The sequence below is a fragment of the Papaver somniferum genome, chromosome 3, assembly GCF_003573695.1.
Source record: "Papaver somniferum cultivar HN1 chromosome 3, ASM357369v1, whole genome shotgun sequence".
NCBI lineage: Eukaryota > Viridiplantae > Streptophyta > Magnoliopsida > Ranunculales > Papaveraceae > Papaver > Papaver somniferum.
In genome coordinates, this window is record NC_039360.1 from 121,659,424 (window position 1) to 121,726,698 (window position 67,275).

The following is a 67,275-nucleotide window of genomic DNA, read 5'->3' on the forward strand; positions in this document are numbered from 1 at the left end:
CGTCGATTATTTTTGGGACAGAGTTTTCTATTGGGCTACTTTCACACATGAATTACATGGGCTTGGTGGACTTCTTGTGATGGACTTCGGAGGATTTGAGCTAATATCGGAAAGGAGAAAAGGCTACAAAAGAGAAAGTTTTCTACAACTTGGATAGGAAGTATTTTACTTGGAGCTTTGGAGGAGAGCGGCCTTTCTACTAGGGTTTGCTTATGTTCATCTTCTTTTATTCAATTAGTATATTTGTGATGAATTCCATAGCTATGAGTAGCTAATTTAATATTATTGGTTAAGGATGTAGTCCTATTTCTACAACTTGTGCTTGTATTATGTATTAGTTTTCTTTCTTGATTATCGTTCACATCTCTACTGTTTTTATGCACGTGATTGATGTATTGTGATAGGACTTAGATGTTTGATTAGTTAAGTGGCCAGTTAATTGAACTTGCATTCTTGTCCATAGCTATTTTAGGGTTTTCATCGAGCGATAACCCCAAATACAAGTAGCATGATATGATTACGGTTTGTAGTGATACACTCTTGTAATCATATGTAGAGTTTGACCATTGTCCGAATTGTCATGCGCAATGTATGACAGTTGCATTGATTAGTCTATTTCTGAAACTTAATGCTTCTAGGAATTGAACTTAATTAGCGCAAGGCGTTAGGTTATCATTTAGGTAGAATTCACATACACAGCTCTAATGTGTGTGTTGATGAACGTAGGAAATTAATAGATTATCTTGCTCTCTTGATACTCTAGGCTTTTGATGATAAAGAGATTCAATTGTAATTCTAATCATATATGCAAGCACCTTTTTAAGATTAAAGATGAAATCTTTGACCAGTATTCTCAACTCATTGATTAAATTCTACTATTTACTTCGCTTTTGATTTACTTTTATTGCTTACATAAAAATCAGAAACCCCCCAATTTGGTTACTTAAGGATCTAAAAAATTAATAACTACAACTTCCTCTCTGTGGAAACGAACTCTTTCTTATCATATACTTTAGGAAAGTGAAATTATGTTTGACGCATACGACAACGATCAAATTTTGGCGCCGCTGCCGGGGAGGCATACGGCTAATTATTAAGTTTTTAGTTTCTTATCATCATTTCTGCTTTCATATTTGCTTTTTGATTCTTGTTTCGTTTCTTCTGACTTGGTTGTGAGAATCGTTTTTCAGGTACTAATCTCTGGCTTCCAAGGATTGGAATTATCCAAGGTGCGGTATAGCTACTCGAAGAGGAACAATACTCCAAGCAAGACTTGACAAGACAGAAGAACAAGAGTTGGAAGTAGAAGAAGAGACTCTACAGCAAGAAGAAGAAGTTCCAATTGTAGAATAAGCAATGGGTGATGCAAATCGTACACTCAAGGACTTGGATTCTCACAAGCTGGATACACAACAATGGTGTATTCAAAAAAACTCTGTTTTTGAGATCAAGCCGGGGTTGCTTAGAGAATTACTAAAGTTTCCTGGCATGGTGAATGAAGACCCAAACAAGCATCTTATGGACTTCCACACCATTGTCATGGCCATGCTTCCAGCGGAGACTGATGCGGATGGTGCAATGTTGAAAGTTTTTCGATTCTCTTTGGAGGATAGTGCTAAGGATTGGTTGTATTATTTGCCTTCCGGAAGTGTCACAACATGGAATGGGTTGAAGAAACTCTTTTTAGATAGATATTTTCTAGCATCAAAGGCTACTCAAATTCGCAAGGAGATTTGTGGGATGAAGCAAAATGTGGGAGAATCTTTATATGAATGTTGGGAACGATACAAGAGATTGGTGGCAAGCTGTCCTCACCACCAATTCAGTGACGCTATGATAATGCAATACTTCTATGAAGGACTCCAAACAAGTTATAGGAATCTTCTTGACACTGTGGGTGGTGGTGCACTAGTGAACAAAACGGTGGCACAAGTTAGAGAGTTGATTGAGAACATGGCAGCGAACTCGCAACAATTTTCAATTCGTGGTTCGGATGTGCTTCTTAGGAGAGTAAATGAAGTGAGCGAGGTCGAGGAACTTCGTCAACAAATGGGTAACATGACAGCAATGATGCAACAAGTTGCAGCCGCAGTGATACCAAGTTCTCCTCAAGGGTATGAAGACGCCAATGAACAAGCTAACGTGATCTTTCCAAATTAGCAAACACGGTATGATCCCTATTCCAACACTTACAATCCGGGATGGAGAGATCATCCCAACTTTAGCTATGCCAACAAGCAAGGTGCAGTACAACAACCTACTTTCAATCGTTCGGGTGGATTTCCACCACAACAACAACAATTTTAGCAACCACAACAATCAATGCAAAATCAAGGTTCCGATATTGATGCAAAGCTTCAAAAAATGATGCAAGGCATTTCTACTATGTTTCAAGAAAGTCAAAAAGAGACTAAAAGCGCAATCAAGGAGTTGCAGACACAAATGGGTTTCATGGCTACTGAGTTGAACCAAGTGAAGGCACAAATTGGTGGGAAACTCCCTTCTCAACCTATTAACCCGACGGGGGATGTCAATGCAATTACGTTGAGAAGTGGTACACAACTTGTGCAACCGAAGTTACTGATTCGGGCAAGGTGGAAACACAAAAGGAACCTGTTTTGGAGGAGAAAAATGAGGATTCTCCCTCACTTATAAGGTACCTATTTCTAACTCTAAAACTCCGGTTTCTACTTATGTTCCTCCTTTACCTTTTCCTCGCAGATTTGCAAATTCCAAGAAGGCGGAACTAGAAAAGGAGATTTTAGACATTTTCAAGAAGATCCATGTGAACATACCACTCATAGATGAAATCAAGCAAGTTCCAAAGTATGCAAAGGTGTTGAAGGACTTGTGTACCAATAAATAAAGGCTCCAAGGTAATGAAGTGCTAAGTGTGGGGGAGAATGCTTCGACAATCTTACAACACAAACTCCCACTGAAATGCAAGGATCCTGATATCTTTGACATTCCCGTAAAGATTGGTAACACCACATTTAACAAAGCAATGTTAGACTTAGGTGCATCTGTTAATGTTATGTCTGCATCTATGTATAATACACTTGATTTAGGTCCTCTTAAAAAGTCTGGAATTGTGTTGCAATTGGCTGATCGCTCTAATGTCTACCCAATGGGTATTGTTGAGGATGTGCTTGTGCAGGTTAATCGACTAGTATTTCCAGCTAACTTTTGCGTGTTAGAGATGGATGAAGGTTCACCAGACTCATCTCTTCCATTGTTACTTGGGCATCCCTTCATGAAAACGGCGAAAACCATTATTGATGTGGACAAGGGAACGCTAACTATGGAGTTTGATGGAGAAATAATACGTTTCAACATTTTCGAGACGATGAGATATCCTAGTGATGTCCACTCTTGTTTCTCCATTGATGTGATGGACACATTGGTGCAACAAATGTTTGAGTTGAGTGGTGTTGATACTTTGGAAACCGTGCTCATTACACCCATTGATGATGGTTTGGAGTATGGTGGTGAGATTAAAGAAACCCTTGGTTCTCTTGACTCATTACCGGAAAAATCATCAATTAGGAATACTTCTTATGCTTCTTTACTTTGCAGTGATGAAAAACTTGTACCATCAATTGTTAAATCTCCAAAGTTAGAATTGAAACCTCTTCCAAGTCACTTAAAGTACTTGTACTTGGGTGACAAGGAAGACTTACCTATGATTGTTTCTAATGAGATTAGTGAATTACAGGAGCAAAAACTTCTAAGGGTGCTAAGGAAGTACAAGACGGCCATAGGGTGGACAATCGCCGATATCAAGGGTATAATCCATGTCGTTTGTATGCACAAAATCCGTTTGGAAGACGATGCAAAGCCTACAAGGGAAGCGCAACGTCGTTTGAACCCTCCCATGATGGAAGTTGTGAAAAAGGAGATACTCAAGCTTTTGGATGTGGGTGTTATCTACCCCATATCCGATAGCAAGTGGGTAAGCCCGGTACAAGTGGTACCAAAGAAATCAGGTGTGACGGTGGTGGAGAATGATAAAAGAACTTGTCCCAACTCGTGTGCAAACCGGTTGGAGGGTTTGTATTGATTATAGAAAATTGAATGCCACCACTAGGAAGGATCACTTTCCATTACCTTTTATTGATCAAATGCTTGAACGTTTAGCTGGACACTCTTACTATTGCTTCCTTGATGGCTATTCAGGTTACAATCAGATTGTGATAGCACCGGAGGATCAAGAGAAAACCACTTTCACTTGTCCTTTCGGTACTTTTGCTTATAGAAGGATGCCTTTTGGCTTGTGCAATGCTCCAGCTACCTTCCAAAGGTGTATGGTAAGTATTTTTCAGAATATGTTGAAAACATAATCGAAGTCTTTATGGATGACTTTAGTGTCTTTGGTGATTCATTTGACCTTTGCTTGCACAATTTATCATTAATCCTTGAACGATGTGTTGAAACAAACTTGTGCTGAATTGGGAGAAGTGCCATTTCATGGTAACTCATGGCATAGTTTTAGGCCATATAATATCTAAAGGCTTGGAAGTCGATAAATCTAAGATAGACCTTATTCGTGCTCTAAACCCTCCCACTACGGTGAGGGAGATACGCTCTTTTCTTGGTCATGCAGGTTTTTATCGTAGATTCATCAAGGACTTTTCCAAGATAGCATCACCACTTTGCAATTTATTGCAAAAAGATGTGGTTTTTAACTTTGATGAAAAGTGTGTGGCGGCATTCAATCGTTTGAAAGAACTTTTGATTTCAGCCTCTATCATTAAACCACCGGATTGGAGCAAGCCTTTTGAGCTCATGTGTGATGCAAGTGATTATGCGGTTGGTGCGGTGCTTGGGCAGCGTGTGGGGAAGATACCTCATGCCATTTATTATGCTTCTAGGACACTCAATGAAGCCCAACAAAACTACACAACCACCGAAAAAGAGTTGTTAGCCATTGTTTTTGCTTTGGAAAAGTTTCGTTCTTATCTAATTGGTACAAAAGTTGTTGTCTTTTCTGATCATGCAGCACTTAGGTACTTGCTTACAAAGAAAGAGGCGAAACCGAGGCTCATACGATGTATTTTACTCTTACAAGAATTTGATATAGATATCAAAGACAAGAAAGGAATTGAGAACACCATTGCGGATCACTTGAGCCGTCTTGCTGTGGACAAGGAAACTATCCCATTGCGTGAAAGTTTCCCGGATGAGCAACTATTCTCAATTGCCTTTGGAGAACCATGGTACGCTGATATTGTTAATTACTAAGTTTCTAAACAAATCCCAAAGAACTTGTCTCGTGCTGAGAGGGACAAACTTAAGAATTTAGGAAACCAATACATAAGGGATGATCCATGCTTATGGAAACACTGAAGTGACCTAGTAATAAGAAGGTGCGTTCCTGAATCAGAATTTAATTCTATCTTGTCTTTTTTCCACTCATATACTTGTGGAGGACACTTTGGGAGAAAGGGAACCGCTCTCAAGGTACTAGAATGTGGTTTCTACTGGCCAACTTTGTTTAAGGATGCACATGCATTTTGTACCACATGTGATAGGTGCCAAAGAACAGGCAATCTAGGTGATCGAAATCAAATGCCACAAACTATTATTCAATTTGTTGAGGTTTTTGATGTATGGGGAATTGATTTTATGGGCCCTTTTGTCAATTCTAGTGGGAATTATTATATCTTGCTTGTTGTTGATTATGTCTCGAAATGGGTGGAAGCTAAGGCCACCCCAACTAATGATTCTAAAGTTGTTTCAGATTTTGTGCAAGCAAACATTTTTGCAAGGTTGGAATTCCAAGAGATATAATTAGCGATGGAGGTTCACACTTCAAAAATAGGTTCTTGCAAAGCTTGTTAAGGAAGTACAATGTATCGCATAGGATTACAACACCCTACCATCCACAAAAAAATGGACAAGCTGAGGTTTCCAACCGAGAGGTGATATCCATTCTAGAGAAGACGGTGAATCCAACAAGGAAGGATTGGAGTTCGCGACTCAATGATGCTTTATGGGCGTATAGAACCGCATACAAGACATCTATTGGGATGTCTCCCTTTAGGCTTGTGTATGGTAAACCTTGTCACTTACCCGTAGAAATTGAGCATAAGGCGTTTTGGGCTATTAAGCAATGCAATATGGAGTTGGATGGTGCTGGAAAGCAAAGGAAGTTGCAACTCCAAGAGTTAGAGGAGATCCGCAATGATGCATTTGAAAGCTCACGTATTTACAAAGAAAAGACGAAGGCATTTCATGATAGTATGATCATAAAGAAACAATTCTGCATTGGGCAGAAAGTGCTTTTGTTTAAATCTCGTTTGCAATTGTTTCCGGGTAAATTAAGGTCACGTTGGATTGGACCTTTTATTGTGACTAATGTGTTTTCTCATGGTGCAGTGGAAATTCGTAGTTTAGCTACAGGAAATGAGCTTAAAGTAAATGGGCACCGATTGAAACCATATTATGAGAACTTCTCTTCGGAAGTCGTGCTAGGAGTTAACCTTGTGGAAGTACTCCCTCTGGAGGAGCCTTAGCATGCGAGGAGATAGTCGGGATGACGACTTTAAACCAAGCGCTAAGTGGGAGGAAACCCATCGGTTTTGTATCTTTATCTTTCTCTTTTTATTTTTAAGCATTTTATCTTTGTTTTTGCATATCATTTGCGGAATTTCCCACCTTGAACTTTACTTTGAATGACCAAATTTTACATTGAGGACAATGTAAAGATAAGTGTGGGGGAGCATTTATATGTTTGTATAGTTAGTTGATTTGATGCCTTTAGTGAAAAAAAAATAAAAAAAATAGAAAAATAGGAAAAAGAAAAAATTGCTTTATAAACTCCGAAATCTAGCAACTTGTGCCTTACACTAATGAAAACATGGGAGTTGAGGAACCCATTAGTAGAGTCTATTCATATGAAAACGAACAAAATATAAAAATAAATAACATGTTAGTTGTCACCATATCTCGGAGTCGTCACTATATCACGTTCTATTTTTATTTTTCCATATTTATCTATTGTTTCTCTAAGTGATTTGGTGGGGCACCAACATCGAATTGTTATCACTGCTAGGATGAAATAGAGTGATTGAGTTACTACAAAAAAAAAAAAAAGATTGACACTTGGATTGCAATATGTGTGTGTTCTCCCTGTCTCCGTCGCCTAAACAAGCGTGGAATGTAGGATCCATGGAAATTACCATGTAATCTGCTGACAAGAATCATGCGCTTGGATTCAAAAAGATCCAATCATGTTGTCAATTTGAAAAAAAAATTGGAAAAAAAAGAGAAGAAAAAAATAATATTATTATTGTGTTAAATAAAATCCACCGCTGGTTCCCTTGTATATGCCAATGAGTTGATCTAGTATTAAGTTTGTCCACCGCTGGTTCCCTTGTATATGCTAGCTGTGTTGATATTAGAATTCAGACCAGTAGCTCAATCCAATAGAATTTTTAGGTTTGTTTTGGCAGTGACCTTCAGACATATATGGGAAACACCGTTCACCTTAGTCAACAGTCCGCCACCATCAACTTTCTATATCCATCTTCTTAATCGTTTCATGTGATTGTGGTTGATTCGATTCCGAGTATCGTGGTTGTGTTCAACTTTCTGATAAAGCTATATTACTAATTTATGAATTGGATTTGAAACTGGGTACTTCCCCCTGTAATCATTGATGGTATGCCAAGTACAAAATGTTTAATGTCATTTTTAGACTTTTCACAGGTAGTTGGATTTTGGAAGTAAAGGTTTTGTAGGTACACCTCTTGTAAACCTTCACGAGACTAAAACTCGTCCACTAGGGACACCTAGGGATTTAAAGGCTTGTTATTTATGCTAAGAGTAACCGTAGCCTCGACGAGACGGAGTTGTTTGTATGTTTTAGAATTATTTTGTTTGATTTGCTCGAGGACTAGCAAAGTCTAAGTGTGGGGGAATTTGATAGGGGTCTAAAACATCTTAATATTTATCTATTTTTTATGCTTTCTTTGCTAAGTTTTCTTATAAATTACGTATCTTATGTTTGCTTTTGAGTTTTAGGTACTTTGGAGTCATTTGGAACAAAAGAATAATAAACAGGGGAAAAGTGTCATTTCAAGTGCAACTGCTGTTGGAGACGAACTATTTCTCATTATTTGCTTCTACATCTTAATTTCTGTCTGAAAAGCATGTCATCTTTAGTGATGCAAATTATGTCTGAAAAGCATGGCAGCTTTAGTGATGAAGAGAAATTGGAGAGAAAAAGTAGATTTGAGAAGCAAGAAACGACCGTTGTTAATGGAAGAATTCAAAGAAGAAGAAGCGTTCATTTGGAGCAAGGACAAAAGCATCATTTCATGTGAAATTGCTACTGGGAGCGGAGCTGAGCCAAGCCAAGCACAACCATTGCAGCTTAGTCTAGAGAAGAAAGGGGCAAACATTCTTGGCGGCCCTTATCTGATGATTGGGTGTCTAGAGACATCCTTGGTTGTATCACACCAGGGTGGCTATATCCATTAGCCTTATTCCTACACTCGCCCTAAAATTCAGAGAGAAATCAATTCTCTCATCATTTTCTATTCTCCACTTACTCCACCTGAAACCAAGAGAGAGATGGCAGCACCATTATGAAGCTGAAAGATCAGAGAGATTTAGAGATTAGTGGCAGAAATTGTGAGATGATGAAGTTGTAGTTCTTGCCATCAATTGAAGCAAGAGATCTGAGAAGAAGGTAGGGTTTGATGTTGAAGAATAGGGATCCAAAATTATAGTGAGATGGATCTGTTGATGGTGAAATCAAGAGACAAATTCAGGGAGATGATGAAAAGAAGACTACAAAATAAGGGTTTTGCTGTGATTACAAGTTCAGAGAGAATGGATCTGGGTATCTGAGTTTGAGAGCAGAATCGAGAAGAGGAATTAGAGACCGAGATTTATAGAGGTTCAGAGAGAAACTGAAATGATGATGAGGGTTTGAAGCAGAATTTGCTGTTGTTAATCGATTCTCAAATTGAAGTTTGTGGAGTCCTTGTTAGGGTCTGGTGGATTGGATCTGCTGCTGATGAAGAAACTAACAATGGAAATGGAAGTGCTAATTCTGGGCATTGTGAGCAATTAAGAAGGTAGTGGTTGGAATTGAAGTTGTTACAGCTGAGAATGGGTTTGCAGATGTTGATTGAGCACTACTGTGATGGCAGAAGCTTGAATTCAGAGAAAGGGGGTTTGATGCTAGTTCAGATGGTGGTGGTGCTGTTAGCAGGAACTGAAATAATGTTGTCGAGCTTCTAGATAAGACCAGACTGAGCAGATGGGTTTGAATTGTTTATGTTGTTGCTTGTGAGAACAACATAGGGAGATGGCAGTGGTGAGCAGGTGCTTGTGAATTACAACTGAGATGAATCCAGTGGAGCTGCGAAATTGAAGTTGAGATGTTGTTTTGGCCTGAGATAGAAGTTGTTGCTGGTTAAGGTCAAGTGTTGTTGGAGTTATGTTGAAGGCCGAGAATGAGATTAATTGAAGACAGTGAATTAACTTGAGTTGTAATGAGTGGAAGTGGTGGTTTGCAATCAAGAACAAGCAAGAATTGGAGAAGTTGTGTGTCCAGTTGATGGTGATTTTGCTGCGGCAGTTTAGTGACTGTTGAAGAGAAGATACAAGTGCTCTGGCTTTTCTGCGGAGAAGTTATAGCAATAAGTGCCAGGAACTGGTGGGAGCAATGAATGATGGCTTGAGTTGAAGCAGCAGCTGGAGTTAAGAAACTGGTGGTGTGACAAGAGATTGCAGGTGGTGAGTTTGTTGGTCTCTGCAATAGATGGAGTAGGTACTGGTGGTAATGCTCTGAGTTGGTACTGTTAACTTGATGCAGTTGCGACGGTTGAGATACACTTTGTTGTGCAGTGGAGGATTTGAAGCTGCAAATGGTTGAAGTTGAGGTTTATCTCAAGGATGAAAGAGATGTAGAAGAAGAGTCAATTACATAGAAATGTTGATGGGAATTGAGCAAGCTGATGGCATTGAAGAGAAGTTGCAGAGTAGTTGAGTCTGGTGCCGTTGATGGTTATTGGTAGCGCAGGTATGAGATTGTAGGTATGTGTTGGAATGCATGAAATAAAGGGAAGAATGAACTGCAGGAAGTGGTTATGTTGCATAAGTGAGGGTTGGATGGCTTGAGCTGGTATGTTGGAACTGCAAGAGAAGTTGCAGCTGGAGCAGGGAAGAAGTTGTAATGCACAATGGTGTAACGCTGGATTATGGCCTGGCAATGGCTCAGGCTTTGGCCAACTAGACCTGGCAGCCTAGTTACCAGTGTGACTTAGGTTATGTCTGATCGAGTTGAATAACCTGACTCGGTCTGACTTTTCAATTGACCCGAGTTAACTCGTTTGACTGGTGGCCGGTTTGACTTTACCGGTCACCTGAGCTGCTTCCCGGTTAACTTCCGGCCAGTTGCCGTCAACTATTTTTGGGACATAATTTTCTATTGGGATACTTTCACACATGAATTACATGGGCTTGGTGGACTTCTTGGTGATGGACTTCGGAGGATTTGAGCTAATATCGGAAAGGAGAAAAGGCTACAAAAGAGAAAGTTTTCTACAACTTGGATAGGAAGTATTTTACTTGGAGCTTTGGAGGAGAGCGGCCTTTCTACTAGGGTTTGCTTATGTTCATCTTCTTTTATTCAATTAGTATATTTGTGATGAATTCCATAGCTATGAGTAGCTAATTTAATATTATTGGTTAAGGATGTAGTCCTATTTCTACAACTTGTGCTTGTATTATGTATTAGTTTTCTTTCTTGATTATCGTTCACATCTCTACTGTTTTTATGCACGTGATTGATGTATTGTGATAGGACTTAGATGTTTGATTAGTTAAGTGGCCAGTTAATTGAACTTGCATTCTTGTCCATAGCTATTTTAGGGTTTTCATCGAGCGATAACCCCAAATACAAGTAGCATGATATGATTACGGTTTGTAGTGATACACTCTTGTAATCATATGTAGAGTTTCACCATTGTCCGAGTTGTCATGCGCAATGTATGACAGTTGCATTTATTAGCGTATTTCTGAAACTTAATGCTCCTAGGAATTGAACTTAATTAGCGTAAGGCGTTAGGTTATTCTTTAGGTAGAATTCACATACGCAGCTCTAATGTGTGTGTTGATGAACTTAGGAAATTAATAGATTATCTTGCTCTCTTGATACTCTAGGCTTTTGATGATAAAGAGATTAAATTGTAATTCTAATCATATATGCAAGCACTAGTTTAAGATTGAAGATGAACTCTTTGACCAATATTCTCAACTCATTGATTACATTCTACTATTTAGTTCGCTTTTGATTTACTTTTATTGCTTACATAAAAATGAGAAACCCCCCAATTTGGTTACTTAAGGATCTAAAAAATTAATAACTACAACTGCCTCTCTGTGGAAACGAACTCTTTCTTATCATATAATTTAGGAAAGTGAAATTATTTTTGACGCATACGACAGCGATCATCTTTGATAAGATTCCACCATATTAGAGCATGCTTTGAAAGATTCTATGCCGCAAAATCTATCTTCTCCTTCGAACCATATTCAAAGAAAGAAAAATACGTCTCTAGACGCTCTATCCAATCATCCAATTTCTCTACATCGACACTTCCATCATAAAGTGGAATATTAACATGGAAATCAATTTTTAGATTCTTACCATGATTCATAAACTTACCACGAGGTTTTGTTGCTTTTGTGCCTTTAGGAATATCTTTTTCTTCTTCCTCTTCGTATTCTTCTTCTTCCTCCTCATCCTCTTCGTCTGAACCCCAAGATGGAGTTTTTGTCTTTTTCGTAAGTTTCATATTTGGGTAGTTTGAATCGTCTTCGTATCTTTTTCTAACATAACCACCTTCTCGTTGGTAGTTTTTTGTTCATCAGTCTTAGACTCATCATCTGACTTTGTCATCCTTGGTTTTCTTGTTCTTTTAACGTCTTCTTGCTTCTCGAGTAACTCACCAAGCTGTTTGTAGAAAGATCTAGTAAAGACCATAAACCACGGGAATCTTCCCTAAAAGAAACGAACCCTGCTCTGATACCAACTTGATACGTATTGATCTTTATACCTTGGCGACTATTATTATAGAGGCGGAATTCAGAATAATAATAGACGAAAACTAGAAAACTGAACACACTAGAAACCAGATTCGAAGAAAATATCTTCTCTAGATTATGAACAAGAAAACTATTACAATTCTCTCTTTGTTACGCTCACAATCTCTCTAAACAGTGGATAACCTTAAACTGTTTTACTAAACTTGCTTTTACAATAATTAATTACCTCACAAACTTCTCTCTCTAATCTAGGTGTGTCTGTATCACAAACTACACTCTAGATGTCTTAGCTATGAGCTAAGCATCTCTATTTATAGGTTTAATGGTTTCCAAACCTTCTAGGAATCTAATTCCTTATCTAGGAATAATTCTTTTTCTAGATATATTTCCTTATCTAGGAATAATATCTTGTCTTAGGAATATTTCCTTATCTAAGGATAATTCCTTTTCTAGGTATATTTCCTTATCTATGAATATTACCTTGTCTAGGAAATATTTCCTTATCTAAGAATACTGCCTAAAAATCGGTATTCTTTCCCAAATTACAATTTTATCCTCAATCCTTCTTGAGGATCACTAGTTCCTGGAGAGAGGAAGATACACATGTATCAATCCCCAGAAATCATGTGACTCCTGACGGGAAGAGGGTCTCTGTGAACTCAGGAGGATTGTTGATTTTCTTTGCCTCGATTTTGGAGAAGTCGTTCCCGATCCTCACGTGTGATGAAATTGGATTGCTGATTCCAATTTGCTGGACGTTCAGGAGCAATGCGAGCCTCTTCATCTATAAAGGCGCGTCCTGCTGAAGTGCTTGCGCTGGGTGTTAAAAGTATTCCTTGTCATCTCTATCTGGGGTTGATGTGACTCTTGCGGTAGCCGCTCCGTTAGTGTCTTGAGGAAAATAAGTATCTCTTTCTGATTGAATCCATGTCTGAGCCTTACGAGAACTTTTGTCTTTCCATCAAATCAACAGCGGTAATAGGGGGTTGGCTTCCTTTGGCTCCTCCGGCCTCTCATTCTGATGGAGGAGTGGCAGTAGCTCTGGTAGCATTTGGGGGCGTTACGCTTGAAGAAGCATTAGGAAGGATGACAACGGCTCTGGCTCTGGTGATAGGAGGCGTCACGCCGGAGGGAATGTTACCTGCGTCGCCGGTGTTGGTGCTAGAGGATGTAACGCCATGGGATCTGTTGACTATGCTTGCGGATGGTACATTGGTGTTGGTCATTCCCTTTTGCTCTCGTTCGATACGTCCACATACTCTGTCTGCATAGTCGTTGGCGGAGGCACAAACTTCAGACAAGGATTCAACATTTTTTATGCCATCTCTGAAATTTGGTGGCGTTCTCCGAGCGAATGTTTGCAGGCTCTTGCTAGAGACGGTTTGCCATATTTTATAAGAGACAAAACGTCTCATTTTGCAACTTGACAATATCAGCTTGATTTGTGACAACTTCTTCTAATATTTTTCCATACATTTCATGGTGATTGGATTTCGAGCATTGGCGGCTTTGGAAGTGTTTCGGATGGCCGGGATGCATCATGAAGCGGAAAGTTGGGATTGGAGATTGAAGTGAATTATGGTTAATGATTGAATTTGATATAAGATCCACCCTTTTGAAATTGAGAAAAATGAAATGAATCCTGAGAAACTGATTTTGCAACCGAGAGATTAATCTCTCACTGCGGTCGCCAGTTGTTTTGGGGTAAAAACTGTTTCTGCTGGTTTTGGTAAATTTGGGTGTATTGTTTGAGAAACGAATTTAGACCTAAACAAATGCACTTCACGGGAGTACTTTAGATTCGAGAGATCAATCTGTACTATCCTGGCCTAAACCAAGAAATGCTCATTCTAGTCTAGCTTCGGTCACAAAGTGAAGAAGAAGGGTTGGTCTTAGGGAGGGAAGCGAAGAAGTTGTTGAGACCAGAATGGTTAATTCTGAAGGTGTGGTTATTTTATGACTTGTATCAGAATATGGAACTGGCTTGTGGAATGTAAGCTATCAGTTCTTTAGTTTTTTTCTGGATACTTGTGTTATTCTTAACCAAAGATCTGTTGTTTGGTCGAAATAGGTATGAGCCTATTTATACAAGTCATAATTGAACGCACCCTGATCTCGTAGGAAATGGGAGTAGTTGAGTGATGGAGAAGTGGGGTAATGTGTAAGTGCTAGAAACCACGTCCCCACTATGGAGGAAATGAGTTAGTTTACACCCACTACTTCTTGCCGCCACTAACTGCCCGCTTTCCTGACACTTTCTTATATTGGGCGTGTTGCACGCCGCACGCTGTAAACCACCAGACCAATACCCTGATGAGCATCCCCGAGTTTGTGACATGTTTTATGTCTCGAGTATTGTCATGGAAAATGTGCAACATATTGCTAAGTGGGTCTTGTATGCAAGATCTTATTATTATGATTAATTGTACGCCAGCTAGGTGGCGGATAACCATGTTTGGAAAGTCAAGTCAGGAGACTTGCCGCAGAAGAATAGCGTGTGATGCTATTAGGTTAGTCTCGGTTGGTGACCTAAGCCTTACCATGAGCCGGTCAATTCCGTGGCGGATTTGGACGGCCGAGATTTGTAATTCATGAGAGGAGGGGGCCGTTGATTATGACCACATTCCGTTAGCACCTGGTGATGGCATAATGGCGCCAGTGGTATGGTGGCACGATTGGCACATGTCAGTGATGTAATGGCGTGATTGCTACACGCCAGTGGCATAATGGCACGATTGGCATACGCCAGTGGCATAGTGGCGCAAGTAGCACCTGGTGTAGCCGTGGTCGTTATACCTTGGCATATTGGTGTTGGATCCAAATATGACTCGGCAATTGTGGCTCCTGTTGCCGTATCAAACCTAATGCCCTAAGTATAATTATTTGGCGTGGTTGGGAGTAGCAGCCTTACCTAAATTAGGGTTTGGCTTGCCAGAACTCTAATTAGCACGTGTGGCATGTGGCCGCGGCATGGTGACATTTTTTGTGTAGATGATGCCATGGACGCATCAAAGGAATTATGGCAGGGCCATAGTATGGGAATGACCACAGGCGCAAGGATAGTCATGGGTGGCCACGGCATGGCGCCATTTCTAGGGTTTCCTGGGCCCGCATGGCTCGTGCCATGTTGTGGGGCCAAAGTGGCGTAGTTCTGGACCACGACTAGAAATTAGGGTTTCGACTAATGCCACTGAAGCAAAAGTCGTGTTTTGATCATAAAACCCTAATTGGAGTTTGTTATGGCTTTGGCCCCGGACAAGAAGTGGGTTAGCATGTAGCCGCGCTTGTTGTGGCACGTTGGCGTGGCGTGGCACGTTTGGCATGTCGATTAGGATGTTGGCGCGGCAGGGTGCGTTTGGCATGCCAATTAGCATGGTGGCGTGGCAGGGCGCGTTTGGCATGCCAATTAGCATGGTGGCGTGGCAGGGCACGTTTGACCTTTAATGCATGTGGCGGGTTTAAAACGACCTGATTGGTCAAGAAAAGGGGTCGTCCAAACATAGGGCGCGTCCACACCTCTAGTGCTCGTGGCGCATTCAAAGTAACTGTCGATGGGGAAGAAGAGGGCTGATAAGCAGCATGGGGGCGTGGCCATCTGCAGGTGGCACCGGATGGCATATGGCACGGCCACACCTCCCCTTGTTGCGGCTCCTCTTTTATTCCTCGTTTTCTGATTTCGGGTAGGACTTTGCACCTACTAATCCATGGCAGATCAATTTCCTGGTTTGCCTAGGTTTAGTTTCGACCAGCAGGGCCTGATATACTGCGCAAGGCGCAAAACCTAATTTTTGCAAATTAATTAGGTTGATATTCGAATGTTGTGAATTATCACAAAATTGATTAAATTCAGTGAGTTTTGTGTGTTGACACAGAGTTCTTTAAGTTTATTGCCAGAGAGCAGCACACTTTCTGATTGATTACTTTTATGCAAACCTTAACCTTGATACTTCGGGAAATTCATGCTACTCATCTTGCGAGTAAACACTAATTGTCATATCATATCAATATTAAGGGTTCAGCCGGGGAACATAGCATAGGAAAATACTTAATGAACCATACACTAATGAGTAATGTAGGCAAGAGTTTACAGTATGTTTGGGATTGTTGCTACATGCACCATTGTGAATAAATATACTGAATTGCTCAGTACATGTGTGAGTAGAGAGTCTCGGGCACTCATTACTTTAATATGACTCAGTCCTTTTGCAGACGGTGCATTAAATATAGGGTTTTACATTTTTAGCCCTAAACTAAAAACCACCATCAACACATAGCTAACTTGTCAGTTTTTTTATTACAAAAACATAGAGTTCAAAGCCTCTAGTAAATACGACATGGAGGAACATACAAGCATGGTTTGTGTTACACGTATTTGAAGAGATATGCTCCAAGATTCATTAGTGAGCTTTTGCCGAGATTCGCTGAAGATTTATTATAAGTTTTTAATTAACAGTTTGATTGAATGATGAATGTAATCATGTTATTTTACAAATAAATGAGTATTGTTATTTGGTGTTCTTAATATGTCCAATTTTGAAGATACAAAGAATAGTTCAGCTAAGATGCAAAATTTGAAGTTACAGAAAGCAGTTCCGCTAAGATGCAAAATTTGTGCAGGCAGCCGAACATTGTGCTTAAAAAAGTCTCGTATTTGATAATAAGGTTCGGCTAAGATTCCAAATTTGTGCAGCTAGACGAAATTTTCTTTTTTTCTTTAAAAAAAAAAAAACTATTTGTGTTACAATTTTCCGAGGAACGAATATATATTTTAAAAATATAGTCATTATACACCTTTCTACATATACCAATCTACTAATATGTATTTCAAAATCACATCTCCTACAAATGGCAGTTCATGGTCCTAAATTTACTTTATATGAAGACCTATCTTTGCAGAAACTATGTTGCGTACTATCCAAATAGGGGTGAAGAACGACAACAAAATGGTCATTAGTCAGAGTTATTTGGATAAGATTGATAAAAACTTTTATACTGAAACCGGTAACCCTCTTAAGTGGTATCATGCAGGTTTGTTTTGTCGATTTGGAAAGAAAAAAGTAGGACTGTCATAGCTTTAGTTCAGATTATGAAGCGATGTCGACTTAAAGGTGAATTCTTGGATGAAATTGTAGTGAGATCTTGAGATGAATGGAGATGATGAAAAATGAAAAATTTCAAGTACGAAGACCATTTCAACATGCTTGAAGATTTTTTCATAACCCGTGTCGGATATCGAGGATGTTGCAAACTAGAAAAATATCTATGTTGTTTTTATCTTTCTAATTTAGTCCGAGTAGCAATGTCGGCCGATAATAGCGTTGTAATTTAGTATTAAAAGTATCCTGAACTTGGTGTGTTATTTTCAATCATTTTCAATGAAAAATGTTTGGTTCTTCTTGTTTTGAAGCCTAATAACTCTTTTTCAGTGGTAGGTGTTGTAGTATTAATTTTGCGGTAAATAAGAATTCGTTGCTCGGACTTGAAAAGATTTTTAAAACAAAAATATATACAAAATTTATCACAGGATCAAGAGACACTGGGACTCAGGATTCCACCATTAATCATTCACATGATTCATATATTTATTCCAAATAGTTATAGCTCAAATAATAAGGACTCATTCTTGCCAAGGTAGATTTTTAGAAGATTAACTGTAAATCGAAAGCATGGCATATCAAAAGCACTATGACCAAGCATAAACCATCAAATGAAATGACAATCAATTAAGAAAAATCATAAAACGATTAATAAAAAGTGCAAGTAGTCAAAAAGAATTAAATATAATTATCATATGCGTGAAATATGGCTTCCTCCATCATCCCAGTATTGGGGTTTAGCTACTCATATTAATCATGTTCTCAAAATACATTTTTATAGCTCAAAAAGTTGATTAAAAGATGAGAAAATTCTAAAACAAAGATTCGCAACAGTTATAAGCGTTACAATTGCGCTGTATAAAACAAAACTGAAGTATAGTAAAGAACGATACAACCTTAGTGTTGTAAACAGCGACACAAGTGAACTGCTGCGGGTACTGTTGAAGAACGACGCTTCTGGAGCGTCAGTTCTTCATCTTCTTCCTCCTCCTCGAGCGCAGCAGCAGCAGCAAGAGAGATTTCTCCCCTTCGCTTCTCTCGGCTCCAAAACTTCCCCAAACTCTTGATAACCCTCTATCAGCTCCCAAGGGTCCCTTTTATACCCAAGAGGCACAACGAATCACTCGCAATAACTCCACATAATCCTCCATTACTCGGAAAATATTTTTTTCCATTTTCTTCACTGTCAGCCGAGATATGATCTTCCCCATCCCCTCTGCCTGCGCATATGAGCTGTAATACTTCCATAGTTGCATAAACACTTAAGAAGATCAGATATCTTCCCCATTTAGTCCACAAAACTTCCCAAAAGTTCCTCTCACAGAGAACTCGAGCGTATCTCCCCTGTTTAACTCTCGATTGAAAGTTAGCGGATTCTAGCCAAATTTAACTCATTCCAACGCTCAAAATAATCTTGTTATACTCAATAGATATGACCCAATTAATTCCAGCCATTTAGTCTCTCCACAAATCCATCGAAAATCAATTTAAAAATCTGACAGGGAGAGAATATATTTTCCCGCCAAAACCATTATTTGAATTTTTTGTTTCCCGCCAAAATTGTTCTTGATGTTTTGATCAATTGGTGATTATCCAGCCAATTCTAACTGAATTCGATCATACCACTATCTCTGTTTAGCTCAATGGAAGATACCCAATGATTTTTAGATGTTTAGTCTCACTATAAGACCTCCAAAATCCTAATTTGACAGCACTATTCACCCATTTTCCCTCCAAAATTCAAATTTTTGAAATGTTGAAGATGGTGTCCCCCTAATCCAGTTTGGGTGTCCCTTTAGCAATTTGGGCAGAAATAGTAATTTTGGGTGGAAATAGTAATTTTTCTGGGTTCTTCCAGGACATTTTTGGGATGTTTCCGGTGCACTTCTGGGGTACTTCCTGTGCGCTATCAACGGAGCTCCAAAAGCCGCATTTTAAACCAATTTCGCCTCAAAAGATTATTTTTCCAAAAACACCTATAAATAAATAAAACACCATAATAATTATAAAAATGGGCACTAACAGTATATACAAATGAGATATATTAGACACATAAATGCGTCTATCAAATACCCCCAAACTTATTATTTGCTAGTCCCGAGCAAATCAAAACTACAAAATAAAATCCTAACTCACTTTCGCAGGCATCGTCGATTGCATTTAGCATATGCAATAAGTCTTTAAACCCCTAGGTGGCCCTCGCGGCCGAGTTATAGTCTCGGGAGGGATTACCAGAGATATACCCACAAAATCATTACTCCAGACCCTAGATATTTAGGCAAAATCTTAGAAAGCACTAAAGAACCTCCTTGGTTGGCATACTTATTAATTACAGGAGGAAGTACCCTGATGCGAAATTCCAATTGTCGTACACGAGTTTTCACTCAAGCATACTAAAATTCATATAAGTGACAGAGCTCTACTAAGATAGTTTCACGATGGACATCATACTCGGAGTCAGACTAATCATATGGATAGATTAAGAGATGGATATAGAAAAAATATAGATGGTTTTGATGTTGACTAAGTGAACGGTGTTTCTCATATCTGTCTGAAGGACACTGCCAAAATAATCCTATCCTAAATGACTGAGATAATCTGACTAGTATCAAATCACTGGCATATACAAGAGAACCAGTGTAAGATAATCCTAACTCTAGGTCAACACAACTGGCATATACAAGGGTTCCAGTGGTCGACTTTATTGAATTTTATTCCGTTTGGTCAAATGGTCTGGTCTAAATATTATTATTTTTTTCATAACTTTTTTTTTTTCATTCTCAGTCACTTTATTTTACCCTAGCAGTGGTAACAACTTGAATCGTAAGCCCCACCTAATCACCTAGAGAAACATAGTTTAAAAATAAAATAAAATAGAAATAGAAATGAAAAGGACTCAACAAAATATGGCGAAACTATCATGTTATTTCTAACACCTGAGCTTTGTGCTTTTATGAATAGACTCTTTAGATGTTTCCATCTAGTCAGATTGGTCCCTCAACTCCTAAAACCGAAATGCTTCCATCCACTTAGATTGGTTAGTGCCATCCTAAATAAACATAAATTTTTAGGCTCTGGAGTTTATTTATTATGCAACTAAAAAGTTTCTCCCATACCCCCAAACTTAAATCTAACATTGTCCTCAATGTTCTAAAGATAATATTAAAAACATGAACAAGGAGAACCGGTTACCATTTGAAGCAAAAGAGTTAAGGAAAGATATTACCGTGTTGCATGAGCATGGGATACCTCCCAAGAAGTGCTAAGTTTAAAGTCTTCATCCAGACTTAGGAAAGGATTAGTCAACTCGAACCATAAAGTAACAGTCGAAATAACTGTGGGTCTTCAAAACTAAATAGAGCTGACCAAACGAAACTGCAATGAACCAAGAAAATGAACAAGACTAGCAAGCCCTTACTTAGTTTCCTGATTAAGAAATTTATATCTAATTGTGGTTCAGGTTCAGGTTCCATGAAAGGGTCTAAATAGAAAATTTTCATAGGCTGCGTTTCTTCATAAGTGGGATCCGAATCATTAGGTCCTAGAGTCTTGAAAAACTCAAATATGATCTTAGAAGCGCACAATAATAACCTAAATAACTGAGGATCCTTTAAGTCAATAAGATTTGACTTACATAATTGACCACAATGAGAGTAGTGGTCATTCTTAAGCAAATGTGTCGATTCTAATTTCCTAAAGCATTTAGGTTTAGTCTCACAACTTAATATTCGACAAATTTGGAATATAAACGTTCCCACAGTTGTAAGAAAACTATTTGGTGGGAAAACAAAGTCAATCTGGGGATCATAGCCTGGGCAAACCACATCAACCAGAGGATGGGTTTCTAACGACTGAACTTCTTCCTGGACAGCATTAGGTTCGGGAAAACGAGTATGAAGGTAATCTTGTAAAATTGTCGAGGCAGAGATATCAAGTCCTAAGTGAAGGGACTCTCTGAGAGTTAAAGGTAAGGCACTAGGAAGGTGATAATCACCCCCAAACTTAGAGTCTTCAGTGTCTCTAGATAGACTAGTTACAATCTCCCTAATTTCTGGATCATTAGATTCTTGAAAATGGTCAATTGATTCTTCTAATTTATTATCAGGTAGTGCATCTTTACTCATCTCTACGGGTATATCTTCTTCATCTAATACTATTGTTTCTAAGTCGCTAGACTCTAAAACAGCATTTTCGGAATAAACCCGTTCCTCTAAACCACTATCGGCTTCGTAATCAAAAGGAAAAACTACATCGTCTAAAACGGTGGTATCCCTAATCAAATCCTCGTCCTTTTGAATAGGTGAATAATCATAAAAATTATTTGGATTTGAACTAAAAATAATATAATCATTATAAATCTCAATTGGATTAATAGATTCTTGATCACTATGCCTACATATTTCAGATTCTTCATTACTACTATCCTCATCATCATAATAGTACAAAAATGATTGAACCTTATCTAAATAAGTAGTGTCTTTTATTCTAGCCTCGTCCTCTAAATTAGGCAAATATTCACTATTGATATCAAGGGTAGAATTAGAAACCCTATTTTGGAAATTTAGATTATTTCGAGCAGCATTAGCCAACTGTTCATTTTCTGCCTCTAGACGTGCCTGAATTTCACTGAGCATAACACTTATACGTTTACCACTCTCGTTTATCATCTCAGAATATCGTGTACACTATTCTTTTGAACTATTCATTGCAACTAAACGTTTATACGTCCTTTCAATCCGTTGTTGGGTCTCTTCTAGAGATGGAACAGGTTCAGAAATATCATAATCAGGACTAGTTTCCAAAAACGAGTAACCGGTACTACAGTGTTCCTGATTTTCTTGCTCGTAAGACCAATTCGCGTGTGGATAGTAATTGGCTCACCATGGTATGAACCATAACCTTGAAAAGGTTGGCGTTCCCAACTACTATTCCCACCATGGTCATAAAAATGATGATGTCCATATTCAAATTCAGATCGATACTCATTGTATTGGCTTCTGTCATACCAGTTCGACATTCTTAATTGCAAGGGAATTCTACACAATCACAAACAAGGCTGACTCGACCATATCGAACCTACTGATTTCTAGCAAACAAAAAGCATGATGGCTCCACTTAGATTGTTTCTAGACCAGCTTTTAATCCTTCGAAAGGGAATTCGTTACAATTTAAGCAAACTCCTCTGGAATCAATCCGAGTTAAAGTAAGTTGAATCGACGCGAGGGAAGCTCAGTGGAGCTTTGATACTCAAAGCCTCAGTGGTACAAGGAGGCGCAGTCACGCATTCAACTTACAGAAACCATCAAGAACTTTGAAGTATGCTTAAAAGAGTAACCAATATTTTTCGAAAGATTTTCCTACCAAGCTCGTTACCCTATCGGTCTCGTTCTAATCAAATTTTAAGCTTGGGTTCGCGTTAGGTTTCGTTTACCTAAGGCGGGCAAGAAGGGAACGGTGATGAAATACGAACCCTTATCTTATATGGCCAGTTCTTGCCCTTTACTAGGAAATTAAAGCAGTCGGTTCAGTCCTCAACATATAATCACCTTAAGGCAGACAGTAAACCCGCTGACAGGAGATTCGCGGGTGTTTAGAAGTTTACCTCCCGTACCAGACGGGCGAAGAACCGTTGTAGTCGACTCGGGCCACTGACTCCGGTGTCAGTGTGCGAACCCGAGGGGCCGAGACGATATAGTAATCGTCGTCCTTCCCTGCACGCAGTTTATATATAAATTTTTTTTTAATTAATAATACCCTTCCGTAAGATATGAAAAATAATGTCCCAAAATTTAAATTCCAAAGTCCATAAAAAAAAGTTCAAAAGAAAAAATAAAGTCTAAGAAAAATAAAAAGTCTAAAAAAATAAAAAAAAATAAATAAAATAAAAATATCTCTCTTTTTTTTCTCTCTCTTTTTTTTATCAAAATAAAAAATCTTCTTCTTTCGCCCCTTTCGCTTTGCCTTTTACTCAAGTTTTTAAGTATTCACCAAAAACTTTGGCAAAATTTTCTTTCGCTCCAACTTCCAAAATCTGAAAGAAAAAGACAAAAACCCAAAAACGTAAAGAAGAACAAAATTAAAAATAAATAAAAATAAACCTAAAAGAAATAAAAATAAATCTATATACAAGTCCGCGTCGGCGGCACCATTTTTGTTGTAGTATTAATTTTGCGGTAAATAAGAATTCGTTGCTCGGACTTGAAAAGATTTTAAAAAAATATATATATACAAAATTTGTCACAGGATCAAGAGACACTGGGACTCAGGATTCCACCATTAATCATTCACATGATTCATATATTTATTCCAAATAGTTATAGCTCAAATAATAAGGACTCTCATTCTTGCCAAGGTAGATTTTTAGAAGATTAACTGTAAATCGAAAGCATGGCATATCAAAAGCACTATGACCAAGCATAAACCATCAAATGAAATGACAATCAATTAAGAAAAATCATAAAACGATTAATAAAAAGTGCAAGTAGTCAAAAAGAATTAAATATAATTATCATATGCGTGAAATATGGCTTCCTCCATCATCCCGGTATTGGGGTTTAGCTACTCATATTAATCATGTTCTCAAAATACATTTTTATAGCTCAAAAAGTTGATTAAAAGATGAGAAAATTCTAAAACAAAGATTCGCAACAGTTATAAGCGTTACAATTGTGCTGTATAAAACAAAACTGAAGTGTAGTAAAGAACGATACAACCTTAGTGTTGTAAACAGCGACACAAGTGAACTGCTGCGGGTACTGTTGAAGAACGACGCTTCTGGAGCGTCAGTTCTTCATCTTTTTCCTCCTCCTCGAGCGCAGCAGTAGCAGCAGGAGAGATTTCTCCCCTTCGCTTCTCTCGGCTCCAAAACTTCTCCAAACTCTTGATAACCCTCTATCATCTCCCAAGGGTCCCTTTTATACCCAACAGGCGCAACGAATCACTCGCAATAACTCCACATAATCCTCCATTACTCGGAAAATATTTTTTTTCCATTTTCTTCACTGTCAGCCGAGATATGATCTTCTCCATCCCCTCTGCCTGCGCATATGAGATGTAATACTTCCATAGTTGCATAAACACTTAAGAAGATCAGATATCTTCCCCATTTAGTCCACAAAACTTCCCAAAAATTCCTCTCACAGAGAACTCGAGCGTATCTCCCCTGTTTAACTCTCGATTGAAAGTTAGCGGATTCTAGCCAAATTTAACTCATTCTAACGCTCAGAATAATCTTTTTATACTCAATAGATATGACCCAATTAATTCCAGCCATTTAGTCTCTCCACAAATCCATCGAAAATCAATTTAAAAATCTGACAGGGAGAGAATATATTTTCCCGCCAAAACCATTATTTGAATTTTTTGTTTCCCGCCAAAATTGTTCTTGATGTTTTGATCAATTGGTGATTATCCAGCCAATTCTAACTGAATTCGATCATACCACTATCTCTGTTTAGCTCAATGGAAGATACCCAATGATTTTTAGCTGTTTAGTCTCACTATAAGACCTCCAAAATCCTAATTTGACAGCACTATTCACCCATTTTCCCTCCAAAATTCAAATTTTTGAAATGTTGAAGATGGTGTCCCCCTAATCCAGTTTGGGTGTCCCTTTAGCAATTTGGGCAGAAATAGTAATTTTGGGTGGAAATATTAATTTTTCTGGGTTCTTCCAGGACATTTCTGGGATGTTTCCGGTGCACTTCTGGGGTACTTCCGCTGCGCTATCAACGGAGCTCCAAACGCCGCATTTTAAACCAATTTCGCCTCAAAAGATTATTTTTCCAAAAACACCTATAAATAAATAAAACACCATAATAAGTATAAAAATGGGCACTAATAGTATATACAAATGAGATATATTAGACACATAAATGCGTCTATCAGTAGGTTCGGCAAGGACAAGAAAATTTTGAACTAGTTGAACAAATCTTAACATAAACTCCTTCGTCAGGTTCTTAGATCTATCTTATGTTCAATCACCAAAGGTAATTGTTAAGATTTTGCAATCAATACTTTTAATCACAAATAATTGTATTGATGTCGATCTACACAACTAATCAATCCAATCTACCACAAGGATAAACCGATTATAGTTGGATCCTCTTATACCGAAACAAGTATTGTGCACACCAAAGATTATGAACCCCAAATCAGAAATCTTCAATATCTTCTTTGTCTTCAAATCTTCTTAGATCTTCAATAAACACCTGCACACAACAACTTGAATCTCTTGTGATCAATCGCGCACAGAAGAGTCTGTTAACAATGGATTATCACGAGATCGTCTTTAGAACTAACAACAGTCTAAAGATCCATGTCGAAACTTCGATCTTGTTTGAGTGAATCTTATATCAGAAGAGAAGATTCCAAAACATAAAAAAAACTAGGTGCAATCAAAGTTCAACCACCGTTAGTCAATCAAATCAATCGAAAACACAAGATAAACCGCAATTATCTAGTTTCCCACCAACGGTACTCGTAGAGCTTCTCAATCCCAAAGAAGACTTTAAACTGAGCGGCCGTAAGAGATTTCGCCTAATTAGGCTGCTCTCCTCTCCGAATAGGCGGCTTCACCAGTAACAACACAACCGAGGAAGTTTGCTGTCACGAAGGATTAGTTTGCTAGAAATGAAAACTTCAAGTATTTATAGACAAAGAAGTTTGGATACCAGAGAATTTCCAAAACCGAAAATATTCTCAAAGATATTCAATATATTCCAAATTCGGTTTCCATAATTCCTGGAAATGCTCTGTCCAAAATAATGACCGAAAATCTCTTTGGAAAATCTCAACTAGTAAATGCAAATTACTAATTCTCATTTTCCTAAAATAAAATTAACAATCTTAATTAAAAGATTCTTAACTTATTTATATTCCGATCCTGGGAATTTCTTCTTGTAGCTGTTAAGGAATAACTTTGAACAATAAAAGATAAACATTACTGTACGTGTTCAAAGTATGTCGACATCCTTACTTTGTAAGTCCTCTTTCATAATTACAACCTTGAAACCGATTTGCCACACTTCCAAACAAGTTTAGAATTGGTTCATCTGAATTTCAAGAACTATGCGATTGATTAAGAAATACTCAATCACAAATCATAGGTTTAATGGTTCTACCAAAACAAGTTTCGGTTCTACCTCCATGTGAGTATTGTGCATAGTCACACTAGCTTTCCAAAATTTGGTTGACTAGGTACTAGGATCGGTTCCCCACATATATATGGTATCTAAATTATATATGTTGCACATGTCCATAGGATCGGTTACCCTTTGCCTAAAAACGTGTTGCACATATCCATAGGATCGGTTCCCGTTTCTTCTACAAACTTGTTGCACCTCATACAAGGATCGATTCCCCTTTGTGATGTGTTGCACCTCTTCATAGGATCGGTTCCCCTTTATCCAGATTCAGTTCAACAAATCACAAACTCGATCATACCATCTCAGGTGATTACTTAAGATCGGCTTCACTAATAAAAGTCATACCAATACATAAGTCAGGCCTTTGTGAATAGTTTTACCAAGAACACAAACAAGTCGTGAGCGGTTATAGTAAATCACACATATTGGATGTTCACACGATATACAATGAATAACAATCCCAATAACGCCTGGCGATTTCCTTTTCGATTCATAAACAAGTTTATGAACTTACTTCCTTAAATCACATGTAAAAACATTGTTTCCTATGATGAAATCCTCACCTCATACCCATACATAAACACGATAGCATTTAAACGATTATGTTGATGTCTTATCTACAAAGTTTAATGGTTAAGCAATAAACTTCATATTGTATTCCTTAATACTATGTCTATCTAGAGTGTTCATGCTTCGCAGTTTCGTTTTCAATATGCACGACTTGAAAGATACGTTAGGGAATCAAACAGTTCAAGTCAAATATCACTAACCTCAAGTGGAAGGATGATGTTGTCGTTGTAGATTCTTACTTCTTCAAGTCATCGCAATACTTGTAATGTCTCATATCCTAATACTTTCAAGCTAACCTATACGAAGTTGACTCCGGTACATAATCAAGCGACTCTTACAATGAGTTTTGATTCACTAAAATATGACAACCAAACTTGACATACCAGCGCTTGGTGGGTTCAACCGAGATATGCTCTAACAATCTCCCCTTTGTCAATTTTAGTGACAAAACTCTTACAATCATATGGATAAAAAAATTACAAGAATTCATTACACATACGCTTGATTCCCGAATTCAACAACACATTAACCTGCATTCATTCAATCCTTAAATGTCGCTGTTGACATTATAATAACAAAGCTATACACATTTGAGATTTCGAGCTGAGTATATCTCGCTTACATATTTCTAGAAATATGTGTTGGTAAGCTTTCGCTTCGACCAAGTTCATCTTATATCATGAGAAAATTGCCGAGTAACATCTTACATGGTTTGTGTGATACAATCATTTGATGTAGGCTTGGAATGTTTCGATAATGATTATTTCAATATCTTGAAAATTGCTTTGATACTAATAGTGTGTGAAAATGGCTATTGTCATTATAGAAAAATGTTTAATGATTGAGATAAAGAGTTGAGAATGTAACCATGTTTGGATATAAGCATATAATATAGTGTGTCGCACATTAGTGTATAAATCCACAAACCAGGAACCAAGTGTATGCATATGTGTGTATACCAAATTGGTGAAGGAGACAAGATAAGTATACGTACCCGTACGCATACTGGCGGAAGTTTTAGAACCGAAAATATCTGCTGAGTTTGGAAACTTAACAAACTAAAATCTGGTTGCTTAAGTACGCATACCTGTACGCATACTTAAGCTGGTTACTTTGTCAAATCGGTCAGTTCATGGACTTAAACATTTAAAATCATAAGGAATCCAATTTTTGCAAACCGTGGCTATAATTTTCATGATTGATTCAAGTGAATCAAACCGATTTGGTTTCAATTGTGTTTTCTATAACAATTGAACAACTCTTTAACTAGTTTCATTTGAGTCATTTGAACTAGTTATGGTTGAGATGAATAAGGTTGATATGAGAGTAATCATATGGCTAACCTTTGTTAACTGTTTGTGAACCAACATGGTGTACACGTTTAGGTACGGTTACATAAACCTAAATGAGAGTACATTTCATTTGTATGTAGCAAGCTAAGTTCGATCTAACGGTTACAAGATATTAGCTTGGATGAATCAGGTTTTTCATCTAACGGTGATTATTAAATGTTTTGTTACCAAGGTAACTTGGATTGCAAACCCTGATTTGAAAACTATATAAAGGATAACTCTAGCAACTGGGAAACCTAATCCCCACACCTCATGTGTGTTACTAGTTGCATAACTAGAGTCGATTCTCCTTTAACCTTAGGTTTCTTCTCGAGACCCTGTAGGTTAACGACTTGAAGACTTCATTGGGATTGTGAAGCCAGACCCAACTATTATCTTTGTAGTTGCGTGATCTGATCTTGTTGTTTCTATCGTGTTGAGTACAATTGAAATAACTGGCTCAAGATTTTATATCTCCGATAGGCAAGATAGAAAAGTAATCACAAACACCTTCGTCTCATCGGTTGTGATTCCACAATAACTTGTTTCGCTAGTCGATTAGGTTTATTGTGAGGTGATTGATAATACTAGGATATTCTTCGGGAACATAAGTCTGGTTTATCAATTGGTTCCTGTTCACCTTGATTTATCAAGAGACAAAACGAAAACTCTTGGGTATTTCTGTGGGAGACAGATTTATTCAATCCTATAGACTTTTCTGTGTGAGACAGATTTGTCTATCAAGTCTTCGACTTTGGGTCGTAGCAACTCTTGGTTGTAGGTGAGATCAACTAAGGGAATCAAGTGCGTAGTATCCAGATGGGATCAGAGACGTAAGGAGCGCAACTGTACCTTGAATCAGTGTGAGATTTATTAGGGTTCAACTACAGTCCAGTCCGAAGTTAATTGGTAGTAGGCTAGTGTCTGTAGCGGCTTAATACAATATGGTGTTCAATCTGGACTAGGTCCCGTGGTTTTTTTTTTGCATTTGCGGTTTCCTCGTTAACAAAATTCTGGTGTCTGTGTTATTTCTTTTCCGCATTATATTTTGTTATATAATTGAAATATCACAGGTTGTGCGTTAAGATCAATCAATTAGAATATCCAACCTTGGGTTGTTGATTTACATTGATTGACACTTGAACATTGGTCTTTGGTACTGTTCAAGTACTTTCTCTTATATTCAATCGGGCTCGCAGATTTCTATTTGCTGATTGTGGATTGAATTAAGAGTTAGAGATATTAAACTCTTTGATATACTTTATTCTAGATTGAGTCTGACTTTCTAGTTGATTCTCTAGAAAGTGTATTGGAGTAAGTCCTCTCAGATTTCCAAACGAATTGTTGGGTGTGGTTGTTAGATCCCCCCACCCATTTTTACCATATGATAAAACTTCTCCTTATATAGTCTTTCAAATCAGGGTTGCTTACAATCAAAGCTAAGATAGCTTATTAACAAAAAAATTAACATTCACCGCTAGATGAACTCCTGATTTAAGATTCAAGCTAAGGTTGCTTAGAAAATAAGAAATCAATCTCCACCATTAGATGGTTTAGCTTGATACACACAAATAAAATATAACTATATTTAGATACGGATGAACCGTACCCAAACGTGTATAACAAGTTGGCTCAATAACAGTTAACCGAAGTTAGCCATATGAACACTTTTAGCTTAGCTATATTCGTCTAACACTTCTAGACTCAATCTAATAATCAACCAATCATGAAATATAATCATATGTATCTAAATGTGTTTTAAGAGAGTTGTTAAAATATTCACTATCTCATAGAAATATATATGACGGATTTGAAACATATTCGGCTTGGTTTATAAGTGTACAAAGTACTTATACAAGAAACATTTCATGAACAGAATGCCACGATTTGCAAACCGAGTTCGCATACCTTAAAGCATTAAGAATCCAGGGACTTTGGTTCGCAAATTAACGAACCTGAGTTAGTGGTATAAACAATTGAAAAGGCGAGGGTACCCAAATATACCTCAAGCTAAAACTTTTCCTACCTATAAGTCCTTTCTCCGAAAGTGATTGTCTATGGACAGAGTCGAGAAAATACAACTAATCGGTTCACACTTCGTGTGATCTTCTATGGATACGAGATCGAGACAATACAACAACGAAGTATGTTTACTTGATAAAAAGGTTCGGATTTAATCAAACACAGTAGGATTGCTTATCAAGTAAATAGGAATTAATGTTTGTGTAATTTACTTTAATTATAATAAAAAAAATTATAACGCGAAAATATAAAGTAAATGACACAACAAGATTTTGTTAACGAGGAAACCGCAAATGCAGAAAAACCCCGGGACCTTGTCCAGAATTGAATACTCTCAGGATTAAGCCGCTACACAAAATTACACCAACTTCGTATAGTTGAGACCAAGAAACTAAACCTAGAGTTCACCTAGTTTCATCTGTATTCCCACGCCTCCAACTTATGAATAAGTCACGTACTTGGAACAATTCCTTTGGTTCGTATTCCAAACAGTAAAGGAACAACAAATCTGTTTGGTGTCAACTCTATTCAACCAAGTGATGTGAGTCGGACAAAGGCTCTTCTGTTTATCTTAACATAAACTCTTTCGTCAGGTTCTTAGATCTATCTTATGTTCAATCACCAAAGGTAATTGTTAAGATTTTGCAATTAATACTTTTAATCACAAAGAATTGCATTGATGTCGATCTACACAACTAATCAATCCAATCTACCACAAGGATAAACCGATTATAGTTGGATCCTCTTATACCGAAACAAGTATTTTGCACACCAAAGATTATGAACCCCAAATCAGAAATCTTCAATATCTTCTTTGTCTTCAAATCTTCTTAGATCTTCAATAAACACCTGCACACAACAACTTGAATCTCTTGTCATCAATCACGCACAGAACGGAGTCTGTTAATAATGGATTATCACAAGATCGTCTTTAGAACTAACAACAGACTAAAGATCCTTGTCGAAACTTCGATCTAGTTTGAGTGAATCTTATATCAGAAGAGAAGATTCCCAAGCATAAAAAAACTAGGTGCAATCAAAGTTCAACCACCGTTAGTCAATCAAATCAATCGAAAACACAAGATAAACTGCAATTATCTAGTTTCCCACCAACGGTACTCGTAGAGCTTCTCAATCCCAAAGAAGACTTTAAACTGAGTGGCCGTAAGAGATTTCGCCTAATTAGGTTACTCTCCTCTCCGAATAGGCGGCTTCACCAGTAACAACACAACCGATGAAGTTTGTTGTCGCGAAGGATTAGTTTGCTAGAAATGCAAACTTCAAGTATTTATAGACAAGGAAGTTTGGACACCAAGGAATTTCCAAAACCGAAAATATTCTCAAAGATATTCAATATATTCCAAATTCGGTTTCCATAATTCCTGGAAATGCTATGTCCAAAACAATGACAGAAAATCTCTTTGGAAAATCTCAACTAGTAAATGCAAATTATTAATTCTCATTTTCCTAAAATAAAATTAACAACCTTAACTAAAAGATTCTTAACTTATTTATATTTCGAACCTGGGATTTTCTTCTTGTAGCTATTAAGGAATAACTTTGAATAATAAAAGATAAACATTATTGTACGTGTTCAAAGTATGTCGACGTCCTTACTTTGTAAGTCCTATTTCATACTTACAACCTTGAAACCGATTTGCCACACTTTCAAACAAGTTTATAATTGGTTCATCTGACTTTCAAGAACTATGCGATTGATTAAGAAACATTCAATCACAAATCATGGGTTTAACGGTTCTACCAAAACAAGTTTCGGTTCTACCTCCATGTGAGTATTGTGCATAGTTACACTAGCTTTCCAAAATTCGGTTGACTAGGTACTAGGATCGGTTCCCCACATATATATGGTATCTAACTTATATGTGTTGCACATGTCCGTAGGATCGGTTCCCCTTTGCCTAAAAACGTGTTGCACATGTCCATAGGATCGGTTCCCCTTTCTGCTACAAACTTGTTGCACCTCATACAAGGATCGATTCCCCTTTGTGATATGTTGCACCTCTTCATAGGATCGGTTCCCCTTTACCCAGATTCGGTTCAACAAATCACAAACTCGATCATACCATCTCGGGTGATTACTTAAGATCGGTTTCACTAATAAAAGTCATACCAATACATAAGTCTGGCCTTGGTGAATAGTTTTACCAAGAACACAAACAAATCGTGAGCGGTTATACTAAATCACACACATTGGATGTTCACAAGATATGCAATGAATAACAATCCCAATAACGCCTTCCTTTTCGATTCATAAACAAGTTTATGAACTTACTTCCTTAAAACACATGTAAAAACATTATTTCCTAGGATGAAATCCTCACCTCATACCCATACATAATCACGACAAAATTTAAACGATTATGTCAATGTCTTATCTACAAAGTTTAATGGTTAAGCAATAAACTTCATATTGTATTCCTTAATACTATGTCTATCTAGAGTGTTCATGCTTCGCAATTTCGTTTTCAATATGCACGACTTGAAAGATACGTTAGGGAATGAAACAGTTCAAGTCAAATATCACTAACCTCAAGTGGAAGGATGACGTTGTCATTGTAGTTTCTTACTTCTTCACTTCTTCAAGTCTTCGCAATACTTGTAATGTCTCATATCCTAATACTTTTAAGCTAACCTATACGAAGTTGACTCTAGTACATAATCAAGCGACTCTTAAAATGAGTTTTGATTCACTAAAATATGACAACCAAACTTGACATACCAATGCTTGGTGGGTTCAACCGAGCTATGCTCTAACATGGTTCAACATTAAGACTGAGTTTTATAAACAAAATTCAGGTGATATTTTTATAATTGAAATGGATCATAACACTAATTATCTCCATACTTTGGAAAATAGAAGAATGTTAAGGAAAAATATTGATTGCTTATGTGATGCTAATGGTGTTTGGTTCAATGATAGTAAAGATATTACAAATATGCTGGTTGATCATTTTGCTCAGGTTAGTAAAACTTCTAATCCTAGTTTGATTGGTAATACTTTTGAGACCATTCCTACAATAATAACTGATCAGGATAATATACATCTTACTAGAATTCCTACTAGTGATGATATATTTTAGACTGTCAAGAATATGTCTCCCTGGAGTTCTCCTGGCCCAGATGGGTTTCAAGATGGATTCTATCGTTACATCTGGGACATTGATGGTAAGGATGTCACCAATGATGTGCAAGGTTTTTTTGAATCAGGTTATATGCCTACTGAATTCAATAACACTTATCTTAGTTTAATACCTAAATGTGATAATGCTATAAGGCATGTTGATTTTAGACTTATAGGATTATGTAATACCATTTATAAGGTCATATTTAAGATAATTGCTGATAGAATTAAACCTCATTTAAAGCATATAATTTCATCTTACCAACCTGCTTTTGCGCCAGGAAGGGATATTCATGACAATATTATTATTCCACATGAAATGATCCATATTATGAAACATAAAGAAGGCCAAAGTGGAACCATGGCTTTAAAACTTGATCTCTCTAAGGCCTTTGATAGGATTGAATGGAGTTTTCTTCTAGGAGTTCTTAAAGAGTTTGGCTTTGATGATAAATTTTATGGTTATATTAATCAATGCATTTCTACCACTAATATATCTGTCTTGCTGAATGGTTCTCCTACTCATGATTATACTCCTTCTAGAGGTGTTAGACAAGGTGATCCATTATCACCTTATCTATTCATATTATGCATGGAATACTTATCTAGACTTTTATTGAATGCTGAGACTAATCATCTTATTTCAGGTGTAAAAGCAGTTAGAAATGCTCCAGGTATTACTCGCCTTATGTTTGCTGATGATATCCTGATATTTGTGAAGGCAGACATGCATAATATTCATGGTGTTATGGAAGTTCTTGATTTTTTTGGTAAAGTTTCTGGTCAGGTGCTAAACCTTGATAAATCTAGTGTTTATTTTAGTTATAATCTCAGCCCCAGTACTAGAGAGATCCTAGCAAGTGAACTTAAAATGACTGAAATGAAAGACACAGATAAATACTTGGGTGTATCTCTTTTGATAGGTAGAAATAAGACTAAAGCCTTTAGACCTATGATACAATCCTTTGACACTAGACTAAAAACCTGGAAGGGGAAAACTATGAACCAATCAGCTAGAACTACTATGGTAAAGCATGTTTTAAATTCCATACCAACTTATATTATGAGTTGTTTTAGAATTCAAAAAACCATGATAGATCAGATGGATTCCATACAAAAGCATTTTTGGTGGGGTCATAGTAACAACAAAGACCTTTGTCTAATAGGTTGTAACAAACTTATTATTCCTAAGGCTTTAGGTGGTCTTGGTTTTAGAAATTTAGAGCATTTTAATTCTGCCATGTTAACAAAAATAGCTTGGAAAGCTTGCGGTGAGGATAACTCTCTGTGTATGCAGATTATAAGAGCTAAATATGGTACAAATGGTAGATTACTTCATTTAGATAAGTTGAAAGAGGAAAGTTCATGGTTATGGATAAGCATTTATTCTGGAATTGAGATTGTTCAACAACATTCGATATGGATTGTTCAATGTGGAACAAAAATAAACATTTGGCTAGATAATTGGATTATTGGATTTAATAGTCCACCTGTCCCAATTATGGGTCTTTATAGCATTGTTACTTTTACTCTAGTTTGTGATATTTTTCTTCCTAATACTAGAACTTGGAATGAGAACCTAATTCAATCTCTGTTTAATCATGAAACTACCACTGCCATTCTTAATATGAATGTTTCCACAACTGGTGAAGACTATCTTATTTGGAAACCAGATAGAAAAGGTAAGTTCTCTGTCAAAAGTGCTTATGATACTCTGTGTGTTAGTCAAGTAGATAACACTATTGGTGGTGATACTATTCCAACAATAGTTTGGAAGACACTCTGGCATACTAAAGTCCCTAACAGGATGCAACTCTTTGTCTGGAAATGCTTAAAAGATATTGTTCATGTGAGAGATAAAATATCTAGATATAAACATGAAGTGGAACCTCATTGTGTTTTGCGTAATCATAGTACTGAAACTACTAGTCATTTGTTATCTCAGTGCAACTATGCTAAGGAAATATGGAATGCTTTAAACATTGATATACCTCTTGTTTGTCATAATTTTTTTTTTTTTAGGCTTGGGTAATATCCTGGTTCTCTACACGTAACAATGAAGATTTAAATGTACTTAAATATATGTGTATAGTTTGGTACATATGGAAAGATTGATGCAATTTAATTTTCCAGGATATTAAACCTAATGTCCAAAGTACAGTGATCAGAATTCATAACTTGGTACAGCAATGCAACTTTGTTGCTGCAGCTGTTACTATGCCTAGAAACAGTACTATTTTTCTAAGGAAATGGATTCCGCCAGATGAAGGATTTATTAAAATTAATGTTGATGCTTCCTACATTTTTGAAACAAAAAAAAGGTAGCATTGGTCTAATATCTCGTGATTCTGCAGGCAAGGCCTTAGGAGCTAAAGGATGGAGTTTGGAAGAGGAAGTGGAAGCTGAGATTGGACCTGAAAATTTTGAATGCAAAGCTCTAGTCAAGGTAGTGGAATGTATAAAAGATTATGGTTACAATAAAGTAATTTTTGAAATGGATTGCCAGAATGTGGTGAATTCGATTTGCAGAGATGACTCTCAAGTGCACTGGATGAACAACCACTTCATTCTTTCAGTTAAGAACAAGTTTTTAAATAAAAATCTTTGGTTTTGTAAGGCAATATATAGACAAGCAAATAGTGTTGCTCATGCTCTAGCAAGAAAGGCAAGAGTAGATGCACAAAGCTTTAATTTTCATTTTATATATCCTTCGGACATCATTAAATGGATTCAGGAAGACTATGTAATGCATTAGAATGTTTAATCAATAAAATTCTTTTAGTATAAAAAAAAAAAAGAATACGCGAATCACAGTTCCGGACTTAGCCTTGTGTAGACGTTTGCAAACATAGTTCGCAAACAAGAGTTTCGGACCTGAACTAGAACTTCATAGTGCACATACAAGGTATACATACTGTAATATATCCAGGCATTGGTAGTCGTTCTAAAACTCTCATTTAATCATTAAAACATCCTTAGAAGACAACAATGGTAATCTTACACATACCACTAGCTTCAAGTAATTTTCAAGTGATTAATCGATCAATACGAAACTTCCCAAGTTAACATCAGATGATTGTCTCACACAAATAATGTAAGATGTTCAAGGTAATTTTCACATAATCATCTTGACTTAATATTTAGATTCCAACAAATAAATTGTCTCCAACTAAACTCGTCAAGTAGATGATGAAGTTTAAGCTAAAGTTAAAAGCTTCTAACACATATTTCGATAAATATATAAACGAGATAAACTCGGCTCGAAATTTCAATTGTGTGTAATGTAAAAGTCTATATGTCTATACGACTTAGTGTGTTTAGAAGATAGAATATAATAGACTTCCGAGTGGTAGATAAGTTTTTGTCTCCACATACCTTTTTTTGATGAAGTTCCTCCAAGCTCTTCAGTAGATCTTCTTCTTCAATTGGTGAACGTTGTGAAGTCTAAATCTCAACTACACACTTCTATCCTAATCCGATACATAGCTATAAGTAGACTAAAAATCAAGTATATAATTTTGATCAACTAAACTTGACAAACAATCTTGAGATAGCAGCGCTTGAGAGTTCGACCGAGCAGTGCTCTAACACATCTCACCTTTTAGATTCCAAGCACGAGACACAAAATTCTTAATCATCCAATAAGGTAATTTCTTACCTAAACAAACCCTAATCAATAAATTCTCACAATTAGAGAGATCTTCAGAAACATCTTCAAAACCAACATTTGTAACTCTATTACCATCAATTGATCCAGGTAGTGTAAACCCTATATTAGCATCAGGAACAACCTATCTTCTCTTAACACCACCAGCACTTGTCCCTTGAGAACCCTGTAAAAACTTTTTAGGCGAACTCGATCCTCCCACACTTGATCTCTCTACCTTTTGGGAGGACGATGGTAGAGAGGAACCACCAGGAGACACACCAGATCCACCATCTTCAACCATGGCTGAAGTGAAAGTAACAAGAAAACCCTAGAGAAACTATCAGAAGAACTCGCCTTTACCAATGGTCAAAATCGCCTGACCAAAGTCAAGTAGAGAGAAATTTTTTAATTGTTTGAAGGTTATATTCCTTTCAGATCATTATATGCTCTTTAAGGTGTTAGAGCACTGCTCGCTCGAACTCGCATACATTGCTATCTCAAGCATGTTTGTCAATGTTAGTGATCAAAACTATAAGTATTGATTTCTAGTCTACTATTAGCTAAGTCTTGGACTAGGATAAAAAGTGTAGTTGAGCTCAAGACTCGATGGTGATCATCATACAAAGATGAAGAACTACTCAAGGAACTGGTGGAACTTCATTGACTAAAAGGTATGCGGAGACCTGAACTTATCTATCACTCAAAAGTCTATCTACTCTATCTCCTATCTTGAGACAAAAGTCGTTCTGCTATATAGACTTTGATTATACACATTTTCTATTTCGATCCGAGTTTATCTCTCTTATCTATTTCTCGAAATATGTGTTGGTAAGCTTTCGCTTTGGCCAAGTTCATTTTTACTAGTGACGAAAGTCATGTTAAGTTTCAATCACTTGAAAATGGCTTTGACGAAAAATGGTTTGTGAACAACAACTATATAACGTCCTCTAAGAATGTTTCAATGATTGAAATGAGAGTTTAAATTATATAACCATGGTTGGATATAAGCATTGTGTGGTAACTCGTACATGTAGAAGTCCTTATTCCTTACTTTGTTGCTTAGGAAAACCGGAACTAGAGTCTGCGTACCCAGTCCGCGTACTGTCGGAGGTTCTCATCCCAAGAATTTCTGCTGGAGTTTGTGAATTGAAAACAAACTTATTCCGGGTACTTAAGTTCGCGTACCAGTCCGCGTACTTTAGTTGGTTATTTTCTAAAAACGATTATTCGTGAACTTAAACTTATATAAACTAAGGAATGCAAGTTTCCAAACCGTGGCTATAAAGTTCATGAATCGATTCGAGTGAATCAAATCGTTTTTATTTCAATTGTGTCTATTATAAAGATCTATGCAATTGAACAACTCTCTAACTTGTTCATTTGAGTCATTTGAACTAGTTGTGGTAAAGAAGAATATGGTTGATATGAAAGTGCTCATATGGCTAACCATTTGGTTAACTACTGTTGAACCAACTAGATGTACATGTTTGGGTACGGTTATACAAACCTAGATAAACGTGCATTTCATTTGTGTGTAACAAGCTAAGTTTCGATCTAACGGTTGAAAGATATTAGCTTGAATCTAATCAGGTTTTCATCTAACGGTGAATATTGAATGCTTTGTTACTAAGCTAACATTGATTGTAAACACTGATTGGAACGACTATATAAGGGAGAACTCTAGCAACTGGGAAACCTAATACCCACACCTCCTATGTGGTACTAGTTGTATTAGCTAGAGTCGATTCTCCTTTAACCTTAGGTTTCTTCCCGAGACCCTGTAGGTTAACGACTTGAAGACTTCATTGGGATTGTGAATCCAGACCGATACTACTTTCTCGTAGTTGTGTGATCTGATCTTGCTATTTCTATCGTACTAAGTACAATTGTAAGATTGGCTTGAGATTGATTTATCCGACACGCAAGATATAAAAGAAGTCACAAACATCTCTTCGTCTCATCGTTTGTGATTCCGCAATATCTTCTTTCGCTAGTCAATTAAGATTATTGTGAGGTGATTGATAATACTAGGTTGTTCTTCGGGAATATAAGTCCGGGTTATCAATTGGCTCCTGTTCACCTTGATTTATCAAAAGACGGAACAAAAACTCGTAGGTATTTCTGTGGGAGACAGATTTATCTGTTTATGGTCCTTTGACTGAATCAGCATTTAACTGGGAAAAATCTCTTGATGAACAGTTGGATGATCTTTCAGATGACAGCGATTCAGAAGAAGGACAAAGTATTGATGAGGAAGTCTCTTAATATATCAAGCTTTTTGACCATGCTTTGAAAGAAAAGAAGTTAACTACTTGCTTGAGTAAATACATGGCACCTCTCTGTCAAGAAAACAGAAAACTGAGAAAACTCTTTAAAGGGTATGATGGTGGATATAAACTTTTACAATCTACCGTTAAAGATCGAGAAGAAGACTTACGCTCAAAAAGGTCTGAATGTGATAATCTTCTTCGAAATCTCTTTGTGTTGAAAGAAAGACTTGCAGAATCCGAAGCAAGATATGACGTCTCTCAACAAAAATGTTCTAATGACAGAGAACTCAGTCTCCTCGCCAGAGAAAAATCTTTGGAGACCGTTCTCGCAGCTGCCCTTAAAAAGGTAAAATCACTGGAGGAGAATCTGAAAAGATTCAATTCTAGGTCTACAAAATTATCTTCTATGCTTGGAGCATGTAAAGAACATCGTGATACACGTGGTCTGGGCTATAAGGGAATAGACGCTCCAAGTACTGATAAGATCAATTTTGTTCAAGCTAATGCCAAATTTTCATGTGAAAAAAACTTACCAACAGCCGACGGTTTTGGAAACAAGGATTGTACTCCTTCAAATTTAACTCGCATGAGAAAAGTCAAAAACAAATCCTTTAACTGCTGTTATTGCAGAAATAAAGGGCATCTTGAACGAAGATGTCGTTTTCGACTGGGGAATGAAAAACTTTACAACATTCTTGTATGGATGTCTAAAGAAGTAATTAAAACTGTCTCTCATATTGTTGGAGTAAAAGGAAGTGTCTGCAATCAAGAGAAATGTTGTGATGAGTCATTTCTAGAATATGATTTTGAGACAAAAAATGCCTACAATTGTAGAAGGAATAATGTCAGGTGGACAACTGACTCTTTAAATCACTCTGAGAAGAGAAAATGGCATATGAGAAAGAAAGAAAAGCCAAATTCCTTATCTCCTTCTAAAGAAGACAGTGAACCCAAAGTGTCTGCTCCAGATTTCATTCATATCAATAATCGAGTCTCGGAGCTCAAGATCAGCATAAACATACTCAAACGGAGCATTAAAAAGGCAAGGAAATCAGCAGGTTCATGTATTCCTTGTTTCACTCTGGTTAAATCTCTTTCTACTAATCCTAATGATTTTTCTGAAAGTTGTAGATGGGGCAAAACAATTTGCTGGTTTTCACGAGATTGAGGAGACGACCGTACGGAGGAGACTCCTTGAACCGAGCGAAATTTTCAACCTCACACATATGTACTGCAAGAATGGAGTGCTTTGAATTCGAGAGATCAATCTGTAGTACTCCGGTCTAAACCAAGACAATGGCCATTCCAGAGTAAATTCTGTCACAAGAGAGAATGGGTTGATTTGTAGGAGGGAAGCTGAAAAATGTGTGGAATCAATGGTAATCAAAGACTGTGGGTGTGTTATGAATTCTGAATAAGATCAGTTCTGAATGATTGAAGTTGCTCAGTTGAGAGTAATTGCTCAATTGATGAGGTGTTGATCTCGTATTGTCTGTGAGACGTGAGATTCTTGTATATTCAATCATGATTTCAGAGACTTATTTATATTGCTGGAATTGTAGACACCATGATCCCATGAAGTGTGACAGTTGATGGAATCAAAGAGTGGGGAAATGGAAATCGTGTTTGAAACTAGTTGCTCATCGTGCGGAGACTTGGCCGATTTTCCATCCACTACTTTGTTAACTCCTTCAACTGATTGCACGACTTTCTCACATTCCATCATGTGTACGAACACACGTGTCGTAGACCGCCAGACCAAAACCCTAGTTAATATCCCCCCATGTGACACGATTGAAATCTCGTGGTTAATTAGTCAGTTGTTGACTTCATGATTTTATGGGACGATGTGTCCAGGTATTTGCTGAGTTGAACATGATTTTGCAAAATGTTATGAAACTCATGAATTGAACGTGTCTGTTGAGACAAAAGTATAATTCTCACGTTGATAGTTGAGGCGAGCAAGCATTGCTCTGAATTGTTGAATATTGATAGTTGAACCAATATTCCTTGATTTGAGCAAATATTGCTTATCTGAGCAAGTGTTGCTCGTCTGATGAATTATTGGTAGCGTGACCAAAATAAAACATTAATTAGAATACTGGTAGTTGAACCGAGCATAATTAATAAGAATACTGATCATGAGATCGTCGTAAATTTATTAGTGTTTGAATCTGGAATTATGATCCTTGGATTCAGAAACCCAAATCTGATCAATTGATGACCAATTGATGGTTTATTTCAAAATCAACCATGGAATGGAAGAGAGATCGGCTACATGGGATCATGGATCGACCATGTAGCGCCGATATGCTCATGTGAGCAAAATACCAAGGTCTCTTGAAGAGTTGGTGATTTGTTGATGAAAGAATGATTAAATGCTGGTTTAATCATTTATTCGAAAAATGCTCGTCTGAGCTTTAGGTGATAAAACCTAATTAATTATGAATAGGTGAGGGACTGACCAAGGGGTCATGAAACCGGCCCTGGGTGGTCACGGGATCGACTGACGATCACTCCATGAAATTCCAAAATTATTTGGAAGAGTTTTGGACCTAATGCATGGCCGTCCGGCCAGTGACCACGGTTCCATGGTGCTTTTCCTAATTTTATATTATTTTTCATGAATTTATGAAAATATCATGAAATAAAGGAATTTGTGGAAATTAAGGAGTTTCCTTGAAGTGAAAGAGTTTCCATGGGATCAAGGAAGCAAATAATATTAAAAATAATAAAATAAGGGCGTGTGGGACCGGCTGAGGCATGGCCGGCCGGCTGGGGCCCGGTCCCGTGCGTTTTCCCTAATTTTATGTATTTTTATGTATTTTTTCCATGATTGAAAGGAATTTTCATAATTTGAGAGAAATACCATGAAATCAAGGAATTTCATGGGATCAAGGAAACCTTAAAATAATAATAATAAAATAAAGGGAAATATGATAAGATCAAGGAAAATAACAAAAATATGATAAAATATAAAACTGGCGTGGGATTGGCCACGGCACGGACGGCCGGCCGGTGAACCCAATCCCTCAGTACCTTGGTCGATATTTAATTATTTATTATTTTCCTTCCTATTTTGCATAGGTTCATCGTTTCGTCTGTAGATGGTGGATTTTCGACAAGGGCTAAAATCGTAAACTCATAATTATACGAAGCTCTGATCCAGCAATCAGACGTGAGTATCGAGACACGGGTCTCTCATCGAATTCTCAACGGAGAGTACTTTCTCTCAGAGTACATGTAGATATGTAGTCTCACCACTGGACAACGGCATATCTCATGAATACTGAATACTTTCAGTGATTATTTCTATATAGTATCACGAGATGGACGGCTCCTAGACAGCTTGCTCTGCTAGTATAGAGCGATAACGTCTTCAGGAACAAACAACGAGTTTACCCTGACTATATAAAGGATATGACTTACCGACAAGCTCATATCGGGATAATTAATGCTCCTAGACAGTTTGCTCTGCTAGTATAGAGCCACAAAGTTAATTATTCCTAATTAAGATTAATTCTGCCATGATATTCACTACTGAATTCCCAGAATAATCTATTATTGCTCCCATTCCATGGTCGAATCCACGACTGGTCCCACGGAATGGCAATAACAATTGCTCTTATTCCATGGTCGAATCTGCGATTGGTCCCACGGAATGGAAATAAACAATTGTTCTGATTCTATGATCGAATCCACGGCTTGATCTCATAGAATAGCAATAACTATATTATCTCATTACTCCGATTTCATGATCGAATCCACAACTGGTCTCATAAATGGTAATAGATAAATCTTAATTACTCCGATTCTATGGTCGAATCTACGATCCCATGGAATGGTAATGCTCAATTTATTATTCTGAATTCGTAGTCGAATCCTCAGCTGATCCTATGAATTAATAATAAACATCTTATTACTCAGTTTTGTGAACTATTCTCCACTGAATTCCACAATTAGTAATAAATAATCAACAACCGGGTATCTGAGCTACCTTTAAGTAAGCGCCGATTAAAATGGTGAAAGTGTATTCAACGACGATACGCTAACAGTCACCGCACGAACGAGTATTTCAAAATACAACGAAACGATGAACCTATGCAAAATACAGAAGAAAATAATAAATAATTAAAAATATTGACCAAGGTGCTGGAAACACGGACACACGACCTACCGACCGTGTCGTAGTCAGTTCCATGCCAGTTTTTTATTTTTAATACATTTTTATTATTTTCCATGATTTGATGAAAATTCTCTCATCTGATCAAATCTCCTTCGTCTCGAGGAAGCTCCTCGGTTTCATGGTACTTCCATAAATCCATAACAAATAATATAAAATTAAGGAAAGGAGTGTGGGGCGTGACCATTGGCCAACCGGCCATGCCTTGGTCCCAGCCGGCCCCACACCCCATGGTTCCTTATTATTTTATTATTATTATTATTTCTCTAATTTCATGAAAAAACTCCTTGATTTCATGGTATTTGTTGCACAAATCATCATATAATAGTAAAATAAAATAAAATTATGAAAACTTGTGGGACCGGGCCACTAGCCGGCCGGCCATGCCCTAGCCGGTCCCACACGCCCTTTTTTTTATTATTTTATTATTATTTATCCTATTTTTCCTTGAATTCATCAAATTCCTTGATTTTATGGTATTTCTCTCAAATTAGGAAAAATTCCCTCAAATCATCAAAAATACCTAAAAATATTAAAAAATTATGAAAAACTCGTGGGACCGGTCCATAGTCGGCCGGCCATGTCTTCATGGTCTCACACGCCCGTGTTTTTATTATTTTAATATTTTGCTTCCTTGAACTCATGAAAACTCCTTCAATTCATGGAAACTCCCTAAATTCATCAAATTTCTCAAAATTCATGAATTTTTCATAAAATCATCAAAATATTATAAAGTTAAGGAAAAGGAACCACGGGACCGTGGTCACGACCGGCCGACCATGCCTTGACCACGGCGGTCCCACGCCTCCTCATTCCTTATTTTATAATTATTTTTCATCATCTCATTGTGTTTTCCTCAGTTTCGTCGAAACCCTAATTTTGGCATATTTTCTCGAATGGATGCTCAATTGCACGCCAGAAAATATCAAAATTCTCAGGACTGAGACGCGGATGCCTTGGAGACACGAGCACGCTATCTTGACCGACCAAGATTGGCTCTTTGGCTCACGGAAGCCGGTCCCATCAATTTTCACAGTTTTGACCTAATTTGCACAATTGCTCGTATTAGGTCCAAAACTCTTCCAAAAACTTTGGATTTTCATGAAGTGATCGTCAGGCGGTCACGTGACAACCCAGGGCCGGTTTCATGACTCCATGGTCAGTCCCTCGCCTCGTCATAATTAATTAGGTTTTCTCACCTAAGGCTCAGACGAGCATTTTGAATAAATGATTAAGCCAGCATTTAATCATTCTTCCACCAACAAATCGTCAACTCTTCAGGAGTTTTTCGTATTTGCTCACGTGAGCATATGGACACTACATGGTTGATCCACGGTCCCATATCTCCCTCCTTCGTCCTATGGTTAAACTTCTGACGAACCATGAATTGATCATCAATTGATCAAATTAGGGTTTCTGAATCCAAGGATCATCATTCCAGATTCCAACCTTAATAATTTTACGACGGCCTCGTGGTCATTATTTTATTAATTATGCTCGGTTCAATGACCAGTATTCTAATTAATATTTTTGGTACGCTTCCAATAATCCATCAGATGAGCAACACATTCTCAGACGATCAAATATTCAATAATTCATCACATGAGCAACACTTGCTCAGATGATAAATATTTGCTCAAACCAAGGTATATTGGTTCAACAATTAATATTCAACGATCCATCGAATGAGCAATACTTGCTCACTTCATCATAAGAACTATACCTCTGTCTCATGACATGTTCAACTCATGAGTTTCAGAACATCATGTTCAACTCAGCAACTACATGGACCCATCGTCCCATCAAACCACAAAGTCATCAATTGACTAACATACCACGAGACATCAATCGTGTCACTTTGGGGGGATATCACTTAGGGTTTTGGTCTGGCGGTCTACGACACGTGTGTTCAAACACACGATGGAATGTGAGCAAGTCGTGCAATCAGTTGAAGGAATTCACGAGGTAGTGGGTGGAAAATCGACCAAGTCTCCACACGTTGAGCAATTGGTTTCAAACACGATCTCCACTTCCCCACTCCTTGATTCCATCAACTGTCACACTTCATGGGGTCATGGTGTCTAAAATTCCAGCAATATAAATAAGTCTCTGAATCATGATTGAATCATCATCATCATCAGTATCATCAATCTCACGTCAAACTGACAACACGAGATCATCAACTCATCAATTGAGCAACTACTCTCAATTGAGCAATTTCAATCATTCAGAACTTATCATATTCAGAATTCACACACCCACAATCTTTGATTACCATTGATTCCACGCATTTCTCAGCTTCCCTCCTACAGATCAACCCATACTCTCTTGTGACCGAATTTACTCTGGAACGGTCATTGTCTTGATTTAGGCCGGAGTACTACAGATTTATCTCTCGAATCTAAAGCACCCCATTTGCAGGGGTGCATCTGTGTGAGGTTTAACATTTCGCTCGGTTCGAGGAGTCTCCTCCGTACGGTCGTCTCCTCAATTCCTTAAAAACCAGCAAATCATTTTTCCCCATCTACAGATTGGCGACTATAGTGGGAGATCATTCTCTCGGTTGCAATTTCACAATTCCACAAGATGGTTGGTCTTAGGACTAGTTCAACTAATTCAGGTCAGAATATTTCAAACTGCGACATTCCTCATGTTACACTTGGCGGTATGGAAGGCAGAGGGATCCCGACTTTGGCAGAGTTAGATCAAATCCTAGAGGTCCATACCAGGAACATGGACCTGATGAAGGAGACGATAAACCACATCCTCGACTTTCTCATCAGATTAACATCCGAGTTAGGCGGTATCTCCGCTCCAGAAGCCTCAACACCGGGGACTGAAGCGTCATCTGACCCTCAAATCAACAACTTCACCACATACGAGAAGCCGGTAGAACAAGAGGTCACACATTTGATTGAAAATCTATGTGAACTCCTACATTTCTCCAGGGATCAGCGCACAGACACATTTTCAGCACTCAACCAGATATCATCCAGCGTCCAAATAACGCCACCAACACCATCAGTTGAAGAAGTCTCCCTAGTGCTTGGGCATTCGATCGACAACATCTCTTTTGGAGAAGAAGATCGCATGACGGATTAAGGACACAACCGAGCATTGTATGTTATTGGTTTCATCAAAGGCACCGAATTTAGAAGAGCTCTTGTCGACACTGGTGCTTCCACTAACATTGTCACTATGAAGACTCTCAGGATGGCCAGATTCCCACAAGGTAAAATCGTTCGCTATCCCATCCTAATGAAAGGATTTGAAGGAAGTCAAAGCCATACATATGGATATGCATACATAGATTTGAGGGTTGGGCCGATTCGATCGAAAGCAACGTTTCATGTGATCGAGCAAGAACCTGACTACCACATAATACTGGGACGCCCATGGCTCCATGATAACAAGGTGGTTCCTTCAACGTACCATCAATGCATGAAGGCTCTGCTCGACAACAAGATCGTTCGCATTCCGGCTTCATCATCTCCTTATGCTCCCGTCTATGATACTGAGTTCCTTGAATCTCAAAAGGGCGTCCCGGAGCCTCCAAGCAGGATTCGCAGTACTCCACTTCCAACCTGGAAGACTATCGAGAAGGATGATAACGATCCGTCATCCTCAGCTGCTAAAATGATCAAGTCACCTACTACACCGACTAAACGCCATAATGGTCAAGTCTCAACTCCGTGGTCAAAATTCACGACTGATCGAGATGTAGAAGGGAGAGTCATTTATCGCCGACGGAAAGATTAACAATTAATCGGGGAGAACGATGAAAAGTCTCCCCACCATGAAGAATCGTGTCAGAGTGAGCTATCACTTGAAGAAGAAGTCCAGGATACCCCACGACAACTACAAGACGGCACTGACTCTACCACTGACGATCTTGAAAAAATCAACATTGGGACTGAAGACGATCCAAGGCCAATCCTGATCAGTTCAACACTATCACCAGAGGAGCGGACCGAGCTGATAAAATTTTTGAAAGAATATCAAGATGTCTTCGCCTGGACGTACGAAGAAATGCCGGGTCTGGATGAAAAACTCGTCACCCATCACCTGCACATCGTCCCTGGTTCCAAAGATGTCAAACAACCGCCCGGACAATTTAGACACGAAGTCGAGGAGCAAATCAATGTCGAAATCCAGAAACTGTTGGCAGCAGGGTTCATCAAGCCTATTCTTCATCCAACGTGGCTAGCAAATGTGGTACCTGTTAAGAAGAAAAATGGTCCAATCAAATGTTGTGTCGACTTCAGGAACTTGAATAAATATTGTCCAAAGGATGATTTTCCTCTACCCAACATTGACATGCTCATCGATGCAACCAGTGGTCACGGTATGTTCTCATTCATGGATGAATATAGTGGGTACAACCAGATCAAGATGTATGAACATGACTCCAACAAGACTGCGTTCCGTACTCCCATTGGGAATTTTCACTACATTGTGATGCCCTTTGGATTAAAGAATGCTGGTGCCACCTATTAACGAGCCATGACTGCCATATTCCACGACATGATGCACAAGCAAGTAGAAGACTATGTTGATGATGTGGTGGTAAAATTGAAGACTCGAGCATCTCATCTCTAAGTTCTAAGGCAGGTGTTTGAAATATGCAGAGAATACAAATTAAAAATGAATCCTTTAAAGTGCGCATTCAGAGTTTCTTCCGAAAAATTCTTAGGATTCCTGGTCACGGCTGAAGGGATCAAAGTCGACCCAGACAAGGCAAAATATATTACCACCATGCCTCATCCACGAACCGTGAAGGAACTACAGAGCTTTATGGGCAAGGTAAATTATATTCGACGCTTCATTCCTGGATTAGCTCAACTCATTGCTTCGTCCACACCTCTGCTGAAAAAAAGAGCAAGCTTCACCTGGACAGTTGTTCAACAAGAAGCTTTCCATAAAATACAACAGATAATATTGTCACCGGCCGTCATGAGGTCCCCAGTGCAGGAACGACCTCTGATTCTTTACACAGCCTCCAGTGACGTCGTCATCGGCACGCTCCTCGTTCAGGAAGACGACGAAGGCGTCGAACGACCGATTTACTACTTCAGCCGCACAATGAGAGATGCTTAACTCTGATATCCAAAGGCCGAAAGGGCATGCCTGGCATTGGTATATGCAATCCAGAAGTTCAGACATTACTTGCTATCTAACAGGGTCGTACTCATCTCCAAAGCTGATCCCATAAAGTTCTTGCTATCAAAGCCAGCCTTGATAGGGAGACCGGCAAAGTGGTTACTCCAGATGTCAGAATTTGACATAGCTTGCACGCCACCTAAATCCATCAAAGGTCAAGCGGTCGCAGACTTGCTCGCTGCTTTTCCAGGAGAAGATACAACAACCCTACATGAAGAAGTGCCCGGAGAATTCTCAGATATCTTGGTCATCAAGGAAGAAACACGGCTTCTATACTTTGATGGATCTTCCACCCCTAGTAGTGACACCGGAGGAGAGGGCATAGTGCTGGTGTCTCCATCTGGTGAAGTTTTCTCACATTCGTTCAAGTTGGATTTCCACTGCACCAACAACTCAGCAGAATATGAAGCCTTCCTATTAGGATTATCCTTGGCCAAGCAAGCAGGAGCAACACACCTCGAGATAAGGGGAGATTCAAAATTATTGGTCAACCAGATGAATGAAACGTATTCTCTCAAGGAAATCACACTTGCTCCATTCAGAACCGAAGCTCAGCGACTGTTGACCTATTTTGCTGACGCAACGATCGTCCATACTGGACGGACTAACAATAGGCATGATGATTGCCTAGCAACTCTCGCCTCCAAGATGCAATTTGAAGGAGTAGAGAAAACGATCACCGTACATAGGCGTTTTGTATCTTCAACTTGGCTCACTCAGATAGAAGACATTCCAGCAAACGATTGGCGAGCACCCATCATTCATGAATTGAGCAGCTCTGTTTCAGAAGGCCAAGTCAGCCTCAAAGAATTGAAGAACTACTTCTTGCTCCATGGAGGACTATACTATCGAATCCCTGATGGATCTCTATCACGATGTCTTGGGAGCAACGAAGCGGAAGAACAACTCAAGCGCATACGTGAAGAAATATGCGGGCAAACGTTAGTGGTAACACTTTACAGAAAGCTTCAAAGAATGGGATACTACTGGCCATCCATGGAAACTTAGTCAAGAGATTTACAAGGATCTTGTCCTGATTGCCAAACACCTCCTCATCACCTGGAGGTTTTGACAGTCCACCACACTGGGGACTGGAAGGAGCCTTACATCAAATACCTCCGGGATAACGAACTACCACTGGAAAAGAAGAAAGCAGTCAAACTCATTCAGAAAGCTAAGAGATTCGTCTATCTCGATGGGATCTTATACCGCAAAAGCTTTGGTGGGAATTTACTGAGGTGCTTAACCGAACATGAAATCCCTACAATCCTGAAGGAAGTACATGATGGAGAACATCAAGGAAAGAGGAAACTATTTCTTCAAATTCATGAGAAATATTATTGGTCAACCATGGAAGATGATGCAGCCGCACACGTTCAGAGGTGTCACCAATGCCAAACCCATGTTAATCTCATCCACACTCCTTGTCTACTGTTGAATTATGTGAATAGTCTGTGGCCTTTCTACAGCTGGGGACTAGATATCATTGGGAAGATCAATCCAGCATCTTCAAAACAACATGAATACATCATCACTGCGACAGAGTACTTCACCAAGTGGGTCGAAGCTATTCCTCTTTGAAGCACCACTGGAGTTACGATTGCCGCCTTCATCAAAGAGCGCATAATATGTAGATTCGGAGTTCCTAAGCATATCATCACAGATAACAGAACTCCTTTTGCCAATCAAGATGTTGAGAAGTTGCTCAATAAATATGGGATCAAACAAATCTTCTCCACGCCTTACTATCCACAAGGAAATGGTCAAGCAGAAAGTACCAACAAGACTTTGGTCAGGATTATCAGTCGGACGATTTATGACAATCCTCGATCACGGCATGAGCAATTACCCATGGCTCTATGGGATTACAGAACTGCACCAAGGATATCGATCGGTACTTCGACATATTCCCTTGTCTATGGAGCCGACGCCATACTTCCAGCAGAAATCAAAGATCCCTCAGCCAGGATTGCAGCATCCAGTGGTGTACAATGGGATGAGGCCGAAATCTCCAGATCAATAATCGCTGAGCTAGATATGCTGGAATCAAGGAGAACCAAGGTGGAAAAATATGTGGAAGCTTACAAACAGAGGATCTCCGGAGCCTACAACAAAATGGTAAGACCTCGAACATTTCAAGTAGGATATTTGGTATTAAAGACGGCAAAGCACATTCAACAAGACATGTATGCTCCTAAGTTCTCTCCTAAATGGGAAGGGTCATATGTTGTTATCAAAGCAGTGTCTAGCAGATACTACAAAATTTTAGCAATCAATGGAGGAAAGGAAGGAAACATCATCAATGGCAAATGTCTCAAAGCTTATTATGCCTGATCCATGAAACAAACTACCTCTTATCATTTCAAGCATTTTCAAAAATGTAATTTCATTCCTCCAAAGAGCATGCGAATGCTCCTTTGTTCATTAAACATTTCATAAATGAGAAAAATTCGTTCATACCATGATCAACTGTTTCACATAACTAGAAACTCAGATTTACTCAAAAAACAACAACCACAAATGCTCACTCAGAGCAAACCATCCAGCAACGGATAATCCCTGTAAGAAGCCCCGTCAAGCTTCTTCTGAAAAATATTGGTCTTTGCCTTCAAGTCTTCGACCGCTTTCTCAACCCTTGCTGACTCCAGAGCCAGTATCCTCTCCTCATCCAGTAAAGCGGCATTCATGGAAATTTCATCGGCAGCCTCTGCCGCCTTATGAACCTTGATTATCTCAAGACGACGACGGAGCCATCTTACATTGAATCGCAATATCTCACAATTCGAGATCATTTCATCCCATTTGTGCAATTCATGGTTTTTGACGTCTCGCAAATGCATCTGGTTCATTTCCTCGATGATCGGCAATAGCCCCACTACCGTGGTTAAAAGAGTTGGAAGAAAACCTTTCCACACTTCTGTGGTAGCAATGTGACCATACCTCTTCCAAATCTTGGTGTACAGAGGCGCATGACATTTGGGAATCACGAATCCACCGACCACTTCATTGTCTGGGAAGGTATTAATCAATGGAGCTTCAAATAAGAGTCCAGCGGTTGGGTATTCACGAACATGGACACTGTCTCCAGTCTCCACGGATCCTGCAGAATCTTCACATGACTGGTTACTGCTTTCCTCAACCTCAACCACGGTCACGAACTTTCCACTCTTTCTTCGTCTAGCATCGACGACGACACGGACATCTGCCTACGATGAAACAAATGAGTGTTAATCCCGCGACTCAATACAATCTCAAGATTCATAGGTTTACTTAGAGACAATCCAGCTTCAGCACGAGCCGATCCATACCGGGCAGGAGCTCTAACAGTCCGCTTAGGCCTTGCATTATGAGGAGTAACATTCTTATTACAGTCCTACGACAAATCATTCTCTTGTGATCAACAATCTTGATCGAACAGAGACAAGAAAGGATAAGAAGAAGAAGTGTACAACTTACTGAGATAGACGTTTCTATTTCACGCTTCGACTGAAGATCATCTTGATAAGAAATGCTATTGCTCGACATGACGGCAAGGAGGTAGAATCAAAACTTCTCTGCACGATGAAACTGACTCAGGAATGAAAGAAATATTTGCGTGGATCATAGATTTGGATTCTTGAAGATATATATATCAGGAGATAGTCATCACTCACGAATAGTCAACTCAGTTACGAGTTTCACTGAAACCCTAGGCTTCAAAGATCAATACTGAAGACGCGGAGGAAAATAACGCACTGGGGACTGAACATCACGGGTCAAAGGATAGGCCACGCGGCCTTGTACACGTCATGAATTCTCAGCCGTGTGTTATGTTACTTCTCATGAAAATTGACAAGTCATGATGAATTTGGATATATGGACATTGGTCCATGTCATGGATTAGAAGAAAATCGACGTTAACAAAATGTTCATCATTCAGAAGAAAAGTCTAATTGAAGTAAAGTCATTTAAACAGTCAAAAGAAAGATATCCACTATGAAGACTAAAAAGGGAATGCTCTAACATCTAAAGAAGATGGAAGTAAAACTACTCGTCGGACTCATCCGAATTGTCAGCTTCATCGTCACTGTCCTTCTCGGAAACATCTTATTCAGAGTCACTATCAGGATCATTGGTAAAGTCCGGTGGACGGAAGATAACATCATCATCTGAATCCGAGTTATCTTCTGCTGCAACTTCAGCTTCAATTTTCTTCATCATCCTCTGATGCTCTCTTTCATATCGATCAGGCTTAATGTAATGCTCGGATGGTTCCCATGTGATCTCTTCTTCAGAAGCATCAGCATCAGAATCAGAAGGCACTCCATCCAAGAATCGACGCTTCTCCTCAACCCTCTGTCTCTTACGTCGGGTGCGATCTTTCTCACGTTGACGGGGATCCTCCTTTTCGTCTTCAACTCCTCTTTTCTTGAGTTCAGCAAAAGAGACTCTTCGCTCACCCAGGGGAACATTAGGCTTCGCCCCTTCATGGGTAACCCTAGCCTTTGATTTCGCTACAGGAGCGTCGGAATCCTCATCAGAAGAGCCATAGGAAGAAGAAGAATACCAGTAATCATAATTGCTGTTATTGTTGGTCGACATTTTCTGGAACCGGAAGATCAAAGATTACTACTATGTAAACGAACCAACATCAGCAAAATGGGTAACTCTAAACTCTTACCTCTTTACAATTCTGCTAATGATAGTAGTTATGCCGTAAGAGTTAACACCTCAAAATCGTGCGTCTCTTCGAAAACTGCAAAAAACGAACGAAACTTTATTTAATTTCCGAAACTGATTTTTCATGAAATCACGGACACAATTTTCATAATGTGATCATTCACACAACTGACCTATGAAGTTTATAGCAATAAAATATTTCATCATAAATATATTGTCTATCTTCGAAGGTTCCTCAAAACACACATTTTGATTTTTCAAAAACAACAATTAATGCAACTTGCATATATAAATTCTCAAGGATTTTTATCTAATGAAAACAAATTCATGCAAATAAAATATACCATCATATTTTGCACAATATATGTCACGGCTGCATATAAAAAAAAATTCCTTCGTATCGTCGTTATTTGTCTTTAAAATGAAGGATTATTTCAAAAATATTGTGAAAGCTCACATCTCATACATATGATAAAGTTTTGTATTTACATGAAAGCTCATAAGCAAAATTTTACCAATGGACACAAGTTCATCATACATATTTTCCTTCGTGTCGTCGTTATTTGTCTTTAAAACGAAGGATTATTCTGATTTCATGAAAATTCACTTCTTTTATGATGAAACCTTGGTATACATGAAAGCTCATACACTAAGTTTTATCACTGGACCTAGGTTCATGTTTAAAAAAAAAATCTCTCTCGAAAATCAGGGATTATAGTTAGTTTTCAAAACTAACGATCGAACGAACATACGTTTTCAAAAATGAGGGTTTTTTCATAAAACTCACACTAATATACACACATGTATATAAATTCATCATAGTCAAAGCATGAACAACTCATGAGGATCATAAACATCAACATAAAAAAAAAATACACGTACATGGTCGACCGAAATTTGGCCAGCGGCAACGGACGGCGACTGGCGGTGGCGCTGGATCCCGGCGGTCTTCTCCTGTTGCTGGCACGTGAAGATGAAGAGGTGATGGAAGATGGACGTGAGAAAAAAAGGATTAATCTCTTTTATACAATTTTTATTTCCAAAACCTAATTTTATAAGGATTTCCTTATTGGGTCCGGCCCGCGAATCCTATCCGACCATGGACTCGTCGTCCAAACCAGTGGATCAACACCGATTTATGCTCATCAAACGATGCTCCAATCATGACATTGAAGTCTTCATCAAGTCGTGGTTTGCTCATGCTCTCTAAATCCGGTAACGTCTCAACTTACGACTAAGTTCAATTACTGGTATTATTATTTATGGCCGGAAAATCACCATTTAATGCTGACTGAGGAACACAACTTTCCTCAGTAAGCAGAGGACTTAATATAGATGGTGGATTTTCGTCAAGGGCTAAAATCGTAAACTCATAATTATACGAAGATCTGATCCAGCAATCAAACGTGAGTATTGAGACACGGGTCTCTCATCGAATTCTCAACGGAGAGTACTTTCTCTCAGAGTACATGTAGATATGTAGTCTCACGACTGGACAACGACATATCTCATGAATACTGAATACTTTCAGTGATTATTTCTATATAGTATCACGAGATGGACGGCTCTTAGACAGCTTGCTCTGCTAGTATAGAGCGATAACGTCTTCAGGAACAAACAACGAGTTTACCCTGGCTATATAAAGGATATGACTTACCGAAAAGCTCATATCGGGATAATTAATGCTCCTAGACAGCTTGTTCTGCTAGTATAGATCCACAAAGTTAATTATTCCTAATTAAGATTAATTATGCCGTGACATTCACTACTGAATTCCCAGAATAATCTATTATTGCTCCTATTCCATGGTCGAATCCACGACTGGTCCCACGGAATGGAAATAAACAATTGTTGAATCCACGGCTTGATTTCATAGAATAGCAATAACTATATTATCTCATTACTCAGATTTGATGTTCGAATCCACAACTGGTCTCATAAAATGGTAATAGATAAATCTTAATTACTCCGATTCTATGGTCGAATCTACAATCCCATGGAATGGTAATGCTCATTTTATTATTCTGAATTCGTAGTCGAATCATCAGCTGATCCTATGAATTAATAATAAACATCTTATTACTCAGTTTTGTGAATTATTCTCCACTGAATTCCACAATTAGTAATAAATAATCAACAACCGGGCGTCTGAGCTACCTCTAAGTAAGCCGCGATTCAAATGGTGAAAGTGTATTCAACGACGATACACTAACAGTCACCGCACGAACGAGTATTTCAAAATACAACGAAACGATGAACCTATGCAAAATAGGGAAGAAAATAATAAATAATTAAAAATATTGACCAAGGTGTTGGTCAATATTTTGAATAAATGATTAAGCCAGCATTTAATCATTCTTCCACCAACAAATCGTCAACTCTTCAGGAGTTTTTCGTATTTGCTCACGTGAGCATATGGACACTACATGGTTGATCCACGATCCCATATCTCCCTCCTTCGTCCTATGGTTAAACTTCTGACAAACCATGAATTGATCATCAATTGATCAAATTAGGGTTTCTGAATCCAAGGGTCATCATTCCGGATTCCATCCTTAATAATTTTACGACGGCCTCGTGGTCATTAATTTTATTAATTATGCTCGGTTCAACGACCAGTATTCTAATTAATATTTTTGGTACGCTGCCAATAATCCATCAGATGAGCAACACATGCTCAGACGATCAAATATTCAACAATTCATCACATGAGAAACACTTGCTCAGATGATAAATATTTACTCAAACCAAGGAATATTGGTTCAACAATCAATATTCAACGATCCATCGAATGAGCAATACTTTTCACTTCATCTTAAGAACTATACCTCTGTCTCACGACATGTTCAACTCATGAGTTTCAGAACATCATGTTCAACTCAGCAACTACATGGACTCATCTTCCCATCAAACCACGAAGTCATCAATTGACTAACATACCACGAGACGTCAATCGTGTCACTTTGGGGGGGATGTCACTTAGGGTTTTGGTCTGGCAGTCTACGGCACGTGTGTTCAAACACACGATGGAATGTGAGCAATTCGTGCAATCAGTTGAAGGAATTCACGAGGTAGTGGGTGGAAAATTGACCAAGTCTCCATACGTTGAGCAACTGGTTTCAAACACGATCTCCACTTCCCCATTCCTTGATTCCATCAACTGTCACACTTCATGGGGTCATAGTGTCTAAAATTCCAGCAATATAAATAAGTCTCTGAATCATGATTGAATCATCAGTATCATCAATCTCACGTCAAACTGACAACACGAGATCATCAACTTATCAATTGAGCAACTACTCTCAATTGAGCAATTTCAATCATTCAGAGCTTATCATATTCAGAATTCACACACCCACAATCTTTGATTACCATTGATTCCACGTATTTCTCAGCTTCCCTCCTACAGATCAACCCATCCTCTCTTGTGACCGAATTTACTCTGGAACGGTCATTGTCTTGATTTAGGCCGGGGTACTACAGATTGATTTCTCGAATCTAAAGCACCCCTTTTGCAGCGGTGCGTCTGTGTGAGGTTTAACATTTCGCTCGGTTCGAGGATTTTTAATGCATCGTCGTATTTTGAAATACTCGTATTTTGAAATACTCGTTCGTGCGGTGATTTTTAATGCATCATCGTTGAGTACACTTACACCATTTGAGTCGGGGCTTACTCGGAGGTAGCTCAGACGCCCGTGCGTTGAATATTAATTACTAACCCATGGAATTCTGCTGGGAAGAACCATAGATTGAAGTAACGAAATATTGCGAAAATATTTGAATATTTTCGGAAATTCAGTGGATGAATCCAAGAATTTAGGAATAATTAACTTATGGCTCTATAATAGCAGAGCAAGCTGTCTAGGAGCATTAATCATTATGACATGAGCTTGCTGGAGCTTCACATCCTTTATATAGTCAGAGAAAACTGTTGTTTGTATCCTGAAGACGTTATCGCTCTATACTAGCAGAGCAAGCTGTCTAGGAGCCGTCAATATCGTGATTCTATATAGAAATAATTATTGAAGTGTGTAGTATTCATGACATATGTCGTTGTCCAGCCGAGAGACTACATATCTGCATGTACTCCAAGAGAAAGTATTCTCATTCAGAGGATTCGATGAGAGACCCGTGTCTCAATAATCGCGTCTGATTGCTGGATCAGAAGTTCGTATAATAATGGGTTTACGATTTTAGCCTTTGTCGAAAATCCACCATCTACAAAAGTCTTCAAGAAGGAAACAGAGAAGAAGTCAATATTCTTGATGAGCAAAAAGCTCATCAAAATACAACATAACTACTCAATGTAACATCCTTATTGTAATATGGAAGGATGCTTATAATTCTCAAGAATCCTGTGTGTCTTGAGAAAGTAGTTGTTGTTATATTTCATTTTGTTTTAGAAATAATGATCATTAAAATGTTGAGCCTTGCTCCAGTACTTTAAAGAATGACGATAGTACGAAGGAAAAAGTTTTTTTTTATATGTGGACTTGTGTCCAGTGATAAAATTTTGTTTATGAGCTTTCATGTAAATCAAAACTTTATCCTATAATGTGTGAGCTTTCACAAAATTGAAATAAACCTTCGTTTTAAAGATGGATGACGATACGAAGGAAAAGAGTTTTTTTTTTATATATAAGATTATGGTTTGTCCATGAAAAATATATTTGCATACAAAACCGTGACATGCTTTCACGGAAAAAAGATTTATTTATTTTTTTGCATGAGTTATCACTCACAAAAGTAAAAACCTGAGTTATTGTTCATATATTTTCAAAACCCAGGTTTGATTTTGAGTAATGTTCAAAGTAAACAATTGTTTATGATAAAATAATGTTTTAGTTTTCAAAATTCCATGGTAAATCTTCACGCAGTGGAAATGTTTATGATTTTATGAAAAATCTGAGTTTCGTTCGTCTTTTGTAGTTTCGAAGGAACGAACGATTTTGAGGTGTTAACTCTTGCATTACTATCACTACTGTTAGTGGAATCGTAAAAGGTAAGAGTTAAGAATTACCATTTTTGCAGATGGATTTACTTGCACGTTGATAATTTTATGCTCCTGGTTTCAGAAAATGTCAACTTCCAGCGGCAACGATTACGATTATTATTACTCCTCTTCTTCCTCCAGCTCTTCTGATGAGGATTCCAAAGATTCTGTAGCCAAATCGAAATCTAAGACAACTCATTATGATGGAGCGAAGCCTAGCATACCCTTGATTGATCAAAGGGTCACTTATGTTGAACTTATGAAGAGAAAGGCTGAAGATGACGAAGCAGAGAATCGTCAGCGCAGAAGGGATCAAACCCGGCGCCGAGTACAAGCGGCTGAGGAGAGACGTCGATTTGTAGATGGGGTACCCTCTGACTCTGATGCTGATGCTTCTGAAGAGGAAACTGCGTGGATGTTTACAGAGCGCAAGATCAAGCCTGACCGATATGAAAGAGAGTTCCGGAAGAGCATGAAGCAAATTGAAGCTGAAGCTGAAGCAGAAGAAGACTCGAACTCGGATGTTGATCCTGATGCTCATCCAGACTTCATCGACGGTCCTGGCGCTGATTCCGATGAAGAGGAAGACAATGATGACAAATCTGATAACTCGGATGACAAGAAGGACAACTATGACGACTCTGACAATTCAGATGAGTCTGACGAGTAGATTTACTTACATCCTCTTTTCTTTCTTAAACATTTGAACGTTCTTTAGCCTTCGTGGTAGGCATCTCGTTGATTACTTGAATAACTTAGAGTTAGGGTTTTCTTCTGAATAATAAACATTTCTATTAATATTGATTCCTTCTGATCGAATGAAATGGACCAATGTCCATGCGCCTAAATTCATCATGATTTTTGATGATTTCCGTCTTGTGAGAAGTACCAGAACACGATTAAGAGACACATGACATGTACGAATCCGCGTGGCTATTCTCTGACTATGTCATTGTCAGTCCCCAGTGTGTTACTTCCCTCTGCGTCTTCAGTATTGATCTTGTTTGAAACTTAGGGTTTCCGTGAAGCCCTAACTGAATTGACTGTCCGCAGAAAATAAACATCCACCGTGTCTAATATATATCTTCAAGACTTTGAGTCTATCACCTACGTGAATATTTCTTCCATTCCTGAGTCAGTTTCACCGTGCAGAGAAATTTTGATCATCATACCTTATTATCGCTATGTCGGGCAGTAGTATTTATTCTCAAGATGATCCTCAGTCGAAGCGTGAAATAGAAGTGTCTATCTCAGTAAGTTGTATACCCTTTTCATCTCTATATGATCGAGATTGTTGATCATAAGAAAACGATTTATTGCAGGATAATGAGAAGAATCCTTCTTCTCATAATTCGAGGCTCAAGCGAACTGTTAGAGCTCCTGCCCAGTACAGGTCGGCTCATGCTGAGGCTGGATCGTCTGTAAGTAATCTTACACCTTTCGAAGCTTCATCACGTTCAATTTTTGTAAAATTAAGCATTTCTCCATTTCGTCGTAGGCGAACGTTCGTGTCGTTGTTGATGCTAGAAGGAGGAGAAAATGGAAAGTCTGTGACCGTGGTTGAGGTTGAAGGCAGCAGCAACCGAGTTGTCGAAGACTCTGCAGAATCCGTGGAGGTTGAAGACAGGGTTCACGCTCGTGAATATCCAACGGCTGGACTTTTGTTTGAAGCTCCTTTGACCAATACTTCCCCAGACAATGAGGTAGTCGGTAGATTCGTCATTCCCAAGTGTCACACGCCCCCTTTATACCAATATCTGGAAAAGATATGGGCACATTGCTACGACCGAAGTATGGAAAGGTTTCTACCAACCCTTCTGACTACAATTGCAGGTTTTCTACCGATCATTGAGGAGATGAACCAGATGCGTCTGCGAGATGTCAAGAATCAGGAATTACATAGGTAGGATGAGATGATTTCGAACTGCGAGACCTTGCGGTTTAATGTAGGATGGCTTCGTCATCGGCTTGAGATAATCAAGATTCATAAGGCGGAGGAGGCGGCTGACGCGATTTCTCTGACTACTGCTTTGCTCGAGGAGAAGAAGATGCTTGCTTTGGAATCGTCCAGGGTTAAGAAGGCGGTACAGGAGTTGAAGACGAAAACCAAAAGTTTCCAAAAGAAACTTGGTTGTTTACAGGGAATACCCATTGCTGGATGGTTTGCTCTGAGTGAGCATTTGTAATTGTTGTTTTTGAATAGGTTTAGGCTTATGGTTAGGTGGAATAATTGATCATGATATGAAGGAATTTTTTTCATTTATGAAACGTTTAATGAACAAAGGAGCGTTAGCACGCTCTTTGGAGGAATGGAAAATTGCATTTTTGAAAATGCATGAAATGATGAAAATGTAATTGCTTTCATGAATCAGGCATAATAGGCTTTGAGCCATTTGCCATTGATTATATTCCCTTCCACTCGTCCATCCCATTATTTGCCATTGATTATTTGCCATTGATTATATTGCTAAGATCTTGTAGTACCCACTGGATACTGCCTTGATGACTACATATGGTCCCTCCCATTTCGTAGAGAATTTGTGAGCGGACATATCTTGTTGAATGTGCTTTGATGTCTTTAATACCAGATCTCCTACTTGAAATGTTCGAGGTCTTACCATTTTATTGTAGGCCATGAATATCCTTTGTTTGTAGGTTTCTATGTATTTTTCCACCTTAGCCCTCCTTGACTCGAGCATGTCTAGCTCAGCGATCCTTGACTTGGATACTTCGGCCTCATCCCATTGCACTCCACTGGATGTTGCAATACTTGCTGAAGGAATTTTGATTTCTGCCGGAAGTATGGCGTCAGCTCCGTAGACTAGGGAATATGGCGAAGTTCCGATCGAGCTCCTTGGTGCGGTTCGATAAGCCCATAGAGCCATAGGCAGTTGTTCATGCCACGTTTGAGGATTGTCATGAATTGTCCGACTGAGAATTCAGATCAAAGTTTTGTTAGTGCTCTCCGCTTGTCCGTTTCCTTGGGGATAATATGGTGTGGAGAAAACTTGTTTGATGTCGTATTCCTCGAGCAGTTCAGTCACATGTTTATTGGCGAAAGGAGTTCCATTATCAGTAACAATGTGTTTAGGTACACCGAATCTACATATTACATGCTCTTTGATGAAGGCTGCAATCGTGACTCTAGTGGTGCTTCGAAGAGGAATCGCTTCAACCCATTTGGTGAAATACTCAGTTGCAGTGATGATGTATTCATGCTGCTTTGAAGATGCTGGATTGATCTTCCCGATAATATCCAGTCCCCAGCTGTAGAATGGCCATGGACTGTTTACAGAATTCAACGGGAGACAAGGAGTGTGGATAAGATTACCATGGATTTGGCATTGGTGGCACCTCTGAACATATGCAGCTGCATCGTCTTCCATGGTCGGCCAGTAATATTTCTCATGGACTTGAAGAAATAATTTTCTCTTTTCTTGATGTTCTCCATCGTGCATTTCCTTCAGAATTATTGAGATTTCATGTTCAGCTAAACATCTCAGTAAATTCCCACCAAAGCTTTTGCAGTATAAGATCCCGTCAAGAAAGACAAATCTCCTAGCTCTCTGAATGAGTTTGACTGCTTGCTTCTTTTCTGTTGGTAGTTCGTTGTCTCGGAGATGTTTGATGTAAGGCTCCTTCCAGTCCCCAGTGTTGTGGACTGTCAAAACCTCTAAGTGATAGAGAGGTGTCTGACAATTGGGACAAGATCCTTATAGAGCCCTTGCTTGAGCTTCCATGGAAGGCCAGAAGTATCCTGCCCTCTGAAGCCTTCTGTAAAGTGTTATTACTAGTGTTTGTCCGCAAATTTCTTCATGTATGCGCTTGAGTTGTTCTTTTGCTTCGTCGTTTCCAAGGCACCGTGATAGGGATCCATCCGGGTTTCGGTAATACAGCGCTCCGTGAAGCAGGAAATAGTTCTTCAATTCTTTGAGGCTGATTTTTCCTTCTGAAATTGAGCTGCTCAATTCATGAATGATGGGTGCTCGCCAATCGTCTGTTGAAATGTCTTCGACTTGAGTGAGCCAGGTAGATGACACAGTACGCCTCTGTACAGTTATTGTTTTCTCTGCCCCTTCGAACTGCAGCTTAGAAGCAAGAGTTGCTAGGCAGTCAGCATGCCTATTGTTGGTCCGTCCAGTATGGACAATCGTGGCATCAGCAAAATGAGTTAATAGTCGCTGCGCTTCGGTTCGGAATGGAGCGAGCGTGATTTCCTTGAGAGAGTATGCTCCATTCATATGATTGACCAGTAACTTTGAATCTCCTCTTATTTCAAGGTGTGTCGCTCCTGCTTGCTTGGCCAGGGACAATCCTAACAAGAAGGCTTCATATTTTGCTGAATTGTTGGTGCAATGGAAATCCAACTTAAACGAATGTGAGAAAACTTCACCAGATGGGGACACCAGCACTATGCATGCTCCTCCGGTGTCTTTGCTAGGGATGACGGATCCATCAAAGTATAGAAGCAATGTTTCTTGTTTGATAACTAAGATATCTAAAAATTCATCGGGTACATCTTCGTGTAATGTTGTCGTATATTCTCTTGGAAAAGCAGCGAGCAAGTCTGCAACTGCTTGGCCTTTGATCGCTTTAGGCGGCATGCAAGCTATGTCAAATTCTGACATCTGGAGTAGCCACTTCGTTGGTCTCCCTATCAAGGCTGGCTTTGATAGCAGGAATTTTATAGGATCAGCTTTGGAGACGAGCACGACCCCGTTGGACAGTAAATAGTGCCTGAACTTCTGGATTGCATGTACTAATGCTAGACATTCCATTTCAGCTTTTGGAAATCTTAGTTTAGCGTCTCTCATTGTGTGGCTGAAGTAGTAGATTGGTCGCTCGATGCCTTCGTCGTCTTCCTGAGCAAGGAGTGCTCCGATAGCAACGTCACTGGAGGCTGTGTAAAGAATCAGGGGTCGTCCATGTACTGGAGACTTCATGACACCAGGTGATAATAACATCTGTCGTATCTTATGGAAAGCTTCTTGTTGAACGGCTGTCCATGTGAAACTTGATCCTTTATTCAGTAGAGGGGTGAATGAGGCAATGAGTTGAGCCAATCCAGGAATAAATCGTCGAATATAATTTACCTTGCCCATAAAACTCTATAGTTTCTTCATGGTGCGTGGAGGAGGCATGGTGGTGATAGCTTTCGTCTTGTCCGGATCGACTTTGATTCCTTCGGCTGTGACTAGGAATCCTAAAAACTTTCCAGAGGAAACACCAAAAGCGCGCTTCAAAGGATTCATCTTTAATTTTTATTCTCCGCATCTCTCGAATACTTGTCTCAAGACTTCGAGGTGAGACGTTCGAGTCTTCGATTTTACCACCACATCATCGACCTAGTCTTTCACTTGTTTGTGCATCATGTCGTGGAATATGGCAGTCATGGCTCGTTGATAAGTGTCACCTGCATTCTTTAATCCAAAGGGCATCACAGTGTAGTGGAAGTTCCCAATGGGAGTACGGAATGCAGTCTTGTTGGCGTCATGCTCATACATCTTGATCTTGTTGTATCCGCTGTAACCATCCATGAATGAGAACATACCGTGGCCACTAGTTTGTCGACGAGCATATCAATGTTGGGTAGAGGAAAATCATCCTTTGGGCAACATTTAATCAGATTCCTGAAATCGACGCAACATCTGATTTGACCATTTTTCTTCTTGACAGGAACAACATTTACCAGCCACGTTGGATGTTGAATAGGTTTGATGAATCCTGCTGCTAGTAGTTTCTGGATCTCGACTTTGATTTGCTCTTCGACTTCGTGCCTAAATTGCATAGGCGGTTGTTTGACAGCTTTGGAGCCAGAAACAATGTGCAGGTGGTGAGTGACCAGTTTGTCGTCTAGACCGGGCATTCTTCATACGTCCAGGCGAAGACATCTTGATATTCTTTCAACGGTTTTATCAACTTCGCCCGCTCCTCTGATGACAATGTTGAACTAATCAGGATCAGCTTTGGATCATCCTCAGTCCCAATATAGATTGTCTCGAGATAATCGGTGGTAGAGTCAGTGTCGTTTTGTAATTGTCGTGGGGCGTCCTGAACCTCTTCTTCAAGTGACGGTTTGTTCTGACATGATTCTTCAGGGTGGGGAGAATTTTCATCGTTCTCCCCGATTAATTGCTAATCTTCCCGTCGGCGATAAACGATCCTCCCCTCCGCATCACGGCTGGTTATGAAGTTTGATCCTGGAGTTAAAACCTAATCATTACGGCGTTTAACCGGTGTAGTAGATGACTTAATCTCCTTAGCATCTGAGGATGATGGCTTGTGAGGATCTTTTCGATAGCCTTCCAACATGGAAGCAGGATGCTGCAAACCTTTCTTGGAGGTTCCGGGATGCTCTTTTGAGATTCAAGGAACTCAGCATCGTAGACAGGAGCATAAGGAGATGACGAAGCTGGGATGCGAACGATTTTGTTGTTGAGTAGTGCCTTCATGCATTGATGGTACGTGGAAGGGACCACCTTGTTATCATGGAGCCATGGGCGCGCAAGTATCATGTGATAGTCGGACTCATGTTCGATCACATGGAACTTGACTTTTGACTGAATAGGACCTACCTTCAAATCGATGTATGCATACCCATATGTGTGGATCTGACTTCCTTCAAATCCTGTCATCAGAATAGCATGTCGGACAATCTTGTGCTGTGGGAATCTGGCCGTCTTGAGATCCTTCATAGTGACAATATTTGTAGAAGCACCTGTATCAACGAGCGCTCTCTTAAATTCGTAGTCTCTGATGAAGCCAGTCACGTATAGGGCTCGATTGTGTCCTTCGTCTGCCATGCGGTCTTCTTCTCCAAAAGTGATGTTGTTGATTAAATGGTCAAACATCACGGGTGTTTCCTCAGCTGTTAGGCACGACGGAGTCAGAGGTATGTCTAACGATATCTGGTTGAGTGCAGCGAATGTACTCGTACGTTGATCTCTGGAGAAGTGCAGAAGCTCACATAAACTTTCGATCAGATGTGTAACTTCTTGGTCCACCGGATTTTCGTAAGTAGTGAAGTTGTTGGTTTGAGGGGTATCGTTGGCAGTAGCGCTGGGATGATCTACCACTTCTGTTCCCAGGAGTTTTGTCAATTCTACCATACAGTTGAAGATTTCATCGATTGCCTTTTTCAATCGACTGATGCTCCTAGTCAGGACTTCTTGCCTCCATGAATATTCAGCCAATGAAGGGATTTCTCTATCGAACGCATCAATAGAGGGAAAAGGAGTAGTAAGGTAGGAGTGACGAATATTACCAGAGTCGTTCGGACGAACGTGAGGAATGTCTCCATTTGAAATACTCTGGTTAGGGTTTGGAGCTTCTGATGAAGACCTAAGACCAACCATATGGTGAAAGCTTGAGATTGCAACCGAGAGATTAATCTCCCACTGTGGTCGCCAATCTGTAGATGGGGCAAAACGATTTGCTGGTTTTCACGGGATTGAGGAGACGACCGTACGGAGGAGACTCCTTGAACCGAGAGAAATGTTCAACCTCACACAGATGCACTGCAAGAAGGGAGTGCTTTGAATTCGAGAGATCAATCTGTAGTACTCCGGCCTAAACCAAGACAATAGCCGTTCCAGAGTAAATTCGGTCACAAGAGAGAATGGGTTGATTTGTAGGAGGAAAGCTGAGAAATGTGTGGAATCAATGGTAATCAAAGATTGTGGGTGTGTTGTGAATTCTGAATAAGATAAGTTCTGAATGATTGAAGTTGCTCAGTTGAGAGTAATTGCTCAATTGATGAGGTGTTGATCTCGTGTTGTCTGTGAGACGTGAGATTCTTGTATATTCAATCATGATTTCAGAGACTTATTTATATTGCTGGAATTGTAGACACCATGATCCCATGAAGTGTTACAGTTGATGGAATCAAAGAGTGGGGAAATGGAAATCGTGTTTGAAACCAGTTGCTCATCGTGCAGAGACTTGGCCGATTTTCCATCCACTACTTTGTTAACTCCTTCAACTGATTGCACGACTTGCTCACATTCCATCGTGTGTACGAACACACGTGTCGTAGACCGCCAGACCAAAACCCTAGTTAACATCCCCCCATGTGACACGATTGACGTCTCGTGCTTAATTAGTCAGTTGTTGACTTCATGATTTTATGGGACGATGAGTCCATGTATTTGCTGAGTTGAACATGATTTTGCAAAATGTTATGAAACTCATGAATTGAACGTGTCTGTTGAGACAGAAGTATAATTCTCACGTTGATAGTTGAGGCGAGCAAGCATTGCTCTGAATTGTTGAATATTGATAGTTGAACCAATATTCCTTGATTTGAGCAAATATTGCTTATCTGAGCAAGTGTTGCTCGTCTGATGAATTATTGGTAGCGTGACCAAAATAAAACATTAATTAGAATACTGGTAGTTGAACCGAGCATAATTAATAAGAATATTGATCATGAGATCGTCGTAAAGTTATTAATGTTCGAATCTGGAATTATGATCCTTGGACTCAGAAACCCTAATTTGATCAATTGATGACCAATTGATGGTTTATTTCAAAATCAACCATGGAATGAAAGAGGATCGGCTACATGGGATCATGGATCGACCATGTAGCGCCCATATGCTCATGTGAGCAAAATACCAAGGTCACTTGAAGAGTTGGTGATTTGTTGATGAAAGAATGATTAAATGTTGGTTTAATCATTTATTCGAAAAATGTTCGTCTGAGCCTTAGGTGATAAAACCTAATTAATTATGAAGAGGTGAGGGACAGACCAAGGGGTCATGAAACTGGCCCTGGGTGGTCATTGGATCGACTGACGATCACTCCATGAAATTCCAAAATTATTTGGAAGAGTTTTGGACCTAATACGTGCAATTGCGCAAATTAGGTCAAATCGTGAAAATACGTGGGACCGGCTTCTTACAAGCCAAAGAGCCAACCTTGGTCGGTCAAGGTAACATGCTCACGTCGCCAACACGTCCGTGTCTCAGTCCTGAGAATTTGATATTTTCT

General features: G+C 38.8%; 1 protein-coding gene across 1 annotated transcript; it reads left to right on the forward strand.

Moving 5' to 3' along the window:
- The first annotated feature begins 33,110 nt into the window (after positions 1-33,110).
- LOC113359908 lies at positions 33,111-58,954 on the forward strand. The gene is made up of 5 exons (XM_026603474.1): positions 33,111-33,209; positions 33,330-35,366; positions 35,504-35,600; positions 35,725-35,816; positions 58,367-58,954. The coding sequence occupies exons 1-5, from the start codon at positions 33,111-33,113 to the stop codon at positions 58,952-58,954; spliced, it is 2,913 nt and encodes a 970-aa protein (XP_026459259.1).
- The last annotated feature ends 8,321 nt before the right edge of the window (positions 58,955-67,275 follow it).

Bases quoted from the DNA above. Each gene is read 5' to 3' on its own strand.
- LOC113359908 (XM_026603474.1), top strand. From the start codon at position 33,111: ATGTTAAGGAAAAATATTGATTGCTTATGTGATGCTAATGGTGTTTGG. The intron at 33,210-33,329 runs GTTAGTAAAACT...GATATATTTTAG, and splicing joins TGGTTGATCATTTTGCTCAG to ACTGTCAAGAATATGTCTCC. The intron at 35,817-58,366 runs GTAGTGGAATGT...TCCTGGTTTCAG, and splicing joins AATGCAAAGCTCTAGTCAAG to AAAATGTCAACTTCCAGCGG.